The 71,463-nt window shown below is 45.4% G+C and overlaps 1 protein-coding gene across 1 annotated transcript; it reads left to right on the top strand.

Annotated features, from left to right (window-relative positions):
- The first annotated feature begins 15,268 nt into the window (after positions 1-15,268).
- On the top strand, positions 15,269-46,890 carry PSAT1 (phosphoserine aminotransferase 1). Its single transcript, XM_038527029.1, has 9 exons — positions 15,269-15,423; positions 19,191-19,251; positions 20,590-20,659; positions 23,083-23,288; positions 24,359-24,531; positions 25,738-25,907; positions 33,060-33,188; positions 44,089-44,226; positions 45,676-46,890. The coding sequence occupies exons 1-9, from the start codon at positions 15,364-15,366 to the stop codon at positions 45,779-45,781; spliced, it is 1,113 nt and encodes a 370-aa protein (XP_038382957.1). The 5' UTR covers positions 15,269-15,363; the 3' UTR covers positions 45,782-46,890.
- Positions 46,891-71,463: the final 24,573 nt, after the last annotated feature.

Here is a 71,463-nt window from a genome sequence, read left to right as displayed (position 1 = left end):
TCTGCCAAAGCTGGTCAGAGTTGAATTTCTGTCATTTCCAGTCGGAAGAGTCCAGGGATGGCACCCAGCGCAACAGCGCAGGCCAGCCAACACTCACAGAATGAAGAGGTGTCCCTCGAAGATAAACTAGAGCAGGATCAGGCCACTGCCTTCCCTTCCTGAGAAAACAAGGAGTAGCAGCAAGTAGGCTCGACACTGGATTCAGCAGAGTGACAAGGAGAGCATTGTGCCTTCTGCTCCCACCCCCAACTGCGCCATCTTGGATGAGTGACCTTTTAGAACTCTGCAAAACGAGGGGTCTAGACAACACCATCTGAAGGGCATTTCAGCTTATATTCTTTCAAATATGGTACTGTCGGTTTGATTTATGCCACTGAGTCTACTCTTGGTTTTGACCCCAACTCTGCCTCAGTGCTTTGCTTGAGTCTTGTTCACTTTAACAGGGTTTAAACGTTAGTCCTTCCTGTGTTGGCTAGAGAGGGTAAGACCTGGAAAAACAGCGCACCCTCCATCTCCCCAGTGGAGCAGTCGGATATTTAATATAGAGACGATACCTGTTCTTGGCAGCACAGGGCATAAAGATGACAGAGGAAAGAAGAATCACAAACTGGCCTTGGTGTTCGCCGCTCCTGAGGCTCAATGCTGCCATGGGCTGATGTTTTGCTGCAGGACAGAAGTGGCTGGAAACGCAGGGGATATGCAGACAGAGTTGAGGTCTGCTGTTTGGGCAGCGGTTAGAGTTGCCACTCTGGAAGACTGAGAGAAGCTCCCCATGTAGGTGTGAGTCCCCCTGACATAATCACGTAAGATCATTTCATCAGCCTGGGATTGTTGCTCTCAAACAAAATACATTGGGGTTTCTCTATTCTTTTCAGGAAATACCTTGTCTGTGTTGTGAGGAAGGGGAAGAGTGTGGTGTCTCCTCAATAGCCTAATTCCCTCTGAAAAAATAGGCTTGTTTGTTCCTTTGAAGTGTGTGTGTGTGTGTGTGTGTGTGTGTGTGTGTGTGTGTGCTTGCGTACATGCACAAGAACTTAAAAAAGACTATGACGGGTTGACACGATGAACTTTTAGTTTTTGTTTGTGTTGGGAGAAACTTAAAAATGGGTCAGAGGGACGCCTGGGTGGCTCAGCAGTTGAGCGTCTGCCTTCGGCTCAGGGTGTGATCCTGGGGTTCTGGGATCGAGTCCCACATTGGGCTCCCTGTGTGGAGCCTGCTTCTCCCTCATTCTGTGTCTCTGCCTCTCTCTCTCTGTGTCTCTCATGAATAAATAAATAAAATCTTTAAAAAAATAAAATAAAAAATAAAAATGGGTCAGAGGATTCCTTAGAATAATTCTGCTCTCAGAGAATTGGCTGAACTTCACAGCAGAAATCCTCAGTTGGCTGCCTGCTAAGGAGTGAACCTCACCAGCTCTGGACCCTGGGGCTATTCTGACTGTTGGAAAATCTTAATCTCAGACAGATGGGTGAGTTTTGTATTTATATTAACATTGTATTTAATGGAGAACAGAGAAGACACAGCCCACTCTTGAGTTTCAGTCTCTTGGTACGCTCTAAATTTTGTTTTCTGGTGATCAAAAGAATCAAAGGGTAGAATGGCTCCAAGAGGAGAGGCATCCCCAATTTTGGTTGTCCCTAAAATAGCTGGATTTCACAGTATCTCCTGAACAAGCAAGACAGGAACCTGGGCAGTTCTGGCTTCTACATGGGCTCACCTACTCCCGCCTTCTGCTGCTACTCATCAAACAGAATCTTGTCATCACAACTTATCTGTGGTTTATTTCTTCCTAAGGCCCATGGAGAGGAGGAGGTTGAACAATTATTGGCTCAATGAATTTATCCTGCTTAGTTATACAAAAGAAAGAAAGAAAGGAGACGCCCAGGTGGCTCATTGGTTGAGCGCCTCCCTTCAGCCCAGGGCCTGATCCTGGAGACCCGGGATCGAGTCCCACATCAGGCTCCCTGCATGGAGCCTGCTTCTCTCTCTGCCTGTGTCTCTGCCTCTCTCTGTGTCTCTTATGAATAAATACATAAGTCTTAAAAAAAAAAAGGAAAAAAGAAAGAAAAGACACATGTACATGCGTGTGCACACATATATATATGGCCTTTTATTTCTGTTTTTTTTTTTTTACATTCTGAGTCAAAATTTGCCTAATATCTATTAAGTAGAACAAAAAGGCAAGATATAAAGCAGTGCTTAAGTTACCTTATATGTCAAAGAGAGGGAGAGAATAATTTTATATCTGTATTTGCCTGTCTTTGCTAAAGAAACTCGGAGAGATATGAAGGGAACTGACCAAAGTGTCTCCTGGTGGAGATGAGATGGGGGTGAGCTGGATAAGGCCATTTTCACTGTGCATCTTTTATAGGTTTGATTTTTGAACCATGTGAATATATTACCAATTCAAAAAACAGACTCAGTACCTAAACTAAAATTGTCTCAAAGGTGGGACAATCTCTGTTTATGCTCTGAATTTCTATAATGTTTGAACATTTCAAAAGCAATCATGTGTTATATATGCCTCAGGAAACTTAAAAAGGGAGAAAACTTTTTTGGAACAACACAGGCTGTTAACATTTTTCCTGGGTAAGGAGATCTAGGAAGACAAAGGCAAAGTACCAGATGTTTCTCTAGGGACCAAGACTGGGTGTAAATGCACCAAATTCAAAAAGTAGGGAAGAAGAAAGAGGGACTTTCCCAACCACTGGGTCTTCTCAAATGTCTCTAAATTTATATCACAAATCACTCAGAAAGCTTTTCCTCTGAGCCAGACCTCTAGTGATAGTTAAAAATGTCCCTGCCTCGGGGTGGGGGCGGGGTGCTGCCTGGGTGGCTCTGTCAGTTAAGAGGTTAAGCAGCTAAGCTAAGTGACTGCCTTGGGCTCAGGTCATGATCTCAGGGTCCTGGGATCTAGCCCCGCATTGGGCTGCATGTTCAGCAGGGAGTCTGCTCCTCCTTCTGTGCTCCTCCTCCCTCCAGCTTGTGCTCTCACCTTGTCTCTCTCTCAAATAAATAAATATACCCCTTTGGCACTCAGCAGTTACAGAAGGATTGAAGACCAGCACAATGGGCCGAGGCCAACCTGGTGATAAATGGAGGAAACCAAGTGGTAACTAACTTGGGATGGAGAGGGACCACAGTTCTACAGGGAAATGTAACTAAAACTGCGGGGGGGGGAGGGGGGGGCAGTGTCCCATGGGTACATTTTGGGGCTGGCAGAACAGGGGAGCAATGCCTGTAAAAAGGCCTAGGAATACCATGTGAAGCCCTTGCCTGCAGATCCCAGAGGATGCAGCCTCCTCCTGAGGGAGTGGAGGCGGGGCGAGGCTGAGGGGGAGGCGGGCAGGTCCCAGGCTTGTGCAACTGCCTACCCAGCACATGCCCTTCACTTTCTAGGTCTCAGATGGCCTGGGGTTCATTTTGTATTTCTCTGAGCTTGCTCTTTTCTGGGAGAGTTTAAATAACCTTGCCAACCCCTCAAGGTAATTTTTGTTTGTTCTTGTTGTTTTTAAAGATTTTACTTATTTATTCATGAGAGACATACAGAGAGAGAGGCAGAGACACAGGCAGAGGGAGAAGCAGGCTCCATGCAGGGAGCCTGATGCGGGACTCGATCCCAGGACCCTGGGATCACCACTGAGCCAAAGGCAGACACTCAACCACCGAGCCACCCAGGTGCCCTCTATTTGTTTTTAAAGATTTTATTTATTTGAGAGAGAGAGAGCACGCAGGAATGGGGGGGGGGGGAGCAGAGGGAGAAGGAGACATAGACTCCCCACTGAGCACAGAGTCCGAGTGGGGGCTTGATCCCAGGAACCTGAGATCAGGGCCTGAACTGACGTCAGGCACTTACCCAACTGAGCCACCCAGGCAGGCTTCCCTTGAAGTCATTTTTAAAAGCAGGGAAATGCATATAAGACTAATGGTTATATTCTTGGGACTTGAAATGCAGTGGTCTGGTGTCCTCTCTGTGGTTTGATTGACGAGATTCTTGGTGAAACTAGACAAATCCTTGATCTGGGTTTCAGCTTTCCCGCTGCCAAATGGGAACACATGTTAGTGATCAGCAGGTGGTAGCAGCTGTGGAGACACAGAGGGCAGGACTGGCCCCCCAGCATCACCGTTCCTCACCAGAAACTGGAGGAGTTGCACTAAATCCCCAAGATCTAAGTGTGAATGCTATAACACCACCCAATAGATGTAGGACACACCAGAATCACCTTGTATTTAGTACTCGAGAATGAGCCCATGTTGTTTGGAAGAGGGTAGGTACACTTATCATTTTATTCTTCAGAAGTGCACTTGGCCATTTTCTTCCATCTATAACCTTAGAGTTCAGAATGCAGACGGTTGTCCGTGACCACTGGGTTCCAAACTCATGGGGCCAGCCTGGCACCAAGTCATTCTGTTACCTGAGAGGAGTTTGGTGACATAAGCTACAGGGATGCTAGGACAGACATCGTCAATATAAAGATAATTGTTTTAAAAATATTTATTCTTGGGATGCATGGGTGGCTTAGCAGTTGAGCATCTGCCTTCAGCGTGGGGTGTGATCCCAGGGTCCTGGGATCGAGTCCCACATCGGGATCCCTGCAAGGAGGCTGCTTCTGCCTCTGCCTGTGTCTCTGCCTGTGTCTCTGCATCTCTCATGAATAAATAACATAAAATCTTAAAAAAAAAACTTTATTCTTTCATCCCATTCCCCAGTTCTGCAACTCCACCCTAATCCTTGGGCAGTCATCCAGGACAGACATTGTGGGATTTATAGGGGAATGTGATTTTCTTTCCTGCTGCCCCAGGACAATGCTGGGAGAGGCTGGCTCTCAGAATGTGTGGGTGGACGATTCGAGATGACATTCCAAGATTCCTTACAGCTCTGCGGGCACTCTGTCTCCACCCTCTGCCACCCTGCCCTTCTAGCCACCTCTTCTTCCCCTACAAAATGCATCACTTCTACCACCTGCAACTCACTAAGGCTGCTGTGGACTCTGGGTGGTTGTGCCAAGTCAGAGAAGTGCAACTGAATCCCGTGCCAGTTGCATAGGAGTGAGGGATTTGCTAATTTCCCACTTGCAGCTTCTCTCTCCAGTGAAAACATTAACCTAGAATTCTACTTGCACAGGGACATGTTCATACTTGATGTAGGGGGGAGGCTTCAAATCTCAGCACATCCTGCCTTGGGCAGGACAGGCCTCAGCACTCACCACGTTGCAAAGTGGGATGCCAGGATCACCAGAGTTTCTCATGGTCAAATGCCTGTCGTCACCCCACTCTTTAAAAATAGCCAACTTTTAAAAAAGGATTTTATTTATGTATTTGAGAGAGAGAAAGAGACAGCACAGCTGCACTCACATTCGAATGGGGGAGGGAGGGAGGAAGGGACAGAAAGAAAAGCAGACTCCTCCCTGAGCAGGAGTCAAAGACAAATTCTTTTTTTTTAAGGTTTTATTTTATTTTTATTTTTTTTATTTTTTTATTTATGATAGTCACACACAGAGAGAGAGAGAGGCAGAGACACAGGCAGAGGGAGAAGCAGGCTCCATGCACCGGGAGCCCGATGTGGGATTCGATCCTGGGTCTCCAGGATCGCGCCCTGGGCCAAAGGCAGGTGCCAAACCGCTGCGCCACCCAGGGATCCTTCAAAGACAAATTCTTAACTGACTGAGCCACCTAGGCTCCCCTAAAAATAACCGACTTTTAAGAAAATGGCTATGGGGTACCTGGGTGGCTCAGTCAGTTAAGCATCTGCCTTCAGCTCAGGTCATGATCCCAGGGCCTTGTCATTGAGCTGCACATCGGGCTCCTTGCTCAGTGGAGAGCCTATTTCTATTTCTACTTCCCCCGCTCTCCCTGCTTGTGCTTTCTCTTTCTGTCAAATAGATTAATCTAAAAAAAAGTCTTTAAAAAATGACTACTGTTTTTAATATTCACTATAGAAAATTCTGGAGCAGTAAGAGATACGATTTCTTTCTCCCAGCAACAAAGATTGTCAGCCTTGTTGTTAATTCCTTCTTCCTGCCCTGGACATTCACTCAAAATATATCTACTGAGCACATACTATATTGATGCTGTGGGTATAGCATGAACAGAGCACGTGTAGTCTCACCTTTCAGAGGACATGTATTCTAGTGAGAAAGTGGATAATGAACCAATACACAAATATTTCAGAGACTGGCAAGTTCCAAGAGAAATAGCCTGGGAAATATGGTGACAGGGAACCAAAGGGTATGCTGGGAGCATTTTGATGCAGTGGCCAGGCAGGACTTGAGGAAGTGGTGTCTGAACTGAGGAATAAGGGATGGACAAAGCCAGCCTAGGGCGGCCAGAGGATGCTGAGGAAGGAGGTAGTTTGAAAGGGTCCCAGGACCGACAGAGTATTGGGTATTGAAGCAAGTCAAGCACTGAGCCAAGAGGTGACCAAGGATCAGACCAGGCCAGGTAGTATCTTGTGGGCCTGTTAGGAGTTGGATTGTTGCTCTAAAGGTAATGGCCTGCTGTTAAAGCCTTTCAGCAGAGCAGTTACACCATCTCATGTATATTTTTCAAAGATGACTGTTGCTGTGTTTGGAGAATGGATTCTAGGGGGGCAAATTGAATGCAAGGGGACCAGGTCTAAGAGTCTGGAAAGGAAGAGACCATGGGAGCTTGGAGAGGCAAGCAGACACAGAGAGAAGTGGATGGAATGGAGAAACACTTTGCGAAGAGATTGAATATGATAGTGAGGGAAGGTATAACCTCCTCTGGAACCTTGAAGAATGGGGTGAGGAATAATTTAATGATAAAGACAAGCATCAGGGTGCCTGGGGGGCTCTGTCAGTTGAATGTCTAATTCTTGGTCAGCTCAGGTTATGATCTCAGGGTCATGAGATTAAGCCCTGCATCAGACTCTGCATTTAACGGGGAGTCTGCTTCAGATTCTCTCTTTCTCCCTTCCACACTCCTCCACCCTCACTCGCGCACATGTGTGAGCTCTCTCTCTCTCTCTCTCTCTCTCTTTCTTTCTATCAAATAAATAAATCTTTAAAAAAGTAAACGCAAGCAACTTTCTGTCTCTAGAGGTAGAGACTTCACCTTTGGGACAGACCTCTTGGTTTTAGGAAAATTATCATAGGAGACCTAGTATTTATAAATTCAGTCTTTCATTCAACAAATCCTTGTGAGCTTATCCTGAGCTAGGCACTGACCTAGGTGTGCTAGCAAATCTACAGAATTTGCATTTTACCCCACAGGCTATACATTTAGGGGCCAAGGGCAGGCTGTCCCCAAAATGTTCCACTTTGGCATATTGCTTGCGATAAATAAAAGTTTCTTATGCAAGAGGGACACTCAGACCCTTCCCCATCCCCCTGAAAGCAGGAAAGAACTCTCCCCTGTGGAAGGCACCCTCCCTGTGCCAGGTAATGAAGAGACATCCTTTTCACCAGAGATGGGAAATTTAGAGCAGAGAAGCCTGAATAAACAGCCCTTGTTACTTTTTTCCTAATTTACTACCCCAGCCCAAACTCAGTTGAGAATTCCTTACAAATTGAAGCTCTCAAAGTTAACTTTTCTTTGTCCTGTCAGTTCCTCACAGATTTATTGTCTCTTTGTCTAAAAAGTATACAAATGGAGACTTAAGTCTCCATTTCATTATTGGACCTCTGTGAGCATATAATAAAACTCTGGTTTTTCCTCCTGTTGATAGGTCTCATGTCAATTTAATTCTTAGTTCAGCTGGAAGACCCTGAAGGACAGAAAAGAATTTTTCCTTCCTTTTATACACATGAATAAATAATAAATGAACGAATTCTATTGCATGTTAGAGGTGATTTATGCTTTGGAAAAAAGAAATGTTAGCAGGGTAAGAGTAATCAAGAGCCAAGGGGTGGAGGGTGAGGTTTTGATATTATCAAGGTGATCATGGCAGGCCTCATTGAGCTGATGACATTTGCAAAATATAGAGAGATTCTCTATAAATATATCAAATCCCAGAAACTGTGGGAGGGCAGGAGCTATGCCTGCGTTCCTTGAGGTACATGGTAGGAATGCAGTATTTGTGGAATGAATAAATGAGTCTGAATACATTTGTTAATGTTCTGGTTTGGGACTATAAGTTGTCATCAAAGTCTGAGTAGGAATTGTGACCCTAAGGAAGGTGGGTTTTTGTTTTTGTTTTTTTAAGTGGGGGAATGTTTGCAGAATGTAAATGGTTAATGGTTGCAGTGATGGAAAGTGGCTTTTGTTTTCATTTGATTTTTTTCATACTGAGTATATCCCTGTGTCATTAAAAAGTCTTTGTATGGGGGCGCCCGGATGGCTCAAGTAGGTGAAGCGTCTGACTGTCGATTTCAGCACAGGTCATAATCTCCGGTCCTGGAATCGAGCCCCAAGTGGGGCTCTGCGCTCAGAGGGGAGTGTGCTGGAGATTTTTTCTCCCTCTCCCTCTAGGTCTCCTGCTTCCGTTCTCTCTCTCTCAAATAAATAAATCTTTAAAAAATAATGGTCTTCTATGCATTACCTGAAATAGTGGTATAGCAGTTCACCACATGCATAAACCGTGATATATTGAACTGATGGGACTCTGCATGCTTCTTAGTCACTTCCCTGCAGACACACTGCCTGCCTTGCCTTTCCTGAATGTCATCTCCAGGATTACAGAAACGGCTCTCACCTGTGCAGCTTTGGATTCTTGCTATTTTTTATTACTCTTTGCTGCCTTTCTATGCCAAACATAAGCTAGTAAATCAATTAGATGAAAATCACTGTTTCTGAAGTAGTACATGTTGGGTTTGGGGTAAGAAAAGGAGCAGGAGCAGGAAGTTCCAAGTCCTGCACTGGCTCTGCCCCCATTGCCCCTGGTTTTGCTTTAGCTTCTTCCCTTGTCTTAGTGTTTGCTTTGGCCTCCAGAAAGAAAATAAAAGCAGGGTGGGGGGATGGGGGCTAGTAGGGGTAGAGGTAAGGGTAGGGGGGATAGCCTGGCCAGCTCAGTGGATAGAGCACAGGGCTCTTGATCTTGGGGTTGTGAGTTCAAGCCCCACAATAGGTGTATGTAGAGATTACTTAAAAATAAAATCATAAAAAATTAAAGAATAAAAGGAAAAAATAAAACCAGCACCAGATCATTCACACTACAAATATCATTCTAAGAGAGACTTGTGGTTTCTATAATAGGCACACATAGACTTTGGACAGGTGATTAAACAGGTGCTCTGTGGCCATTTTCATGCTTCCATGTGGAACCCTGGGATGAGGTAGCCCAGGTGAAGAGTCCTAATCCAAAAATGCACCTACACATAAGCAGAGCCAGCCCTGCTGGGTGCAGTGAATATCATGTGTACACACCAAAGAGATAGCACCAAGGAGTTTTGCTCCTTTCCTTTAGAAAAACAAAACAAAATTAGTGAAATATATTTTCAGGTTAAAAAACTCTTGATGTTTTTTCCATTCCAGAATCTTTTTTAGGCTGTCGAGAGATGTAAGCGGTTGCAGCCTCCTGTGTAATTTTGTCTGGTCCATAGAGAGCATTTCTCTTAAAATGATTCTCTTAGAGATTTTACTAGTTCAAACCCTGCAGTAGAATGCTCTCTGTACTGATCATTTAAAAAGGGAGTGAGAGGAGGGCATTTGGTTGGCTCAGTTGGTAGGACGTGTGACTCTTGATCTTGGGGTTGTGAGCTTGAGCCCCACATTTGGTACAGAGATTATGTTTAAAAAATTTAAAAATGAAAAATAATAGGGAGGCATGCCTGGGTGACGCAGTGGGTTGAGCATCCAATTCTTGGTTTCCAATCTGGCCGTGATCTCAGGGTTGTGAGACTGAGCCCTACATCTCGCTCCAAGCTCAGCACAGAGTCTGCTTAGGATTCTTTTCCCCTCTCCCTCTGCCCCTCTTGCTCTCTCTCTCTCTCTCAAATAAATAAATAAATTTTAAATAAAATTGGGATTAATAGGCAGAGCACTGCTCTACATGATACTGTAATGGTGGATACACATCATTATACATTTGTCCAAACTCATAGATTGTACAACACCAACAGTTGCACCAACCCTAATGTAAACTCTGAACTTTGGGTGATAATGATGTATCAATATAGATGTAACAAAAGTACCACTCAAATGGGGGATATGGGTCATTGGGAAAGCTACCTATGCATGTGTAGTGGCAGGGGGTAGATGAGAAATCTCCATAACTTTCTCTCAATTTCCCTGTGAACCTAAAACTTCTCTAAAAATAAAATCTACTAAAAAAAGTTTTGAAAAAAAATATTTTAAAAGATTTTTTTATTCATGAGAGACACACGGAGAGAGGCAGAGACATAGGCAGCGAGAGAAGCAGTCTCCATGCAATGAGTCCAACGAGGGACTCAATACTGGGTCTCCAGGATCACGCCCTGGGCTGAAGGCAGGTGCCAAACCACTGAGCCACCCAGTTGTCCAAGTTTTGAAAATTTTTAAAAAACCAAGCAGCATGGATGAAGCTTGGAAAAAGTGATATAAGCTTGTCACAAAAGACAAATTCTGTATGTTCCACTTATGGAAGGTCCTCAGAGCAATCGAATGCCTAGAGACGGAAAGCAGAATGGTGATTTATGGGGACTCGGAGAGGGGGATGGGGATTTACTATCTAATGGGTACAGTTTCAATTGCAGTAGATGAAAAAGTCTGGAGATGGATGGTGGTGATGATTGCATAACACTGAATGTACTGATGCCACTGGACTCTAGACACTTAAAAATGGTTAAGATGGTAAAATTTGTTATGTATATTTTATCACAACTTTTGAAAAATGAAACAAAATAAGGGGAGGAAATAAAATGAGGTCGTAAAATGAGGAGGGTAACTTTTTCTTGCTTTTGGGGTTAAAATGAAGGATGTTATAGGATTTGTTTTGTTTTGTTTTGTTATAGGATTTTGACTTTTTGTCAACGACACCTTGTCTACAGCGACAGAACAATATTCTGAGATTCAACCACATTTCCTCCAGTGTTTTTTCTTTTCCTGTTCCTTTATTCAAGCAGGTCACAGAGTGTGTTTTTCACTGAATGAGGGAAATACACGGCAGCATACTATAAAGCAGGGAGCGGAATCAGGGCCTGCAGGGAAGCCAGCTCGACCCCTCCACCATGTCGATCTGTACAGTGTTTTCTGAAATTTTAATTTGGAGACCTTTAAACATTGGGAAACTTCACATAAAAATCCAGATTTCTGGTTTTCCCTTATACATAGGGAGACAGCTCAAACAATCTTGTTTGCCCATTCGGCAACAACAGCTAGATTGCATTTGCAGCTGTTGCATTTAGAATGGTGTATTAACAAGGGTGACACGAGCCCTGGAACAAACAGCCTCTCGGATTTCCATGGCATCACATAAAAGAAGACAATTTCACACTTGTGAATAACAAGCCCAGAGTCAGTGATACAGAGACTCCAGATCCTTCCTTCCTGTGTCTCCACCACCCCTGGGGGTCTCGGACTCTTTGAATTCAGCCTGTGGAATGGGAGAAAAGAAGTGGAGAGGCACACCAGTTCTCAATCACTGTGGTCTGAAAGGACAACCTGGGTGCCATGCTCCAGATGGGCCCCTGTCACGTGATCTGCCTAGACGCCAGGGGAGCTGGGAGATGTGGAGCCTGGTTGGGCAGCTTCGTGGCGACGGCTCTGTTCCATGGAAGGGAAGCACGGATGTGTGGTGGGCTTGTGCCACTCCCTCACAAATGGGTGGGTATGTTCCAATTTAGCACAATCTCACCACCACCTTTCTTTTCCCGAGTGGCCCAGGAAACATTGAAATTCATGGCTCAAGCTAAAGGCAGTTGTGTCAGATTGTGAGGAAGAAAGAAAAGAAGTGGATTCCCTCTAGAATGAAAAAAAGAGACTCCCTCGTGCTCTGAGGAAGAGAGAGGCAGAGGTCGGCAAGTCTGCAGAGAGCAAAATGGAGTCTCTCAAGTCAAGCAGGGGCCTGTGCAAGCAATGGTGTAAGCAGTTAAAGGTACTGTCCCTGGGAAATATCGTGGGGACCAGCATCAGCTGACAGCCCAGAACTGATAAGAAGCAGAACTAGAGGAGGCCTGCAGGGGCCCGAGCCCAAAGATATCCCTTTAAAAAGGGAGGATTTAAAAAAAAAGGGGGGGGGGGGAGGATTTTGGCAGCAAACTGTCAGACTCTTCAGACCTGATCCCTCTATGTCTGACCACTTCAAAAACGCAACTGCCGGGCACCTGGGTGGCTCAGTCGGTTAAGCATCTGCCTTTGGCTCAGGTCATGATCCCAGGGTCCTGGGATCGAGCCCTGCATGGGGCTCCCTGCTCTGCAGGGAGTTTGCTTCTCCCTCTGCCTCTGCCTGCTGCTCCACCTGCTTCTGCTATCTCTCCGTCAAATAAATAAAATCTTTTTTTTAAAAAAAGGCAGCTGCCCCCAAAGACTCTGCCCAGTTGATCTCCAAACAGAACCGAGATCCTTGAACACAAGAAGCAGTAAGTGCGAAGAGCTAACCTGGACCAGACAGAGGCCTTATCTCCACCGCGCGCCCACAGATTGACTTTGCCTTTGGTTCATTGCTTCCTACATCTGTCTGTTACCATGTTTGTGGTGTGGTTTGTCTCACGCCCTGCTCTGTGTGCTGTGTAAGAAGCCAAGTCTAATCACACCTGGGAAATGTCATTGAGTTTAGAATCCTGAACCTGTTATATAATTGTGATTTAACTTTGCTTGATGATCAAGTAAAACTGACATTGTGGGAAGACACAGGTCGTGTGTGTGCCTTCGGAGCTGGTGTGCTCATGACAAGGGCTCTGTGCGCCTCACTCCCCTGTCATAACAGCTCAGAAACTGGAAGGCTCTCTAGGTGCAATGGCTGACTACATGGCAGGTGTTGGCAGATGGGATAACAACCAGCCCCACCCCACCCAAATCTCCCGTGTCCCTTTTTTTTTTTTTAAAAGATTTTATTTATTCATGAGAGACACAGAGAGAGGCAAAGACATAGGCAGAGGGAGAAGCAGGCTCCCTGTGGAGCAGGCAGCCTGATGCAGGACTTGATCCCAGGACCTCGGGATCATGCCCTGAGCCAAAGGCAGATGCTTAACCACTGAGCCACCCAGGTGTCCCTCCTGTGTCCCTCTGATATGGGAAACAAAGGCAAGAGAAATGTATCTTAAGTTAAATCTCCTAACAGTTTACAGCCCAGTGATACTCATGGCTGCCTTAGTGCCTTAATGCTTATGTGTTATTAAAGACTAAAAGTGATCTTATCTTAACAGCAGCTAGGCCCTCAAGGTCCTGAAAGCCTTGCTTCCAAATTCCTTGGAGTCTTACACTATCCCTAACCCCAACTAATGAAAAAGTATATAATCTCCTCATGATCTCAGTATAGCTCTTTCTGCTCACGGGTCCTGTCTCCGGGCTGTAATAAAATCACTTTTTTTTTTTTTTGCACCAAAAAATGATTCAGGAATTCTTCTGAGCAGTTTCCTCACAAACCCCAAAACTTCCAAATTTCATCACCTTGTGGGCCATAGAAGTGGTAGAGCCACAGAAGAAGCAGCCATATACACCTGGATGGTGGACACAATTCAGCCACATTTCCTGGGGATGGGAGACCAAAAGGATGCATGCTTCCCTCTCCATCCTACACCATAGGACCATGTAAATCCCTATAGATAGGGACTCCAGGAAGGAGGAAGGACAGCTCCCCTACTCCTCCACTAGGGGTTGACAGATTAAGTCATTTATAAAATAATAGATAAGTGATGATTCTTGTGCATCTTAGTTTATGGGCTGAGATTCATATCCTTTGCTCAAATTTGCAATTTTCTTTTTAAGATTTATTTATTTATGAGAGACACAGAGAGAGGCAGACACATAGGCCGAAGGAAGAAGTAGTCCCTCGGGGAGCCTGATGCGGGACTCCATCCCAGACCCCGGGATCACACCCTGAGCAGAAGGCAGAGGCTCAACCGCTGAGCCACCCGGGCTACCCCCATTTTTGCAATTTTCTAAAGGACGGTGCTGTGGAAAGCAATGGCTTTTCTAGCTTTTTCATTTCGGCTTTTTCTAGCAACTTTGCCCTCTCCGGCTCCAGAATCCAAAGCAGGACCTCCAACCGCAAAAAACAAAAGCCAAAACCCTGTTAGCTTACAAGCCTTTTCAAACAGGGGTAATGGACGCTGTGGATGGTGTTAAGAAAGTCCCAGGATAGGCACTGCAATCCTGGAGCATCAATTTTGCTCAAAGATTTGGTAAAATATTTTTATCACTAGGTTAAATGCTAAAGTAGAATGCAAACTTCATAGTTAAAAAAAAAAAAAAAGGATGAAATTCCAGACTTCAAAGAAATGTCTTTCACATAGGGAAGGGAGTCTCCCTGTTTCAGAACCCCATGGGGGTTCTTTTGAGAAGGATGCATCTGTGTAAAAGTTTGAGCCGCTCTGGCCCCGCGCCCGGCCTGGCTCTGGGCCTCTTCCTTGGCCTGCGCTGACTCCCTAGGGGTATCGCGTTGCCGTCACTATCTCCTCACGTTTCTGAACTCACAGCTTGTCAGCGCCGGCGCAAACTGAGAGCGAAAGCCAGGCTCCAGCTCGCTCTTTTCACAGGAGGACAAGGAGAGTCGGCAACTTGCAAGGACTTGCCTGGGCGGGGGGGGGCACCCAGGTTTCCCTGGCTGGTGCCCCTCCCAGAGTCCTTGGCCGCCCCCATCCTTGCATCCCGCTCTGCTCCTGGCCCCCTGCAGAGAACCCCTCCCCCCGTTCATCCTCCACCCTGCAGTTCCTTTTCCTGGGAGCCCTGCCTCTTCGCTGGAGTATCTGGGGCTCGCGGGGGGCGCTTAGAAAAGTTTGGTGGATTAGTAAGTGCTGGTTCGGAAACGCGCATCAGAGCCCGGGCCAGGGGCTGGTGAAGCAGGGGTGGTTCCATCGAGCAGCGATTTGCTCCACATCTCCCGGTGCGACCGACAGAGAGGGGCTGGGGTCAGGGTTGGAAGGCGGGAACGGGCCGGATCCGGGCTGCAGAAGCACTAAGGCACGTGGGCAGGGGAAGCCTTTTCCCGCCGCCCACGATCCTAGCGCGGGCACCCTGCCGAGCCGGGCGGCTGGTGCAATCTCCCGCGCGCCTTGCAGTGATCAGAAAAGGGAGTCGAAACAGTAACCGGGGGGAGGAGCAACTGCTGCCGGGCCTAGCTGCGAGCGCGACCAATGGGGCTGCGAGCCCCGCAGCGCGACCCAATTAGCGCAGGGCCTGCGACAGCGCGGGCCAATGGCGGCGCCGGCTGGGAGCCGGGAGCCGGGAGCCGGAGCCGGGAGCCGGAGACCGCGCGCCCGCCGCACACTCGCGCCGCGCACGCGATTCGCCGCTCCCCGCCGCCCCGTCGCCTGCGCTGCCGCACCATGAGCGCCCCGAGGCAGGTGGTCAACTTCGGGCCCGGGCCTGCCAAGCTGCCTCGCTCGGTAAGGCTGCACGAGCGCGCGCCGGGAGGGCGGCCGGGGCGGGGGCCCGCGCGCGGGGGCTGCGCATCTCCGCCCCGCGCTAGGGCCCCGCGGAGCGCTCCGCACCGGCGCGCACGCCCGGGCCCGGATGCCTCGCACAAGTGGGCTTCTGGAAGCGTGCACCGGGGCAGGGGAGCTCGGCGACGTGCTTGTGCCGCTGCGCCTGGCGCCGACGGCCCGTGAGCGCCTCGCAGGACCAGGCTCGCCCGCGCAGCGCACCTGCAGACCCGGGGCCGCGCCTCCTGGGGAGGGGGGGGGGGGCGGAAAGGCAAAGCTCTCCTCTCTGGGTTCGCCTTGGGGGGCAGTGCCGCGAGCCAGGCAGTGGTGAGGGGATCCGTGAATGGACAGCGAGTGAGTGGGGAATGGGGGATGCATTAACTGCGGGGGGTTGCACACGGGGGCCGCGCGCAGAGCCCCTCGTGAGGAGTGTTTGGTTTAGCCAGCACTTGGGAACTTGGCTTTGCAGAAATGGAGATTTGAAAGCCTCCGGTCCAGCCTTTGTTTCCCAAGAGAACCTCCCCTTACCCCCCCCCCCCCTTTATTCCAGCCCTATTTCACGCGTAGGTTGTGTTTTGTTTTTTTTTTTTTTTTAAACTGGCTTGACTCCTAAAGGCGTTCGAGTATTCAAATTCTGGTTGGTGTTGGGCTGTCAGCCCAGTTCGCTTCATTTTGTTTCGGAGGAAATGGGATGATTGAATTTTCCCTGGGGCCGAGAGCAGACTTTTCAAGTTCAAGTGGAACTCACTCCCTGCCTTCCCGGGCCGCCTGCCAGGTTTCCGCCCCTCCCCCAGGCCCATCCCTTCTTCCCACCCCCCCACCCCCACCCCCCGTGAAGAAGGCAGCTTGTGAGGGGCCTTGATTGACAAGCGGCTATCACTGCTGTTGTATTTTTTTCTGACCACAACGACTCCGATAATATGTTGTAGCAACATGGGACATAGCCAAGTGCTTTACAATGATCTATTGTTGAAAAGAGTAGAAATCTCCCCGGATAGAGCCTCCTCTGTGTTGTAAGAACAGAATCTCATAATTTTAGAAGGGAAAGGACTTGGTGCTTTTCTAGGGACAGGCTCATAGTAGCTGAGAGAACAAGGCTGGGTTTTTCCTACTTATTACAGTCTGTTTTAGGCGAGATTCCTTCCCTGCTAGAGCTGTGCAAATATTTCTTGTACCCTTCTCACCTTTGTCCCCTCTCCATGTTTTGGAGCCTATCTGTTCCCTGTGCTAGCTCGCTCTTTTCTCTCTTCTTTTCTTTTCTTTTCTTCTGTTTTTTCTTTTCCTTCAAGTACTCTCTCCGCGGTGGGGTTCGAACTCAGGACCCTGAGATCAGGAGTCACAGGCTCTACCAACTGAGCCAGCCGGATGCCCCTCTCTGTGCAATCTTTTTTTTTAAGATTTATTTATTTATGATAGACATAGAGAGAGAGAGAGAGAGGGAGAGAGGGAGGCAGAGACACAGGAGGAGGGAGAAGCAGGCTCTATGCCGAGAGCCTGACATGGGACTCGATCCCGGGACTCCAGGATTGCACCCTGAGCCAAAGGCAGGCGCTAAATAAACCGCTGAGCCATCCAGGGATCCCCTCTGTGCAATTTCTTACGCATTTATTAAAATGGCAGCTGTCTTCAGTAATACAATTATTTATTATTTTCTTGGGAGGATTTTTGTCCTCAGATACCCTCTCTGGGGGGGATGGGGTGGGAGGAAGTGGCAGATGTTGCTTTTTATGAGTTTTGATTTTATTTTATTTTTTATAATTTTTAAAAATATTTTTATTTATTCAGTCATGAGAGACACAAAGAGAGAGGCAGAGACACAGGCGCCCCATGGGGAGCCGGATGCGGGACTCGATCCCGAGACCCCAGGATCATGACCTGAACCAAAGGCAGATGCTCAACCACTGAGCCACCCAGGTGCCCCTGATTTGATTTTATTGTAAGAATTAGAGAAGCTTTTTTTTTTTTTTTAAAGATTTTATTTATTTATTCATGAGAGACACACAGAGAGAGACCTAGGAAGAAGGAGAAACAGGCTCCCCACGGGGAGTCAGGACTGGATCTCAGGATCCGGGATCACACCCTGAGCCAAAGGCAGATGCTCAACCACTGAGCCACGCAGGTGCCTCTAGAGAAGCTTTTTAAACTTTATTGTTGACTGTGACCACAAGGACAAATATATTCTACAAAATGATGAAGTATATACATATGATTTTGATTAAAGCCTTATGAAATATTTAGCCTAAATAACTATGACATATATACTACTCTAGTCTATTCTATTTCATTTAAAAAGAAATTAGTTGTGATCCACAAGAGTGATTGCATGCTGCAGTTTGAAAAAAAGCTCCACTGGAGTAGAGGGCACATGCTTCTGAGGTAGAAATCTTTAAAACTCTTTGTAATGATTTGGATTATAAACTCATTTCAGGGATACAGTCTGTAAGAGAAATCCTGTCTTTTTTTTTTTTTTTGAGAAATCCTGTCTTAAACAGGTATTCAAAGATGATTCTGTTTGTTTTAATTAAAGAAAGGATTCATTAAGTGTGTTTGATCAGCCAGTACTAATAATGGTCTAGTCAGTTAGCAAAAACAGTGACAAATAGTTTTTAAAAAATATCAGCTATTTTTTTTTTTTTTTTTTTTTACGTAATATCTATACTCAACATGGGGTTTGAACTCACAACCCTTGGTGAAGAGTCCCATGCTCCACAGACTGAGCCACCCAGGAGCCTCTGGATTATATTAAAGTCAATCCGAGCTATCATGTCATTTCACACACTTTAGCGTTCATCTCTGATAGGGCTTTCTCTCTTTCTTCTTAAAAAGAAAAATAAAGGATTGGTAAGTGTTTTTCATCGTGTAGTGACTTGCATTCTGCTTACCTTGTGGAAGGAAATACCCTTGGGGATCCTCCGAAGCCAGCTGTGTTTTGGTAGGGGTGGTGGACCGTGCTTCTGTTTCCTGACTCTTTGGGCTTGGCAGTACGCTGGGGCCCCCTGCCCAGGTGTCCCTGTAAGGTAGGACATGGTTAAGGGACTACAGTAATCTTTGTAGAGGGGTCAAGGGGCTGGCCAGGTGCAAACTCTGCAGAGCAGCTGTGGATACTTATTTGCAAATTGGGGACAAGAATATCACCCTCAGGGCTCTCTTGGTGAGAGGGATATGTCACTATCCCTCTGGATTAATCTTAACTCACAGCAGGTGCTTCCTAATTCCTGCACACCCAACCTGTCCCAGTTGAGCATCTTAGACCAGTGAGATGGAAAATTGAGTTATCTGTTTAATTTCAGCCTAATTGACTTTTTTTTTTTTTCAATGTTCCCTGAACCCAGAACTTCATGCATTTTGTTGTACTTTTGCCTTCAGAGACTGAGAAATGTAATTGTGGAGGGGACATTTTCTGGGGAATCTGGTTTTCCCAAAGGTCTTCTCTTGACAGTTAAGGGTTGTCATCAGAAAAATTCTTTGTTTTTTATTTGAATCCAGGTGAATTTTTATATCTAAGTAAATTCATACCTTTGGGGAAAATTGCATTTTAACATCAATCATGTTACATAATTTTACACTTGTATGTAAGTTGCATCAGCAGGGCTCTGTGGTCTGGGTGGGAGGAAGGGGTTTGGCCATAGGCAGGGTAGAAACTTCTGGATGTCACAGGCTCTGTTTGATGTGTAGAGGGAGACCTCTGTGCAGATTATTCAAATCATTTTATTTTCTCTTATTTCTTCTAGGTACTGTTAGAGATACAAAAAGAATTATTAGACTACAAAGAAATCGGAATTAGTGTTCTTGGTAAGATTTATTTTTTGATTAGGAATATCTGGGTTCCAAAGGGAACTGATTAAAATGCATCAAGCTTCGAATTTTTCTCCTTGATCTTTAGGTCTTTATGGATATATTTTTATATTTTATTTATTTATTTATTTTTAATTTTTATTTATTTATGATAGTCACACAGAGAGAGAGAGAGAGAGGCAGAGACACAGGCAGAGGGAGAAGCAGGCTCCATGCACCGGGAGCCCGACGTGGGACTCGATCCTGGGTCTCCGCGCCCTGGGCCAAAGGCAGGCGCCAAACCGCTGCGCCACCCAGGGATCCCTATTTTTATATTTTAGTAACGTTGGTTGCATGTTTGATAGGAGCAGTTCTTTTTTTTTTTTTTTTTTTAAGATTTTACTTATTTGAGAGAGAGGAGAGAGCATGAGTGGGGGAGAGTGGCAGAGGGAGAAGCAGACTCCGGCTGAGCAGGGAGCCCCATGGGGGGCTCGATCCCAGGACCCAGTGATCAGACCTGAGCTAAAGGCAGTTGCTTAACCGACTGAGCCACCCAGGTGCCCCTAGAAGCAGTTTTGAAATCAGCATACATGCTGGTGATAGGTTCTTGTGTGTCTGTGTTTGCTATTCATAGCATCTAAGATCAGAAGCTGCCCAACATGTGCATTGCAGTGCCCCAAACCTCTGCTGTATTCCCTTCCATTCATTTAACAGTTTTGACTGTACTTAAAAATGAACTTAGTAAAAGTTTAAAAGTCTATAAGCCTTTGCCCATTAATAATTTCAGTAAATTTCTCCTTTATCATTTAGGGAAGGGGATCCGCTTTGAATTGCAAAATTTACTTTTTAAAATTCAATTTCCTTTTTCCTTTTTTTTTTTTTTTTGGTGATTCCAAAGGCTGCAGAGTATTAAGAGATCATAGGGTTAACCGTATGCTCACTGCTATTAAATTTTGTTCCTGTGGGTTTGGGATGCGCACTTGGGTTTCTGTGCAGTGCCAGCTACACTGGAATGTTGTGCTGTTGTTTTACCGGGTAGCCTTTGCACACGGATTTGTGGTTGTGGGAATGATGTGAGAAATCACAGGGACGGAAGGCTGAATTAGTAAATGGCTCATTTAATGAGTGTGCCACTTGAAAAATCGTTCTCCTGTGACTCTAAAGCTCATCAGATGTTTGCAATGTGAAAATAAGTTTGCATTTCTCTCCTAAACGAAGTGAAACTTGGCCAACAATTTGAGTGCAAGATGACTGAAATTATTTCATTTGCAAATTGTGTAGTTCTTTCTAAAGTTATTTCTGTTTGTTTGGTTTTAAGCGGGAACTTTGTTTTCTTGTTTATCTTTCCTTCCACAGAAATGAGCCACAGATCATCAGATTTTGCCAAGATTATTAACAACGCAGAGAATCTTGTGCGGGAATTGTTGTAAGTTTAAAATTTTAAAGACCAAAGTTGTTACTCATTGATAATCTGCATATGTGGGTGTCTCTTAGGGTATTTTCTCTGCTGTGTGTTAAGAATATTTCATAGTTAAAAAGAATCTTTTAAAAATTCTCCCAAACTCACTAAATTAGTACATAATGCTCTTTACTTGTTTCCCATCCTGAGTTTGTGGGTGTTTTTATTTATTTTTTTAAAGAGAGAGAAGGGAGAGGGAGAGAGAGAATGCTAAGCAGGCTCCATGCCCAGGGCAGAGCCCCATGTAGGGCTCAATCTCACAACCCTGAGATCATGACCTAAGCCAAAATTCAGACTCAGGTACTTAACTGATGGAGCCACCCGGCACCCCTGTGTGTTTTTATTTTTTGTGGTATTTCCAAAGATTTGAAATTATTATATCCAGGAAAGATTTTTCTGGCTTAACGGGGATTTAAATAACAAAAAATGGTCATCTTGGTCCGCACACTGGTTCTTAAAGCATGGGCCTCATACCACCTGTCAGAATCACCCAGCTGGGGCAGGTATTAAAAAATTCAAGTGCAGGGCCCCACTGAACCCAGCTGAGTCAGAATCACTGCAGAAAACTTCATCTTGAGCAGACTCTTTGGGTAATTTTAAGAGTTCTTCACTCCAGGCACTTCTTAAATGATCCCTCTTAGCTTATCTGCACTACTCTCCTTACCCAGAGGAAACCTTACTCTTAAATAGATTGCTGCTTAAAAGAGAGACTTATATATATATTATCTAAATATATTCACATATGTTACGAATACAATAATCTTGAAAGAAAAAAAAACATGTTTTCTGCTCATGAAACTAGTGCATATTCACGGTAGAAAGTTTAGGAAAAACTGAATGTCAAAGATGAAACTGGAATTATCTGTAACCCCACAGTCAGAGGTAATTATTATTAAGATTTCAAGGGTCCAAATTTGAATTATCTCATTTACAAGACTGGAATTGTACCGATAAAATTTTAAATTGCCTTGATAAAATGCTTCAGATGGGGTAGGCTGGTTACATTTTTGTGAGGAGCAGTAGAAGCCCATTGCAATGTGAGTGGTCAACCAGTAATTGTTTGTTTGGCTTTGCACATGGGGTCTGTCTGTTGGGTCCCATGTCATGTTCACAGCACAGTCCTGTCCTTCATGGAACAGGTATTTGGAACCTTGGCCCAGAAGATGTGACATTTGACATGTCAGCCTCTTGGGACTGGACTCCCAGTTCAGTTTATGGGTTATCCTTTATTTTCCTAACCAGGTGCCTACCTTGCACCCGTGTACCTGGGCCTCTGTCGGTGTCTTTCCATCCAGGTGTTGGGCTTCTTTTCTATTTGGTGGCTGGAACCCTGCCCTGGACTGCCAGCCTTCCCAGCTGCCGAGAACCTCATGTTTAGAGCCTCCTAATGAGACTGGCCTGCAAGCCCTGCATGATCACAGGCACATGTGGTTCAGGACCAGATACTTGTACACCACCCATTCCCCAGGACCCTCTCACGTTGCCTTGCCCTTTGGTATTTGTGCCTCTGTCCTAGATCTCTCTCCCCAGCCATCTGCTTTCTGTATATCTGTCCCCAAGCTCTGGCCTTACTCAGAGGCTGGGTCCAGTTTCCATGACCTAGTCCCTCTGGAGCTGGTCTTCTCCTACTGCCTGTAGCCATTCCAGTGAACATCTTAATATTCTATCCTGGAGTTAAAACATTTCGCTGTTAATCTAATGTACATCAGTATGTGATTATGTGCTTAGGCCTATAACATTACCTAAGATCCTTTACTAGTGTCATTTGGTTCATAGCATGGACCAGCAAGTATCTATTTTTAGGACTTCTGGTTGCAAGTGACAGAAGCCCAACTCTGGACTTAAGCAAAAAGAGGAAATGTGTTACCTTCTGTAACTGTAAAGTGCAGGAGTGATTTAGGAGCTCAGGTGAAATCCGGGAAGGTCTTTTCTTCCATCTCCTGGCTTTGCTTTTTTATGTGTTGGCCTCACCAGATGGCCACTGGTGGTTGTAGGATTGACTGGTTTGTTCTTTCCCTCAATAGAAACCGTTCCCTTTTTCCAGACGTTTGAGCAAAGGTCTCAGAACCAGACTGCACAGGCCAGCTTGAGTCCTATGCTCATCAGCTGGAGCCAGGGTTGGCCATCCTTGAACCTCGTAGATTGAGAGTAGTAGCAAGATGAGTCCCTAAAGGAAGAGCAGGGTGTTCTTAGCTTCCCTCCAAATAATACCCATAGGCTTCCACCACAGAGCCCAAGGGAGGGCTCTGGGGAAGGCCAAGCAGTGGTAGGACTCTACCATATTTCTTGTAGTATATTCACCCAAGGTAAAAAGCTGGTAGAGCATCGCTCATTCTCTTTCTTTGACCCTCTGTGTATCTCTCTTTACTGTCTCCTGTGCTTCTGCCCAGAGCCGTTCCAGACAACTACAAGGTGATTTTTGTGCAAGGTGGTGGGTCTGGGCAGTTCAGTGCTGTCCCCTTAAACCTGATTAGCCGGAAAGCAGGAAGGTGTGCCGACTATGTGGTGACAGGATCTTGGTCAGCTAAGGCCGCTGAAGAAGCCAAGAAGTTTGGGACTGTGAATGTCGTCCACCCTAAACTTGGGAGTTACACGAGTAAGTGCTGGGATCTGAACTCCCTAATGACAATGAAATGCTGACAAATGCTGCCAGGTGGGTGGTTTCTCTTCAGATACCAGGTGACCCCTGCCCTGGGCAACCTGCAGTTTTTAATTCCTTCTTGTCGGTAATTGATTTGATATCATTTAGATTGCATGGCCTTATTTGTTTAGATTACTAACTGGCTGCTGCAGAAAGAATATTCATAGGTTTCCTCAGCTGAGAAAGCCTGTGCCAGTTTGGTTTTAGGTATGGCTTGATCAAGGACCCCAACAGTGTCTGCAGGTCTTGGTGCCTCTCCCTGTCTCCTCTATGATGGCTCCATAATCATGAAAGTTATTCCTTCCCTTTAATTAATTAATTAATTAATTAAAAACAGGAGTGGTTTTTTTTTTTTTTAAAGATTTTATTTATTTATTTGAGAGAGAGAGCAGAGCTAGTGAGAGCATAAGCTGGGGGAGGGACGGAGGGAGAAGGAGAAGCAGGCTCCCCACTGAGCAGGGACCCCGACACACGGCTTGATCCCAGGACTCTGGGATCATGACCTGAGCCAAAGGCAGATGCTTCACCAACTGAGCCACCCAGGCACCCCCCCCCCTTCCCTTTTAGAAGATGCTCCTGACCTTATATTCTCCCAGGTTTCAGTGCCTTTGCTAAAGCATTCCCCAGGACAGCCTCAGCATCTCCTGTACACCATTCCCATTCAGTCATGTGGCTGCTGGTGGAATTGGCTACACTGGAACTGCATGGGCTGAGTTGGGGAGGTTGGAGCTCCAAGAAGGAACTCAGTGGATATAGGATGGATAGAGACTGGAGTATAGGAAAAATACCAAATATCCACCATACCATTCTTGAAGATTAGTGCTCCCAATAACTGTCAAAAGGATGGGCTGGGTAATCCTTTTAGGTTGGTGATGGGAATTATAATGTAAGATGCATAATGTAGTTTCACTTGGGAGGGCTTTGGAATAGCCTTTCACTGCTAGGGGAGGGGTGTCATTCCTGGTCATTCTCACCTACACAAGGAAAGAAGAATGAAAGAGTCTTCACCTTTTCTTCTGTGATAGAAATTCCAGATCCAAGCACCTGGAACCTCAGCCCGGATGCCTCCTATGTGTATTACTGCGCCAACGAGACCGTGCATGGAGTGGAGTTTGACTTTATCCCTGACGTCAAGGGAGCAGTGCTGGTTTGCGACATGTCCTCAAACTTCCTGTCCAAGCCAGTGGATGTTTCCAAGGTACAATATAAAAGGCCCTGGTGGGGGAGTTCCAGTGTTTTGGATTTTGTAACGGCATTTTTAAGATATCTAAGAACAAGGAAAGGCCCAGAGTGTCTTGGGCCAGCAGAGACCCTGAGGCCAAGGCAGCTCCCAATGACCAGGCCAACAGTTGCTTGTTTAAGTGGGTTGTCAGAATGTGTAAGTCTCCGTGTTACCACCCTGTGTTAATGATTGCCTCACAGAATCACATTGGAGTCCTTGGGGAGTTTATCTGCCTTTGAGGGTGCCTCTTAGGAAATATTTTAGCCAGTACATTGGGATAGCTTGCTGACTTCCCAGATTATCCAAGCTTGGTGGGTGTGTGAAGGAGCTCCACCTTTCTTGAGCCCACCTCAACTCCAAGAGCATCAACAGGACACAGACTTTCCAAGTGGCACACCAAGGCGTGCCGAGGAGCACTGCACTCAAGTGCATGCAAGGCGGGGGTGTGATATCTGTAAAGCATTTAAAAACAAACTCACTAAATGGTAGCCTGCCATTTTAAAACATACTGTGGTAAAAGATACATAATATAAAACTTACCATTTTAACCATTTTGTACAGTACAGAGACATTAAGTACATTAACACTGTTGTGCAAACATCACCACCATCCATCTCCAAAACTTTTTATCTTCCCAAACTGAAGCTCTACTTGGGCCCTCTCATACCTATTCATATTCACTCTGTATGCCTCCTTTTTACACCCAAACCAGTAATTAAAATGAAGCTGCTGGAACACTGAGTGGCTCAGTGGTTGAGCATCGGCCTTTGGCTCAGGGCGTGATCCTGGGGTCCTGGGATCAAGTCCCACATCGAGCTCCCCGCGGGGAGCCTGCTTCTCCCTCTGCCTGTGTCTCTGCCTCTCTCTTTGTGTCTCTCATGAATAAATAAATAAAATCTTAGAAGAAAAAAAGTATGTGTGAGATCTTTATAGTGATGGGCTCGGGCTAGCCCCTTGCTGGTGAGAAGGACCAGGCACATAATGTAACCTGCAGGCCTCTGAACTCGTGAGTATGTTTGCTGTCCCAGATAGATGGAGATGCCCTCAGAGAGTGGAATGCATTCTGAGCAGGATTAGAACAGAATCACCTCCTCTGGCTTTGGAAAGGGATCAGAGAAATTTGAATACATTTACAAAAAATGACCCAAGTGTATCTAAAGCAGCACGTCTCCTGTTTTTCAGTTTGGTGTGATTTTTGCTGGTGCCCAGAAGAATGTGGGCTCTGCTGGGGTCACGATTGTGATCATCCGTGACGACCTGCTGGGGTTCGCCCTCAGAGAGTGCCCCTCGGTCCTGGAATACAAAGTGCAGGCTGGAAACAGCTCCTTGTACAACACACCGCCGTGCTTCAGGTTTGCTCTGGGGCTTGGCTTGGGGACTGATTGGGGGAGGGGGGTCTCACTCTCTCCTGGCAGAGCTTTTTAGAGAAGAGCATGTGTTCGTGAAACCAGTGACCTAATAGCCCAGACTTCCTATCAGGATTCTCTGCCCAGCTTGCTTCTCCCTCTTAACCTCCTGTACCCTGTTCAATCAGGTTTTCTTGCCCTTTCTTTTGGGGGGTGGTGTTTTTCTTTGATCTCGACAGCCTCACTGGTTCACCATTAACCCAAAAGCTCTCTGCAAATGAAGCAGCAAGGTTGTATCTCAAACAACCTGTAAAGCTTTGGAGAAGGACTTCAAGGGGCACCTGGGTGGCTCAGTGGGTTAAACGTCTGCTTTCAGCTCAGGTCATGATTTCAGGGTCTTGGGATCGAGCCCTGTATTGGGCTCCCTACTCAGTGGGGAGTCTGCTTCTCCCTCTGCCTCTGCCCCGTCCCTCCCCCTGCTCATGTTCTGTATTGGGCTCCCTACTGAGTGGGGAGTCTGTTTGTCCCTCTGCCTCTGCCCCTGTCCCTCCCCCTGCTCATGTTCTCTCTCACTTGCTTTCTGTCTTGAATAAATAAATGCAATCTTTACTTTAAGTAAAGGGCTTTGAGAGGCCAGGCCTCCTGCAGCTTGCTTTTCTTTCCCTGTTGGCCCCTTGGCAGTGAACATACTGGCTTGGAAAAAACACCATTCTGGTTTTTCACCCTATCTGCAGGTGTCCTGTAAACTTGGCTTCCCATTGGGCAAGGGAAAAAAGTGTCTTGAGGCACATCAGGAAATTAAGGCTTCCCTGCCCCCGTAATGTGATCGTTTAACAGCTAGTCTCAGGTTATTTTGTGAAAATCTTGTGACCCCTAGGATTTAACAGTTGCCTGGGAAATTGTAGTACTTACTGGCTGTGTGACCTTGGGCAAGTCACTTAACCTGTGTGTGCAGCAAGTTCCTCCAGGAGAAATAAAAGTACCCTGCTGATTGGGTTGCCATGAGGAGACATATACATACACACACACACACACACACTCACATATATATACATACATACATATGTATCTATCTATCTGTACTTAGTGGTTGGTACTTGGTGATTTATAAATGTTAGTTGCTGTATTATTATTGTTGTTTCTCTTGGTGTTTGTTTCCAGAGCCTTAGCAGGGGAGGGAAGAGCCAGAGTTTATGGATTTATCTTTCAGGCGGGCATGAAATAGAATTGTGAGATACTTTATATGTATGATCCTTTTAATCCCCCCAAGCACTCTAGGAGGTTAGATACTATTAATTCCCATTTTGTAGGTAAAGAAGCAGAGGTCATACTTCTAGGACATGGCCTGGCTGGGATTTGAACTCGGGTAGCCTGGCTTCAGAGCCAGGATGTGTACACCTTGTACCTTAGAGTTCCCCAGAAGTGAGATGATCAGTGTGCATGTATTTCTGTTTGAAGGAGTTGGTCTTAGGTGAGTAGGTCACTGTTAGAGTCTAGCTCTTCCATAATGGAGTTTTCTACGATGGGTGCAGGTGCTCTCAGAAGAGCGTGTGAAAGGGTGGGCTTGGGCTGGTGCAGGCAGCAGTCCCTCGTGGGTTGGGACGTTGCCAGAGCTCTCCCCCACGGGGCTGCCTATAGAAAAATCTCCCGCATAATTTGCCATAGGAAAGAAAGGTGTTGTTTTTCAAAGTTAGAATTCTGATGGAATTTCCTGCTGCCTCTCCTCACAGCTGGCAAGGGACACAGCCACTCATTTGTATCTCTTGCTTTCCTCAGGGAATGGGGTGCTTACTCTCCTGGTCACCTGTAAATCCCACTCTGTTTCATCCTGGGTGAAAGGGTTTCTCAGATGCCTGGGAAGGGTGGGGCAGTAGGGCTGGATTTCTCCCCGACTCCTCCCATCTCTGGGGTCCAGCAGTAAAATGACTAGTGATCACTGGCTACGTTGGGAAGTAGAACTGGGGGTGCTGAGCAGTGAAGACGTAGGTGCAGGGCCCCTGGGGAAGGGGCTTAGGTGCCAGGCCGCATAGGGATAGGAGGTGTTTGCCCCCCCACCCCCCCAGCGAGGACAGGGCCGGGCTCGCAGTCGTGAATCTTTCAGGGCGATGCAGAGGCCACCCTGGGCCCCAGGAAGAGGCAGGGAGAACATTGTGCCTGAAATCTGGCTTGAAAGCTGGCAAGTTCAGATCTGAGCACAGCCCGGAGGAGCCGGGGAGTGGGGGGCACACCCTCTGGCACCTTCTCTGGTAACGAAGAGTTACCGTGAAGCAAGTTATGGAAAATGTGATGAATATGTTCAAATGCTGTTTGTTAATATTAGGGTGAAAAGTCAACGGGAACAGTGAGAAAGCGGGTCAGTGTGTCTCATCAATATGACAAAATGATAAGAGACAACAATGTCTGGAGTCAGACCTAGAGACACAGAGAGGAAGGGCTCCTTTCAGTGACTCTCATGCAGGGCCATGGCCCTACCAGCCCCTGCGCTGGCATCAGCTCCAGGCCTTCACCCGATGAGTCAGCTGGTCAGCTGGTCACCTGGGGGAGAGTGGGGAGGGGTGCGGGAGGGCAGATGCTGCCTCCCCAGAGCTCTCCTATGGAGCAGGGGTAGCCAGAAAGGGCAGAAAGGGGGCAAATCTTTTTCCCTAGGCAGATCAGAGTAGTGTTAATAACTGAGACCACCTGAGACCATCCAAGGGCAGGTTCTTTTTTTTTTTTTTAAGATTTTATTGATTTATTTGTGTGTGTGAGAGAGAGCAGGAGTAGGGGCAGAGGGAGAGGGAGAGGCAGGCTCCCTGCTGAGCAGGGAATCCCATCTTGACTGGGACTCAATCCCAGGACCCTGGAATCACGACCTGAGCTGAAGGCAGACGCTTTACTGACTGAGCCACCTAGGTACTTCATTGGGCGGGATTGTTTTTTTTTTTTTTTTTTAAAGCATCAGCACTTTATTTTTTTTATTTATGATCGTCACAGAGAGAGAGAGAGAGAGAGAGAGAGAGGCAGAGACACAGGCAGAGGGAGAAGCAGGCTCCATGCACCGGGAGCCCGACATGGGATTCGATCCCGGGTCTCCAGGATCGCACCCTGGGCCAAAGGCAGGCGCCAAACCGCTGCGCCACCCAGGGATCCCTGGGCGGGATTGTTAATATTGATCAGAATCATGTAAATGTAGCAGATAAGAGAGACTTGGGTAAATATGTTCTGGCCAAGACACCCTCTGGGAATTGCTTTGCTTTCTTTTACCCTGAAAGAAGAGAAAAGTAAAAGTGTATATAGTTGGGCAATTACCCTAAATCTATGATTTGAAAAACCTCAGAGTTCGTTTGTGGTACTTTAATGTTCAAGATTAGAAAATTGTAGCTTGTCCAGTGAGAATAAGCTCCTAAGTTGGAGATGGGAAGATTCGTGCCAAATGCCCTCCCCAATCTTGAGGGTAAGCTGATAAGGCATGAAGAACCCTTCCGAACTTTGTATCACGCAGAAGCCCTGGAAAAGGCCCCGCATTGGAAAAGAAGACTTTTTTTCCTCCTTTCAAAATCAGAGCTGAATGACCACAGGCCCTGGACATTGTGTGTGAACTGGGCTGGCTAACTGGCCTTGACATTGTTGCCTGTAGCTCTGAGCAGTGAATTGGGGTGGAATAAAGGAACACGTGGTCATTCTGTTTTAACCCTTTAGTAGATCACCCTAAACCCAATGAATGGATGGGCAAAAAGATGCCTAAACTTCCCTTCTGTTCCCACAAAACAATTTTTTATTTACCATGACAGACTGAACCTGTAAGTCTAAATTTGTCTTTGCTGTAGTATGAGGGAAAATAACTAATAAGAAACAAAATAACCCCATCAACCAAGACCACCTTTCTTAGCAGAGGAGGAGTGTGTGAGCTTGTTTAGGGCCTTAACCTCACTCACCATGAACCCCAAAAGCAGATGTGCTTCTGCGGTTTGAATCATCAGGACAAATAGCCGGGAAGAGTTTTTCCAGGGACTTTCTGGTATACTTTTTTTTTAAGATCTTTATTTTCAAGAGAGAGAAAACACTAGTGTACATGCACGGGTTAGGGACTCTCCTGAGCCGAAGGCAGGAGCTTTAACTGCTGAGCCACCCAGGCGTCCCAATAGGCAGGCTTTAAATGGTATGTGTGTGTGATGTAGGTGGCGTTTTAGAAGTGAAGGCATGAATCAGGTATGTTCCATTGGTTAGTGAAGAGAGTTGAGACCAAATTGCAGAGCTGCATATGCATTTAGGTCCCCTGTATTTTGAAGAGTTTGGAGAAGCATGAGTTAATAATGAACTAGAAGGGGCAGCCCTGGTGGCTTAGTGGTTTAGCGCCGCCATCAGCCTGGGGTGTGATTCTAGAGACCCGGGATCGAGTCCCACATCGGGCTCCCTGCATGGAGCCTGCTTCTCCCTCTGCCTGTGTCTCTCCCTCTCTCTCTCTGTGGGTCTCTCATGAATAAACAAACAAATCTTTAAAAAAAATAAATAATGAATTAGAAGCCACAGGGAGAACCTGCTTCCTTCATGCTGAGGCTTCAGGGACGAGACCCGGGTGCTGGCTCTGGGCAGCGTGTGAAACAGGAGGGCTTTCTGCTGATTGCCTGCTCAGATCCCATTAAGATTGGCAGAGTTTCTGGGCAGTGAGTCTGGACATGACAGCCACAAAGAGGGCAGTGTGTTGGTGTTGAGGACTGGCTTGGATTGTGGACCTGCCTGGGGCCTCGCTGCAGCCTTGGGTTTGAGTAGTGAGAAAGCAGCTAGGGACTCTAGGATAACAGAGCTGTGGGTAAAAGCAAAATGTGACCTCTGCAGAGTATAGTCAGTGAATAGGCACTAGTGGCTCTGCTTGGATCGTGGGGCAGGGGTGTTTCTGTGGTTTGTAGGGGAGTGAGTGAGCAGTTTGGGGTTGAGGGGAATTCTAGAGCATCTTACGGAACAGAGGGGTGGCCAGGTGGCATCCCGTCTGGAGCACACATCCACACACACGTGCTGCGAAGCTGCTGTGGCAGCTGCACTTGGCAGCTGGGTCTGTGGTCTACCTTCTGGGTGGAAAGACCTGGGTCTCCTACCTACCAGGTTGAGCCAGTGAGTGAGCCAGTCAGAACCTTGGGCTTCCCCTGGCACCAGCTTCTGGCTATTAGAGTGTCTTCCAGATCTAGTGATCTCCCGCTTCAACTGGTCACGGTGGTGGGAAACCGTGGTGGGAGTAAGCAAGGAAGCTCTTGTCCAAGGGTTACCACCCTAGGTCTTTGCTGGACATTGACTCCTGGCAACTTGTTTTGTACAGATTCCTGTAGGGGACCTTTGTCCCACTTTTGGGGAGGACGTAGCTGAGAGCTGATCTTCAAATTCCCAGCTCCAGTGGGTGGTGTCTCTTCCTTTGAAGACCTGTGCTGCTGCCCCCACAAGCTTTAGTGAAGTGCGCTTTGCAGCTTTTTAAGAGAAGGGCTTTTGGAAGACCCCTGGGAAACCATCCACTGCTCTTCAGCACTGTGTATGTTTGGTTTAGTTTTTTTAATTTTTATTTTTAAATATTTTATTTATTCATTCATGAGAGAGAGAGAGGCAGAGATATAGGCAAAGGGAGAAGCAGGCTTCCTGTGGGGAGCCCGATGCAGGACTCAATCCCAGGACCCCAGGATCATGACCTGAGCCCAACCACCGAGCCACCCAGGTCCTCCGTTTGGTTTAGTTTTGAGCACTTGGTAATGAAGATGTCACTGACTACACTTGTGGGACCTACTTGCCATGTGCTGGACCCTGCACTGAGCACTTCACTGAACCTGCCTCCTAGGCTTCTATAGTCCTCTCAAGCCCCAAGGTCTTAAAGGTGATGGAGTTGACGTTTTGGTTCAGAAAGGAACACTCCCAAGCTCACTGAGGTGCAGTGGTTCCCCCTGGAACCAGGGACATGAATCCCACCCCATCTGCTCTCTGTTTCTGATCCTTGCTTCTTTCTGCTGGAATATTGGCTTCATTTTCTCAGAGGAGTCTCCTTCAAATGTTCTTTTTTTTTTTTTTTAAGATTTTTATTTATTTATTCATGAGAGACACAGAGAGGCAGAGACATAGGCAGTGGGAGAAGCAGGCTCCCTGTGGGGAGCTCGATGTGTGCCTCGATCCCAGGACCCCGGGATCATGCCCTGAGCCAAAGGCAGATGCTCAACCACTGAGCCACCCAGGTGTCCCTCCTTCAAATGTTCCTCCTCATGTCTCACACTTTCACCAACACACAGGTTGGCCTCTGTGTCCTCACTGCCAAGGCGAGAGTCCTAGGGAGGGCTCTGATTGGCTCGGTTAGATCCCCCGCCCTACTGTGAGACCAGGGGACAAAGGACCTAGCTGGATCTGCCTGTTGGGTGGGAGCAGGCTTAGGAGCATCAGGGCTGCTAAAATGCCGGGTGTCCACCATAGGGTGGGAGGCCTCCTTCTTTCCAGATGGGAAAGTCGAGGTTTGGATTCCCAAGGTGACTATTCGTGGGTAGTCCTCTTAGTGGCAGCAGTGGGACTAGAGTCAGGACTGACTCAGAGCCTGTGCTCCTAGCATCGTGTCACACTGCTTCCTGCACGGTAGAGGGCCCCATGTGAGGGCTTGGGGGTGGGAAAGGTGAACCTTGGTGCTTTAGGTCCCCTACATCCACAGAGTCCAAGTCATGGGCACAGAGAAATATAAAATAAGGGAATGAAGGTACAAACTATGGGAAGTATGGGCAGAGGGAGTGTAGGAGGTGAAGGGGTTAACTGGGTGGGGGTGGGGAGCCAGAGTCCTGAGGAAGCTTGCTGCAGGGGAGAGAGGGAAGTGTGTTCCAGGTGTTGTGGAGAGTTTGCATTAGGGCTTGGGCTGGACAGATGGGGACCCTTGTGAGTTCCAGAGAGGAATCTAATTAAACCTTTGTTCTGAATGACCTTCAGGGGCCTAGAGTTGGATGGATCCTAGTTCTTGCTTCATGACACGCTTTTGTCCTTGGTCTGCACATGGCCTGCTTTCATCTTGTCTGTCCCATGGCATTCTTAAGTGTGTTTTAGCGTGACTTAAACAATAGTTTGCTTGAATGTCTTTCCACTTTTGCAAAGCTGAACTAAGTGGATTTGTCTTATTTTTAAATTTATTATTATTATTATTATGTAATGGATTTGTTTTAATCTCTATTTCAGCATCTATGTCATGGGCCTGGTCCTGGAGTGGATTAAGAACAATGGTGGTGCAGCAGCCATGGAGAAGCTCAGCTCCATCAAATCGCAAATGATCTATGATATTATTGATAATTCTCAAGGATTCTACGTGTAAGTTGATTGGCTTTATCTCACATTTTGCCTCTTGTGAATTTTAAAATGTGTATGTCCTGTACCTTTGAGAAGTGGACATATTTCCCTTTCTTGAGGTGTCAGAAGTGCAGTGAACTGGGTAGTCCCAGGCCCCAGGATTAGGGAACAGGTGAGTTCTTCCCTTGTGCATCCCCACCTGGGAATCCCACGATGAGGTACCTCTTCCCCAGGGGGTGGTGATGTTTTTTTCATGAAAGATACTTCCTGGGGATGTCTCATTTCCTCCTGGGGCAGACCCTTCTCCCACTGTCTGCCTCCTCTCTGTGTCCCCTGGGAAAAAACACTGTGCTTGCTGGAAGGTCTCAGCTTTACCCAGAGACTCCACTGGAGACCCTTGGTATAAATACCCACTCCTGGTCCCCTCAGCCAGGTCATTTGCCTTTTTTTTTTTTTTTTTTACAGTTTATTTATGTGTTTATTTGAGAGAGAGAGCGTGCGCGCTTGCATAAGCAGAGCAAGGGGCAGAGGGAGAGAGAGAATGAGAGAATCCCAAGCAGACTCTGCACAGAGCACAGAGCCCAATACAGAGCTTGATCCTACAGCCCCCAAATCACAACCTAAGCCGAAATCAAGAGTTGGATGCTCAACCGACTGAGCCACCCAGGTGCCCCTAGGTCACTTAGCTTTTTAGGAAAGCTCACTACTTCCCTTATAATAAGGCAAATATTACCACTCCAGGAATGCTGTTTGTGAATGGAATTGGCTATGACATGAGGAGACTTCTAGTTAAACTCTTTTGTGTCCACCACTGGATGAGCACCTCTGAGGGGTACAGGAGATGATGGGTCTTGTGTTAGTCTCCTAGGACCACTGGAACAAAGATGCATTGCTTTGGTGGCTTAAAGCAACAGAAGTCTATTCGCACTCCTCTGGAGGCCTGAAGTGTAGTATGTCAGCGAGGCTGGGCTCCCTTCAGAGACTCTAGGGAGAAATCCATTTTTTGTCTCTTCCAAATTCTGGTGGCTCCAGGCATTTCTTGGCTTGTGGTGTGTCACCTTAGGCTCTGACGTCAGCTTTGTTGTGCGTCTTCACTTCTGGTCATTGGATTTAGGGCCTAGCCAGATAATCCAGGATTATTTATCTCAACTAGAGACCTTTTACATAGTTACATCTGCAAAGACCCCTTTTCCAAACAGGTCACATTCACAACCCCTGGGGGTTAGGACATGAGTGTATCTTTTAGGGGGTCACTATCCAGTCCCCTACCATAGAACTCTCACCAGAATGTAGGTGTGAAGCACCTAGTGCAGTGCCTGGCACACAGAGGTGTTTTCATTTGTGTTTCCCTGTCCTTTTTTTTTTTTTTTTTTAAAGTTTTACCAGTTTCTTTTCTTTTTTTTTTTTTTAATTTGTTTTCTTTTATTTATTATTTATGATAGTCACAGACCGAGAGAGAGGCAGAGACACAGGCAGAGGGAGAAGCAGGCTCCATGCACCGGGAGCCCCGATGTGGGATTCAATCCCGGGTCTCCAGGATCACGCCCTGGGCCAAAGGCAGGCGCCAAACCGCTGCGCCACCCAGGGATCCCTGTTTCCCTGTCCTTAAAGTGACATACAGGTTTATGAGATTTTATGCTGTGTGTGTGTGTGTGTGTGCGTGTGCGTGTGTGTGCGCGCGCTCATGCGTGCACGTACACATGTGTATATTTGTGTTTATACACATAACATAGTTATTTACAAAGCCTGAGACCTCCTCCTTAGCAACTACTACTCTTTCGGGTTCAAGGATAGCAACTGACCAATAGTAACTGGAGAATTTATACTCTTTGAGAAGTCAGTGTGCCATGTAGGTTGGACAAAACAATGCTTGAAGCCTAACTGTTAATACATCCCCATGACCGCCCAGGGGTGGGAGATGGGGATGTACTTTTGGAGCAGTTAGGATAAAGTAGCATGCTACTGCTACCTCTGCCCTGAAAATGCTTGTTGCCTTTCCTGTGAGTTCTTGGCATGCAGTGATCCTCCAGCCACAGGCCCTGGGGAGTCGGGTTTGGCTGGATGCCTTAGCCTTTAGGCTCCTCTCCCATGAGCAGTCTGGGGGAAGGGATGTACACTGTGCTTTTTGCCTGTGCATGGTTCAGCAGAGCCAAGTGCAGCCAGGGGACTTGGTGGTGGTGGTGGTGGTGGGGGGCGGGGGGGGTCCAAGGAATTCAGCGCCAAGGGCTAAATAATAGTTACAAGCTTGGAGTGGTAAGATGATATTGCTTTGCCTGGAGGTGTACAGGGGTTTTTGACTGAGCTTGAGCCTTGGGCATGAGTAGAGTTAGAAGGCAAAAGTACTTTTGGGAATTTTTATGAAAGCAGGGAGTGGCCCCTGCAAAGGTACTGAGGGAAGAAAGTACATTGTGTTTGGGGAGCAAAGAGTGAGTTGCCTGGAGGGGATGCTTGTGCTGAGATTAGAAGGAAGGTCTGGAAAGGTCTGAAGACCTATTTAGTCCACCTGTTCAGTCCTCTGTCACCTGTCTGCTCATCTACCCACTCACCCACCCTTCTATCCATCATCCACCCACCCATCCATCATCCATCATCCATCATCCATCCACCTATCCATCCACCTATCCATTACCCATCTAGTAAATGTTTCTGAGCACCTACTCTGGGCTGTGTTCTAGGCTCTGGGATACTCAGAAGAACAAGGTATCTTTCCTGACTCCCAGAGTACTCAGAACCTGAATGTGAGTGAAAACACTTGGCTATTGTGGAGGAGAGACCAAATTTTCTATTATTGGCTTTAGGCTCCATTTATTTCTCAGGAGATGTATAGGCACAAAGTGCGAAGACAGAAAGAATGCTAATGCCTCTGGAAAAACCCAGGGAATTAGAAACAAAACAAAACTTAGAAGGAACCCTGGGAATCCCTGGGATTCCTTTTCCTCCAAGCTCCTTAAAACTCCAAGCACCCAACCTGGCATTTCCCAGAAGGCAGCCTGCTTAAGCCAACGTGGCAGGTGGGTTGTCTCCGGGGGAATCAGGTCACCTTCCCACCCAGAACTTTTCATTTACTTATGCACAGCCTTGACCTAGAATTTTCATCTTCTTCACAATAAACCTTTTTCTGGGAACTTCCATCTGCCCTGGGCTGCCCGCCCAGAAAATGTCACTCTAGCACGTGATGTTCCCACCATGACACTGTTACTGGAGTCAGCAGGCTTTCCACTTGTTCCCTCCTCAGTGTTGCTATCTATTCTTTATAGTCACTTTAATTTTCAGGAAATTCTCTGCTTTTCTTTTAAAACTATAGAAATATGGTACCACAAGGGAGGTGAGTGATTTTAAAGAGGAATACCAAGTAAGCTAGAATTACAATCCTGAACACAGTTGTGGGCAGTTTCCTGGGGGCCACACCAGCTCTGCCCGTGAGCCTGGCAGAGATGCCCAGACAGATAAGATAGCCATCGAAGTCTGTATGTTCATCCCATGGCCTAACCACCCATATGGTGCTGATTGACCCTGACTTGAGCCCATGGGCACAGTGTAGCATTCTGGGCAGAAAACCCCCTCTTGGCCACTTGTTAGCATGTGGCCTTGGGCCAATGACTTGACTGCTCCAGACTCATTTCCTTATCCGTACAGTGTGTGTAATGGTGGTACATACTTCTGTCTGTCTGTCTTGAGGACTAAGTGAAAATCCATATGAATAAAGAATATATAGAATATATAACAGGGGTTTAGAACATGGGCTCCAGCGTGGGTTAATTTGCATAAACCATACTTGGCATTAGGGAGCCTTCCTTAAGAGTTAGGTCCTAGTATTATTTTGGGTTACTATGGAAAGCACACAGAATGCTGAATTTTGATATTCTAAAGATGTCTAAGTGATAGTGCCCATATTGAGACCTGATATCACATTTCTTGGTACCTTCACATGGGGACCAGACCCTAGGAAGGAGGGGAGTGTGTGATGAGCCTAGCAATAACCTCAACATAAAGGGAAGTAGGTAGAACCCTGGTGCTTTATAGATACTGACACATTTTATTGTCAGCGCAGCCCTGTGGAGCAGAAATGAAGCCTATTTTCCAGAGGCACAGAGAGGTTAAGGTGGCCGAGAAGTGGGAGCAAGCCAGGGTATGCACATGAGGAGGGTCATGGGAGTGCTGGTTCCAGGGTGCTTATTTACTACTCTCGAGAAACTACAACAATCACAGACCAGAGATGATGTGACTCTATAATGCAGGCATCAGTGGAAAACTTAGAAATGATTAAGTTCAGAATTGTGATTACTTCAGCTAAATATATAAAAGCCGATTACTTTCCCAAATACTCCAGAAATAAATGTAAAAAGCGTTAATGAGGTTAAAAAGATCCCATTTGCTGCAATAGCCATGTCAGTTCTTTTTTTTTTTTTAAGATTATTTATGTATGTATTTATTCATGAGAGACACAGAGAGAGTCAGAGACATAGGCTGAGGGAGAAGCAGGCTCCCTGTGGGGATCCCCATATGGGACTCAATCCCAGGACCCCGGGATCACGACCTGAGCTGAAGGCACTCAACCACTGAGCCACCCAGGCGTCCCAGCCATGTAAGATCTAAAATCCAAATATTCATCTGGAAAAGTTAGTCTTCAGCTATAGAAAAGTTCCTTTCAGCTATACAGAAGGATAGCTGAAAAATTTTAAGAATATGTATTTACATTAATAAAATGTAATGTTAACATGTGGTTTACCAAAAACAAGCCATGGTAATGTAATGGGACACTGGCATACAGATAAGCAATATGTCAGTGGAATAGTAAAAAAAAAAAAAAAATTCCAGTAAAAAAATTATTTTATTGTTAATATTATTTTTTATTTTTAAAGTTTTAAAAAGATTTTTGATTTATTTATTCGTGAGAGACACAGAGAGGCAGAGACACAGGCACAGGGAGAAGCAGGCTCTTCATAGGGAGTCTGATGGCAGGACTCGATTCCGGGGCCCTGGGATCATGCCCTGAGCGAAAGGCAGATGCTCAACCGCTGAGCCACCCAGGCGTCGCAAGAATGGCATTTTAAATTAGGTAGAAATGCATGTTTGGATTGCCCATATGATGCAGTTTGTTGGACATCTGACTCTTGGTTTCTGCTTGGGTCATGGTCTCAGAGTTGTGAGACTGAGCCCCACCTTGGGATTCTCTCTTGCCTCTACTCTGCCCACTCATGCACTTGCTCTCTAAAATAAATAATAAAATATTTTTTAAAAAAGTAAAAGAAAAGCATGTTCATAACTTTGAGGTTTTGATGTTCAAAGCATTGATAATCCATTTAGACAAAATTATAGAGCTAGATATTTGCATCATGCCATACTCAAAAGTAAATTTTAATGAGTTAAAAGATCCAAATGCAAGAAACTGAAATAAAAATACCATAAGAAAATAAAGGAGTTTCTTTGAATATAGAAAGTGTAGAAGGCCTTCCTAAACAAGCTGTAAAACTCAGAAGCCATAAAACAAAAAGATGTCTAATTATGTGAAAAATTTTAAAAATTTGCACAGCTTAAGACATCACAAATGGGATGAAAATGAAAAATGACAGACATGAGAAAAGTTTTACAGTATGTAGCATAAAATTTAGGTGACTATCTTTGGTATAGGCAAGAGCCCACAAATGAAAAAGGAAAATAAACCAAATAACAATGAGGTGGTGGTCGCTAATGGTATGAGCCAGAGACCCAGAGAAACCCAGCTGGCTAATAGGCCAACCTCTTCGAGAAATGCAGATTACAACCATGAGAAATATCAGAGAGGGAGACAGAACATAAAAGACTCCTAACTCTGGGAAATGAACAAGGGGTGATGGAAAGGGAGGCGAGCGGGGGGTGGGGGTGACTGGGTGATGGGCACTGAGGGGGGCACTTGATGGGATGAGCACTGGGTGTTATGCTATATGTTGGCAAATTGAACTCCAATTAAAAAAAAAAAAAGGCAAGTGGCAAGCTACAAGCCTAGGGGGGTAAAAAGATTACAACCATGAGATTTTTTTTTTTTTCTTTTTTGCTGCTAATCAGAAATTATAACGATTGATGACATCAGGCCAAGGAATGCACTTGGTGTGTCAGGTATGAACTTGGACAGTTTGGAGTGAAGTGTGCAGCCCCCATCACAATTCAAACTCTTAATCTTTGACCAGGGATTTTTATTGCCAAGTAGATGGCTGTCGTTTCTACTCATGGATCCAGAGGTGTGGTACCTGCAAGTCTGCTCCTGCTAGGTGAAGATCTGCAGACTATTCAGATGCCCATCAGGAGGCATCTGATGAAAGCCACTGGGGTCAGGACGCCTGGGTGGCTCAGTGGTTGAGCATCTGCCTTTGGCTCAGGTTGTGATCCTGGGTCCAGGGATCAAGTCCTGCATCGGGCTCCCCACAGGGAGCCTGCTTCTCCCCCTGCCTGTGTCTCTGCCTCTCCCCCTGTGTCTCTCATGAATAAGTAAATAAAATCTTAAAAAAAAAAAAGAGGAAGAAAGCCGCTGGGGTCCATCCACAGTGTGGGATAATGTGTGCAGTGAGAAAGGTGAGGGAGGTCTGTGAACAGACATGGGAGACTGGCCAGGTTCTATTATTTGGACAGAAGATAAAAGCAAGTGTAGGAAAGGATGCATCTATTATTAATTCACTTACAAAGCCACAACATTCAGGAGGTCTGGGTGGCTCAGCAGTTGAGCGTCTGCCTTTGGCTCAGGTCATGATCCTAGAGTTCTGGGATCGAGTCCCACGTTGGGCGTGTCTATACACCTTTGTATGTTTAAGAAGAGCCTGGGGAGTGCACATCAGTGGGAACCCCCTCTGTGGGAAGAAGATGGTAGATTTCTGTATTTTTACTCTGGATTTTCATAAATCGCATCAAAATTTAAAATTAATATTTTATTTTAAAAATATGGCAGTAGTGGGTAAACCTGGTGGCTCAGCAGGTTTAGTGCCGCCTTCAGCCCAGGTTGTGATCCTGGAGACTCAGGATCGAGTCCCATGTCGGGCTTTGTGCATGGAGCCTGCTTCTCCCTCTGCCTGTGTCTCTGCCTCTTTCTCTCTCTACCCCCCCGCCCCCCGTGTGTCTCTCATGAATAAATAAATCTTTTAAAAAAAAATCTGAAAAAAAAAATCTGGCAGTAAGGAGAGGCCTGATTACAGCATTTTGTGGGCTTCTTTCTCGCAGGGCAGTCTTCCTCATTCTTTCTCAGCTGTCCTTATAGAAGGACATCACTGAAACTAATGTGCTTGGCCATGCCAACGCTCACCTTCTTTGTAAGGTGGGTGATTATGGGAGCTGTGCCTTGGCCCCATGCCATCCACTCTGCTACTTTCAGAAGTCCTGGTGTTTCTCAGTGGCCACTCTGGAGCACTAGTCCCAGAGACCCAAAGCATTTTTCAGTCACATCACTTGAGGAAAACTGTGTCCCTGTAGGATTTCTCATCTGGGGAGTTTAAATTCATGTGAACTTATGACGGGCTCTGTGAAGTTTAGGAGTCAAGAAACCAGTTTAACCCTGTTAACGCAGGATTTCCTAAATTTATAAGGTCATGCAACCAATTTTCCAGTATTATCATAGACAGTAGTGGGAAGCAGCACATGGAGTTTGTCCTTCTGTCTTTGTAGTCCTGAGATTACCTGGGGGGTTACATGCTGCCTAGGACCCACCCTAACCTTACTCTCAGTCTTGGCACCTTCCGCCTGCCTCTGAAATTTGGTAGTGACTGCCCAGATCGCACACTGGGGAGCAGTGGCCAAGTGCAGCCCACAGTGGTGCTTGCAGCTCCTGCAGTGTTTGAAACACAGCTTCAGGGACGCCTGGGTGGCTCAGTGATTGAGCCACATTGGGCTCTGCTCAGCCAGGAGTCTGCTGCTCCTTCTCCTTTTCCTTTTGCTCCTCCTCCCACTTGTGCTCTTGCTTTCTCTCAAATAAATAAAATCGTGAAAAGAAAAAGTGGGAGCATATTTCTCTGGGGAGGCAAAGAATGGGCAGTCACATTTGTTGTGTAACAAAGGGAGTTTGTGCTGAGTCTGGCACACCAGACCTGTTCTCATTTGTATGACAGCTGGGCCTCTGTTGGCATTTGAGTTTGCCTCCCCAAGTGCCCTTGCTCTAGTCTTAGGCCTTGTTTCTTCTGACCAGGAAACTTCTGGTTTTTTAAAAGAATTGGTTAATTAAATTATCTATCTATCTATCTATCTATCTATCTATATCTATCAGAGAGCGTGAACAGGAGGAGGGGCAGAGGGAGAGGGAGAAGCAGACTCCCCGCTGAGCAGGGAGCCCAGGAGGGGCTTGATCCCATGACCCCAGGATCATGACCTGAGCTAAAGGCAGGTGCTTAACCGACTGAGCCATCCAGGCATCCTTGATCAGGACACTTCTTTATAAAAGCTTTCTAGAAGGTCTCTTCACCTTCTGGTGTTCCCACTCTCCATTCTCTCCTCTGTGTGCTGCTGTTCTTTAAAATTTAGATTTCATGTTGTGGAAACCTGACTGCTCCTCGTTGTTCAAGGACCCAATCTAGTTCCCTTTGGTGAATCGACAGGGCTGCCCCCCCCCTGCAGTCCAGGCTCTACCCCTGGCCAGCAAAACCCAACACTCCAGTTCCCCAAGTTCTTGCTGGGGGTCCCCTGGGCCTTTGTAGATGCTCACCTGTCCTAACCTTGCCGTGTCCCTCTGAAACGTTTAAGCTTCCTCTTGGGTGGAATTCCTTGCTCAGCTCTGTGCTTCTTGCTGTTACAGACCTTTCCCTTGGAAATTTAATTCCCTACGCTGCCATCTCACTAGACTGGGAGCAGTTAATTCCCTTTAATCTTTGTTTCCTTCCCTGAGCTTTATACCAGAGACATTCTTGGGCACTGTGTGAATATTTGTCATGTGCCGATTATTTACTGTCATGATGCCATCTACTTTCATGATAGGTTGGGCAAATTTGGGGTGGGGGTGAACTGTAAATAAGATGTTTAATTCTCCCTCCTTTTAATTTTTTTTCTTAAATTAGGCTTGCTTTTTGCTGTGCCACCTCTATAATTGAACCTTCCTGTTGGGAGCCTGAGGCAGCAGAGTATCAGAAGGGTAGCCAATGAATTTTTAATTTAAATGTCAACCACGAAACCTACCACCTAGTGAAAGGGGGGTGGTGCGCAGAAATCAGGCTCACAGCCTATTACTAGATATTTGGTTTCCCTCTTTGCGTCTCTTCTGCCTGTAGGTGTGCACTTGACTCTTATTAACTTTAGTAGGAATTATGTATGTGCCCTTAGGGGAGAGCCTAACTTTTAATGGGGGCTTCCTCACAGTGCTTTTATTTGCTGTTTAATTTTAATGAATCACACCCCAGTAGAAGTGTAAGAATACAACAGGATGAGCTTGAAAATGCAGAAGGGGTTATTACATATTTTACTCTTCTTTTATTCCAGAGTAGATGTCAGCTCTTCATTTGTCTCCTTTGATTGTCGATGGAATGTAATTTTGACTGCCTATGTTTCAGATCAGAAACTCAAGTCAAAATACTAACCTTTCCTACATAAAAATTCACACATCCTTCATTTTTGAGAATCTGTATAAGCCTTGTGCACGATGCTGGGAAGAAAATGATGAACTTGTTTAATTTAACTGATACTTAGGTTCTTTAATATGTTCCAGACACTGTTTTAAACTGTATCAGTTATCTGTTGTTTATGCATCACAAAGAACATGGAAGACAGTTGTTAAAGCAGCAACCTTTTTTTTTTTTCTTGCTCATGACTTTGGGTCAGCAGGCTGGGCTGGGCTTAGCTGGGTGGTTCTTCAGCTCCTCTCACTTGGGATGGCTTATTCTAACAGGGTCAGTGGTGATTCACCTGTAGCCAGTGGTCTACAGTGACCTCACTCATGTGTCTGGGAGTTGGTGCTGGCTGTCGCTGGGCCTCTTCTTGGCTTGCTTACATGGCAGCCATGTTTTAAGAGGGCAGCTATAGAGGCTGTATTTGTATTCCCCTTGAGGTTTAGTCTCGGAAGTTGCATAGAAACCCTGATGTTGCAGTCTTTTGGTCAAAGCAAGTCACAAGGCTGGCCAGATTCAAACAGCTGGTTGGCTCAGTCGGTTACACATCGGCCTTGGGCTCAGGTCATGATCTCAGGATCCTGGATCGAGCCCTGCGTGGGGCTCCATGCTCAGTGGGGAGTCTGCTTCTCCCTCTCCCTCTGCCCCTCCCCCTGCTTGTTCTCTCTCTTTCTCAAATAAATAAATATAAAAAAATAAAAAGGTATAGAGAACTAGACCTCGCTTCTTGCTGGGATGGCTGTAGAGAATTTGTGACCATTTAAAAGCCACCAAAGCCCCCTTATAAATACTCGCTCACTTAATCCTCACATCAAACTTAGAAAGTGGGTTCCATTACTCTTTCCACTATTCAATAGATGGCAAAGTCAGACAAAACAGGTCTAATAAAAAAAAAAAAAAACAGGTCTAATAACTTGCTCAAGGTCACACAGCTTGGGACAGGGCAGTGTGACTGCTTTGAAAACTGTTCATGACTGAGCCCTTCAGCCACTGTTAGGACCAACATATTTTTTTCTCTAGCCTTGTAGAGAAAGGGTCAGTCACATCGCCGTGTGATTGCCATGTATTGGAAAATTCATATATGTTGTGTCACCGAGCTATCACAGCTAGTCTGATATGAAGGTATTATTTCCATTATTTAGGTGAGGAAAACTGAGGCTAATGGAAATTAAGTATAAGTCATACAAGGGAATGCTAACTCACTGTTCCATCTGCAAGAGTGGCCTCCTTAAGTAAAAATGATCACAGTTCCAGGGCAGACTTTTAAAATCTATTTGTGTTGACAAAATGTTTAAAGCAGTTTTTCTGTTGACTTGTTAATGGCTGTTGCACATTACAGAAATAGCTGGAATAATAAATATGTTTTTCAGATGTCCAGTGGAGACCAAGAACAGGAGCAAGATGAATATTCCATTCCGCATTGGCAATGCCAAAGGAGATGATGCTTTAGAAAAAAGATTTCTTGATAAAGCTCTCGAACTCAATATGATTTCCTTAAAGGGGCATAGGTGAGTATATATCCAGTTCAGATGCTCATTAGACAATTTAGTTTTTCTTTCTTCTTTTTTTATTTTTTTTATTTTGAGAGAGTGCTCACGCATAAGCGGGAGTGCGTGGTTTGGGTGAGTAAAAGGAGAGAGAGAATCTTTAAGCAGTCTCCACCCAGAACGGAGCCCAAGGGGGGACTCCATCTCATGACCCTGAGATCATGACCTGAGCAGAAACCAAGGATTGGATGCTTAACTGACTGAGCCACCCTTGCGCCTCATAGTTTTTCAAATGTGGAGTGAAACCTATCTACCTCTCTAGGAGTCTTGCCCAGCTTGGAGTAGCAATTATTATAACTTGTTGAAAAAAAACAGTTGTCATGGGATAATTCTCCTCTCCCCCCCCCAAGATTTTATTATTTATTTATGTATTTATTTGAGGTAGAGGGTGGGAGAGGGGCAGAGGGAGAGAGAGAGAGAGAGAGAGAGAATCTTAAGCAGGCTCCATGCCAGCATGGAGCCCAACACGGGGCATGATCTCATTAGCCTTAGATCATGACCTAAGCCGAAATCAAGAGTAGGATGCTCTACCGATGGAGCTGGCCAGGTACCGTACACCCCTTAGATTTTATTTTTAAGTACTCTCCATACCCAACACAGGGCTCAAACTTACAATCCCTGAGATCAAGCGTCGAATGCTCTACTGACTGAGCCAGCCAGGCATCCTTCTATTTTTATTTATAGACCCTTAGTGGGATTCCCTGGCTGGGTGCATCGTAGACCACATCTACAGGCTTTTGTCAAAATTACCTTTGAGGGGCAGCCCGGGTGGCTTAGCAGTTTAGCGCCGCCTTCGGTCCAGGGCGTGATCCTGGTGACCTGGGATCAAGTTCCATGTTGGGCTCCCTGCATGAAGCCTGCTTCTCCCTCTGCCTGTGTCTCTGCCTCTCTCTCTCTCTGTGTCTCTCATGAATGACTAAATAAAATCTTTAAAAACAAAACAAAAAAACCAAAATTACCTTAGAAAATCTCTTCAGTGGTTTTTATGGCAGAGGTTGGCATCCCATGACTGGAGAAAACAGATTGCTGTTGCTCCAGCTGAACAGCAGAGAGTGGGTCCTGCGTGCTCTATGAAAAATATGTGTCCTCGCCCCCGGGGAGGTGAGACACCTGCCCCGCAGTGGTTGCCTGCTCCCTGCTTCTTGTGAGGCAGGCCCACCAGATACCTGACTGAGTTAATCTAGGTGATATGTGAGCATGACGGTCCTTCACTATATTAGGGAGAATTTCCTAACAATTAGACATTTGAACCTGCTGGCCACGTAGGGGCCTTCAGGTGACGGTTTGGACATGATGGCCTCAGGTGCTGTGTCTCTCTCAGGAGCGGGTAACTGGAGACTGGAAAGAGGGTCGTCATAATGCTTAAGGGGATGTTTTTGTTCATAATGGCTGCATCTTTGGTTGTTCTAGGTCTGTGGGAGGCATCCGGGCCTCTCTGTATAATGCTGTCACGATTGAGGATGTTCAGAAGTTGGCAGCCTTCATGAAGAACTTTTTGGAGATGCATCAGCTGTGAATACATCTTAATCAACATATGCTCTCCCCTTGAACAGTGTACAAAATTGGAAGTCACTTGGGGATGGCAATAGAAACTTAGAAAACATGATATTTTTCTCGAGCAAATATGCTTCTTAGGGACCTCGTTTTTCAAAGAACAACAGCACAACATCCACATTTCTGCAAAGCTGGTTGGTCTTAATGGCCCCCACCTTCATTCTGACTTGAACTGGAAGTGTTTTTTATTTAAAATCTTCCTTTAGCTTTTCTAGTGAATTCCAGCTAATTTTGTCTTTGCTGCTACTTTTTCTAGCTAAATCTCAGTATTCACACTTGCCTGTGGACTTAATAATGCAACTTGAAGTTACTTATTTCTGGGAGACACACACACACACACACACACACATACACAGAGCATAGAGGTTGGGTGGGGACCTCTAGGTGCTGAATCTTGATCCTTTACAAAATGACACGATGGGGTCTCCTGGGTTTTGCAAGCTGTTAATTCAGGACCATACTCACTGTGTGGTGAGTGTTGAGGGATTCCAGGCTAAAGGGCAAACTTGGAAATGTTTCTTTCTCCTGTTACTCTTCTAAAGAGATAAAAGTGGCATACTGTGTGTTCATATAGCAAGGTCTGTTTTTAATACCAAATACTATGTAGCCTGTTTCTACTAATATGATTCTTGGTGACGCATATGTAGAGACTTAGAGAATTTGTTAGAATCCTTGTCGTGTATTAGGCGTTAACGCTTGCAATGGTGTGTCCCTCCCCTCCCCCTTTTGTCTTCAAAAAAATTACTTTGCAAGATTTTGAAATTTCCCTGATTCCCTTTGATGTTCCTTTTAGTGGGTAGAAGAGAAGGTTGGTTGGTTGCTTTGTTCTTTATTTTTCAGTGAGGCTATTAAATTAAAATTCTCTGTTAAACTCCCTTCTTGTTGGTTTCACTTGACAGTTCTCTTTATAGCATTTGACCAGTGATGCTGTGAAGTTCTGGAAGATCTTTGTGGAAGAGTTTTTCTCCTATTGTTTATTCATTGTCAGTTATTTTCTCTTGACTATGTGGAGGACATTTAAGTCCTAAAACATGTAAACCTTTGTCAATAAATTTCTTTACCTGCTATTTATTGACGTATGTATGTATGTTAAGTAATCTCTACACCCAACACGGGGCTTGAATTTATAACTTGGAGATCGAGAGCTGCATGCTCTACCGACTGAGCCAGCCAGGCACCCCCACTTCACCTGCTTTTTAGATGGATTGTTCTGTTAAAAACTTTATAATGGAAAAACTTGAGTCTGACTGTAGCATCTGATAAGGGTAATTTAGTTCCACCAAAGGGGTAAGACCTGAGCCCTGTGCATCCATTTTTTAAAAAATGATTCGGTATACAGTTGTGGCTTTCCATTGGCTTTTGGAATGGATATTATCAAGAAACCACCCTATAGCCACGGTATAAAGGTCTATGAGCTCTGTCCCACATAGGTCAGAAGCATGCCAATAGGGCAGTTCTAAGCTATCTTTGTGTTTCATTCTATTGTGTGACAAGGACTGTACTGATCTCTTATCCAAGCTCAACATCAATTAGTTGGGTTATTTGGGTTCCACTGGTCAGGGCTAGGCTTCCCTCGTCTTAGTTCTCATCTGTAAAAAAGAAGGACTTGTTCTGGAGAGATTTAAGAGCTTAAAACAAGGGCTCAATGCAGGATATGAATAGTAACTACAATAAATGTTTATATAGCAAAGCCAACCAGTCCATGGACTCCACCTAAGTGTTCATGTAGAAGAGTGCTCAGTCTACCTCACCTTTTTCATCCTTTCCTGATGGTTCCAAGTCCCTGTTGTTTGTACCAATCTGAAATTTCAAATTTCCACTTAACTCCATTCCTGTTGCCATGGCCTGCTCTCATGTCATGGTGGATTATTTCTGCAGCCTCATCTCCAGCCCCACTCTTGCACACCAGTTGGATTATTACTTCTCCCTCATGTTCTTCCTTGATACTTTAAAACCCCAGGGTTCTCAGCCTGGCCTCAGGGCTTTGTAGCATCTAGCTTGGCCTTGTCTTCCTTATGTTAATGGTTCTTGGAATGGGACTGTGTTTGCCCAAGCTATGACACACATGCCTGGCCTGGAGTTTCTGCCTCAGTGGAGTCCCTGCTCTGTTGGAACAATGCTCCTTTCCTTTGTTCTTACAAGGGTGACCCTTTTACCCATCACATGCCTGCATTCCCTCTTGAAGTGTCCAGTTATGTAACTTTCCCCTTACAGCATCATGGAGGAGCCATGTTTCTCCACTTCCAGCAGCTGTCGTCCTTGCACTTAGGGGCTGCTCAACAATTGTTTAAGGAATGAAAAGTCTTAGGCAGGTCATAATGATCCTCGTGAGTTTCACAAACTGAACCTGGATTAAAGGCAGACATACAATCTTACCTATATGGATTTTTAAAAAAAATTTAAAACCTTAGTATACAATATAGTTTTGTTTTCCACTAAAATGGTCAAATAGGACTGGTTGAATAGGGAAATTTAAAATCTTGGAGGGCTGTCAGACTCATTCTTATAAATCTGTGAATGCTTCTGGAAAATGATCAGCAACTGCATTCGTACAAGTACAAACGGTAGTTACGTGTCGGCACACAGATTGCTGGAAGATGCTCATCGAGTGAAAACCTTGACCTTTATATGTCTCATGTGAATGAACTGATGCCAGTCTGTTGACCATGTGGAGAGTGGTGGGATGGAAGATAAGAATTTAAGCTCCTGGGTCAGCAGGCTGCAGGAGCCAGAACCAGCCAGTCTTCCCTTTAAGATTAAAAGCAAAGTAGATAAAACCAGTGTCTTTCAGGCCATGGGGAGTCTGTAAGACACAGCAGCCTCACAATCCTTTGGTTACTCCCAAATTCTACTTTCCCCAAACTGAATTTAAAGTTTGATTTTTCTCCTCCAAAATTCATGCCAGTACATAATCATTCTAATGCTGCTCAAGTGAGAAAAAAGCAGAATCGTTTCCATGTTCCTTATGTTTACCTTCACACACTACTTGGTCTCCCAATGCTGCGGTTCTGTCCTTTGCACAAGAAACAGAAATTGTATTCTGTCCCTAAGTCTTCATTCCCCTGCTAGTCTATGTTTATCTAAATATCCAATGCTGCTTCATCACAATTTAGCTGATGCTAGAAGGTTTGACAAGCCCTTTGGTGAACTAGGTGTTAAATTATTCCTTTCTCCCCCTTCGGAGCTGAAGGAGCCACCAAGACCCATAAAATAGACAAAACCCACTGATAGATTAGATATTCATTTCTGCAGAAGGCATTAGCAGGTCCAGCCTTGTATCACTTCATGATTAATGTTTGTTGTAACGTTTTCGTTGGAAGGAAAATAAAATGAGGAAGAATTTTCTCACATTTGATCAGAATGTACATAATTAAAAAGTGAAATGCTACTGGGTTTGGGAAGAAATCAATCACTTTAATTGGAAAGAAGATTCCTTGCCTCTGTCGGTAATTGGACTCTTGGTAATTTAGAATCGGAATCCATGACAGTTTGTGATAAATTGGCTCCTTTTGGGCTAAAGAAGGTAAGAAGTTCTAATTACCCCTGGATTATTCCAGAGTGGATGGAAAAGCTTGATCAAAGAAGAAGATCCTGGGGAAGAGAGAGAAGCCAGCAGTGAGCAAAGATTTATTGAATTTCTTTTTAAGAAGGTAAAGAAGAAAATAGTTAATTTGATGTGACAAAAACAAGAGCATGGTATTTGTGGTATTTGACATCCTAGAGATGTAAATTGGATTTTGTAGGAAAATAAGGAACTGGGCATATTAGAAAAAGTTTTAGGTATACAAAAGTTCTACAATCAGGTTATAGCAATTAGCTTTGCCTACCTGTTCGTGTATGAGAGTATTGAAAACCTTGGGCCTCACTGGGGGAAAAGTATGGAATTTGTACATTGAGTGTTTAAGCATGTATGTAATCACTACGTTTAAGGAAGTCTGATGCATTTTATTCAAATCAAACATAAATTTGAGTTAGTAGAAAGATAGACAAGGCCCCAATTAGTGAATCTGCTGACCTGGTCACTGTTGGTATCCTAGACTTGTTTCTATATGCATGGCCTAAGAATACCTGAGGAATAGGCTGGATTTTAGGTTGAAGCTCTGGGTGATAAATTTATTTGAGTTGTGCAGTTTAGTATAGATAGATAGATAGATAGATAGATAGATAGATAGATAGATAGATAGATTTATTTGAGTTGTGCAGTTTAGTATAGATAGATAGATAGATAGATAGATAGATAGATAGATAGATAGATGTAGATGTAGTGTAGATAGATAGGATTTTAAACTTACAGTTAAGTTGCAAGGTTAATACAAAGAGCTCTTGTATTTGCTTTCTGTGCTCGCTTCGGCAGCACATATACTAAAAATTGTATTTGCTTTCTGAGATTCACCAATTATTAACATTTAGCCTCATTTGCTTTGGCATTTGCTCTCTCCATTTATATATATATGGTCTAGTAAATATATATATTTACTCCCCACCCCACCCCAAACCATTTAACAATAAGCTGGAGACATTGTGCTTGTTTACCTCCAAATACTGATGATTTCCTCACAACAGCATTCTCCTGTGTGGCCAAAATAATGATGATCTAAATCAGAAATGTTATGTTGAGGGCACCTGGATGGCTCAGTTGGTTAAGCGACCACCTTAGGCTCAGCTCATGATTCCAGGGTCTTGGGAAAGAGCTCAAAGTTGGGCTCCCTCTGCCTGCCACTCCTCCTGCTTGTGCGCATGCTCTCTCTCTCTTTCTCTCTGTCAAATAAATAAGTTATATATTTTTAAGATCTTATTTATTTCTTCATGAGAGACACAGAGACAGAGGCAGAGACATAGGCAGAAGGAGAAGCAGGCTCCCTGTGGAGAGCCCAATGTGGGACTTGATCCCAGGACCCTGGGATCACAACCTGAACCAAAGGCAGACGCTCAACCACTGAGCCACCCAGGTGCCTCTATACTCTTTTCCTGAGATCTTATTTATTTAATTGACAGAGAAAGAGAAAGAGAGAGCATAAGCAGGGGGAGTAGCAGGCAGAAGGAAAGGGAGAAACAGGCTCTCCATGGAGAAGGGAGCCTGATTCAGGACTCAATCCCAAGACCCTAGGATCATGACTGAGCCAAAGGCAGTCACTTAACAGGGAGAAGCAGGCTTATGGGGGACTCGATCCCAGGACCCTGGAATCACGACCTGAGCCAAAGGCAGATGCTCAACCACTAAGCCACCCAGGTGCCCCATAAATAAAATCTTAAAAAGTAATGTTGATATTATTTGACTCATCTACAACCTGTATTCAAATTTTGCCAATTATTCTAACATCCTTCATAGCTATTTATTTTAGTCCAAGAATCAATTCGCAAGCATGCATTGCTCTGAGTTCCATGTCTCCTTAAGTTAAATATGAAAGAGTTCTTCAGGCTCTTTGTCCCTCATGTTATTGACTGTGTGCAGAGCACAGGCTGCTTGTGGTGTATGATGATGGAGTCTGTTGGAGTTGGTCCTGTTTCCTGTTTTGGCAGGGGTACCACAGAAGTGATGTCTGTCCTTGTGTATCCTGGTAGGAGGCACTTGATGTCCATCTGTCTCACTGGTGTCATGCTTTAGGTGGTGTCCATGAGGTTTTTCCACTGTCAAGTTATTTGTCCCTTTGTAGCTAAGAAGTGGTTTATGAAGAGATATTTCAAGGCTCTCACTATTCAATTCTTCATGATGGAGAAGGTAAGTCCTTATTGCTTATTTCCACTAGTATTTCTACCATCTACTCCTCTCTCACCCACAGGGAAAAGAAGCCCTGAAATATAAGCAAGGGTGTGAAAAAAAAAAGTACATTGGAAAATCAAAAGCCAACAGTTGGGGCTATATATCCCAGGAGCCCTGAGAGTAACAAATGTGTTTTGGGAACGTGAATAGTATGGGCAAGTGTGCTTTTTGGTGAAATGAGAAAGAAAGCAAAGAATCTCCTGATCAGGATACAGGGACCAACTTGTAGAATTCTCCCCCTGCCCCTGTCCAGTCAGGTTTGTTTAATTCTCAATATCTTCAGAAGAACAGCCCTTTGGCAACACAGGCACTTAATCTAATAGCTGGACCATGAACCACACAGCCTGATTATACTTTGAAAGATGTCATATAACAGCCTAAAGTTAAGGTTGCTTCTGATGTTTCTGGCCTCGCAGAATAGTCCCCGAGAGAAAAATAAAATCTTGGCTTCTACCTAGCCCGGTAAAAAGCTGAAAGCATCTTAAATGCCTGAAATATAAAACTTGAGGTTGAAATATAAGAAACATTAGAGGCTATATAGGTCATTCTCAGGGTGGGGGTCGGGGGTGTATAATGATTAATCCAGCAGAGTAAGTGGTGCCTGCTGGCTCAATATTCCTTCCTGCTCCCTTCCCCCACTTTAAAACCATACTTTCTTTAGGGTGAAAGTCCAGGGGTTGAAGCAGAAATCTTCAGGAATTGTTAGGAAATGACAGGTGAGCAGGTTAATAACCTCAGGTAACAACCATTCTGCTATAAAATATGCATTGGGGGAAATACTTCTGAATTTTTGATGCACTTAAATCTTGGGAAATCATACATGTTTTGTAAAGAAATATGCTCAATTAAGGCTCCAACTGACTATTACCCAGTCATTTCCCACATTAATCCTTTCCTTTTTTTTTAAAAAAATATTTTATTTATTTATTAGAGGCAGCGAGAGAGAGAGAGAGAGAGAGAGAACAAGCAGGGGGGGAGAGGCAGAGGGAGAGGGAGAAATAGACTCCCCATTGAGCAGGGAGCCCCATATAGGGCTTGATCCCAGGACCCCAGAATCATGACCCGAGCCAAAGGCAGACACTTAGCCAACTGAGATACCCAGGGGTTCCTAAGCTATTTCCAATCACCCAGTAGCACACTGTTTAGTGAATATTTGTTTATTTCTATTTTTAAAGATTTTATTTATTTATTTGAGACAGAGAGAGCACAGGAGGAGGGGCAGAGGGATAAGGGCAAGCAGACTTCCTCCTGAGCAGGGAGCCTGATATGGGGCTTGGTCTTGGGACCCCAAAATCATGACCTGAGCCGAAGTCAGATGCTTAACCAACTGAGCCACCCAGGCACCCCTGTCCAGTGGATAGTTAATCCAGTGTCTTCCGTGAGCAAGGTTCTTGTAGATACAGGGGCAAACAAAATAATCAAGGCATTGTATCACTCTGGATTTTCTCGGTCACAATAGATAGAAAACTTGATCTCAACTGGCTAAAGCAAAAAAAAAACGACAACAACAATAAAGGCAGAGGAAGGAATCCATTGGTTGAGAGAACTGAAATATTCAAAGGCAGGGCCAGGCCTAGTCTGGTTTGCTCCAGAGGCCCAGGACATGTAGCCTTTGGGTTCACCTTTCTGGGACATTTTGCCCTCGTGCCTTGCTTCACGATAACATCAGGCAGTAGTAGTTTCAGACGCTGGCTCGGAGTACTTAGAGTGACCAGGGAAGGAGAATAGGCCTGTATTTGCGCCTCCCAGTGAGAGTAGCCAGGCAGTTCTACTCGGGCTGCCCTGTCAGGTTCTCATTCCTGAACCAAATGTTAGGGCTGGGAGGAAGCGATATGCTAACTGGCTGGAATACATTAGAGCTTATCCCTGGGGCTGGGTGGGTGACCAGCCCCACCTACACCATATGGAAGGAAGCCTGTGCAGTTTGCCAGATAAATTCTGCTTTCTGTTACCCCCCATAGAGCTCACAGCCTACTTGGGGTGGGGGGCAGACAATAGACAAATATTTGGATACAAGATATGAAGTAAAGGAACAGACCTGTGAGACTCATGCCAGGGAGATACAGTCTGTAAAGTGGAAAGTGATGTTTGAGCTGATATCCAAATGGTAGAGCAGGAGTTAATCAGGAAAATTGGTTAGGAGAGACAAGAGAAATTTGGGCACCTTGGGGGACATTTTATTTTCTCTTAGAAGAGTTGGTGTGTGATGCCACAGTTTGTACAAATGGCCACAAGACTGCAGGAAAGCACCAGCTGGCCACAGGTGGTTACAACCACAGAGGGTGACATGAGCACCCAGCATTGGCCATTATAGTGCTTGGGGGCACTGTCCTGCAGGGCTGGGGCTTGAATGGTGACAATTAACCAAGTAGGTTGGAAGCAGATAAACAGGGCAACAACTGGTACAGCAGCAGAGGTGTGTACCCACTGGATTTCAGCCCTGAACGTATCTTGTTCTCCTTAGTATCTTCCCATGGTCTAGGGACCACCAAACCTTCCATATGTCATATCCAATAAATGTTGACTAAACATATAGGTGACTATATTGATAGCCATGGAAAAATATTTTACATTTATTCCTGATTGATATTGGTAAGATTTCACCTCAGAACAAATTTGCTAATGCTTTCCAAGATTCTGCAGAGTGTCTTGGGCATTGATCCTCTACTAGAGGCTTCTGAAAGTTGAATCAACATCTGCCTGAGGTTTGCAGGGTGAGGGGATCTCAGCATGGAGATACACATTGATTCCTTTGCACAGTTTTGGAAGCCCATACAGAGTGACCAATCCAGTTATGTTTTGGTTGAAGCATCTACTACTTCTCAAATTAATGGCCACATTAAAAGATCATGAGATGAAGCATTTATATCTTTTTTTTGTTTTTGTTTTCAAGAATGTTTTTTTAAATAATAAATTTATTTTTATTGGTGTTCAATTTGCCAACATACAGAATAACACCCAGTGCTCATCCTGTCAAGTGCCCCCCTCAGTGCCCGACACCCACTCACCCCCACCCCCCGCCCCCTTCCCCTTCCACCACCCCTAGTTCGTTTCCCAGAGTTAGGAGTCTTCATGTTCTGTCTCCCTTTCTGATATTTCCTACCCATTTCTTCTCCCTTCCCTTATATTCCCTTTCACTATTATTTATACTCCCCAAATGAATGAGAACATATAATGTTCGTCCTTCTCCGATTGACTTATTTCACTCAGCATAATACCCTCCAGTTCCATCCACGTTGAAGCAAATGGTGGGTATTTGTCATTTCTAATGGCTGAGTACTATTCCATTGTATACATAGACCACATCTTCTTTATCCATTCATCTTTCAATGGACACCGAGGCTCCTTCCACAGTTTGGCTATTGTGGACATTGCTGCTAGAAACATCGGGGTGCAGGTGTCCCGGAGTTTCATTGCATTTGTATCTTTGGGGTAAATTCCCAACAGTGCAATTGCTGGGTCATAGGGCAGGTCTATTTTTAACTCTTTGAGGAACCTCCACACAGTTTTCCAGAGTGGCTGCACCAGTTCACATTCCCACCAACAGTGCAAGAGGGCTCCCTTTTCTCCGCATCCTCCCCAACATTGGATCATACCATTGAGGTGGTATCTCGTTGTGGTTTTGATTTGTATTTCCCTGATGGCAAGTGATGCAGAGCATTTTCTCATGTGCATGTTGGCCATGTTTATGTCTTCCTCTGTGAGATTTCTCTTCATGTCTTTTTCCCATTTCATGATTGGATTGTTTATTTCTTTGGTGTTGAGTTTAAGAAGTTCTTTATAGATCTTGGAAACTAGCCCTTTAGAATGGGGAAAATTAACAAGGCAGGAAACAACAAATGTTGGAGAGGATGCGGAGAAAAGGGAACCCTCTTGCACTGTTGGTGGGAATGTGAACTGGTGCAGCCACTCTGGAAAACTGTGTGGAGGTTCCTCAAAGAGTTAAAAATAGACCTGCCCTGCGACCCAGCAATTGCACTGTTGGGGATTTACCCCAAATATTCAGATGCAATGAAACGCCGGGACACCTGCACCCCGATGTTTCTAGCAGCAATGGCCACAATAGCCAAACTGTGGAAGGAGCCTCGGTGTCCATCAAAAGATGAGTGGATAAAGAAGATGTGGTTTATGTATACAATGGAATATTCCTCAGCCATTAGAAACGACAAATACCCACCATTTGCTTCAATGTGGATGGAACTGGAGGGTATTATGCTGAGTGAAATAAGTCAATCGGAGAAGGACAAACATTATATGGTCTCATTCATTTGGGGAATATAAATAATAGTGAAAGGGAATATAAGGGAAGGGAGAAGAAATGGGCAGGAAATATCAGAAAGGGAGACAGAACATGAAGACTCCTAACTCTGGGAAACAAACTAGGGGTGGTGGAAGGGGAGGAGGGTGGGGGGTGGGGGTGAGTGGGTGTCGGGCACTGAGGAGGACACTTGACGGGATGAGCACTGGGTGTTATTCTGTATGTTGGTAAATTGAACACCAATAAAAAATTAATTTATTAAAAAAAAGAAGATGCCTAAAAAAAAAAAAAAACACACAATGAGATACCACCTCACACCAGTGAGAATGGGGAAAATTACCAAGGCAGGAAAGCACAAATGTTGGAGAGGATGCAGAGAAAAGGGAACCCTCTTGCACTGTTGGTGGGAATATGAACTGGTGCAGCCACTCTGGAAAACTGTGTGGAGGTTCCTCAAAGAGTTAAAAATAGATCTGCCCTATGACCCAGCAATTGCACTGCTGGGAATTTACCCCAAAGATACAGATGCAGTGAAACGCCGGGGCACCTGCACCCTGATGTTTCTAGCAGCAATGGCCACAATAGCCAATGAGATACCACCTCATTGTGGTTTTGATTTGTATTTCCCTGATGGCAAGTGATGCGGAGCATTTTCTCATGTGCTTGTTGGCCATGTCTATGTCTTCCTCTGTGAGATTTCTCTTCATGTCTTTTGCCCATTTCATGATTGGATTGTTTGTTTCTTTGGTGTTGAGTTTAAGAAGTTCTTTATAGATCTTGGAAACTAGCCCTTTATCTGATATGTCATTTGCAAATATCTTCTCCCATTTTGTAGGTTGTCTTTTAGTTTTGTTGACTGTATCCTTTGCTGTGCAAAAGCTTCTTATCTTGATGAAGTCCCAATAGTTCATTTTTGCTTTTGTTTCTCTTGCAATTGTAAATGGGATTGACTCCTTAATTTCTCTTTCTTCAGTCTCATTGTTAGTGTATAGAAATGCCACTGACTTCTGGGCATTGATTTTGTATCCTGCCACACACTGCCAAATTGCTGTATGAGTTCTAGCAATCTTGGGGTGGAGGCTTTTGGGTTTTCTATGTAGAGTATCATGTCATCGGCGAAGAGGGAGAGTTTGACTTCTTCTTTGCCAATTTGAATGCCTTTAATGTCTTTTTGTTGTCTGATTGCTGAGGCTAGGACTTCCAGTACTATGTTGAGCAGCAGTGGTGAGAGTGGACATCCCTGTCTTGTTCCTGATCTTAGGGGAAAGGCTCCCAGTGCTTCCCCATTGAGAATGATATTTGCTGTGGGCTTTTCATAGATGGCTTTTAAGATGTTGAGGAATGTTCCCTCTATCCCTACACTCTGAAGAGTTTTGATCAGGAACGGATGCTGTATTTTGTCAAGAAGCATTTATATCTTAATTCTTGTCTTTTCTTGAAGGCATAGAACATTTGAGTCTGCATTCAGGTGTGGTGACAAATGTCTGGAACCAGTGGATGCTGCTCTTTAGTTGGCGAGAAAGACTCTAATTTGCCTTTTTTTCCACCTAGCCCACTTTTTTGGTCATACTTCTTACCTACCTGTCCCTTGGTTACTGGGTCTGCAAATAGCAAGATTTGAACTTTCTGTTAGAAAATCATCCCAAGGCAAAAAGCATAAGATGTTTCATCATCCTTAGTTCCATCCTTTGGGCCTCTTCTGCCATTTTCAGCTCTGCAGAAGCACAAACAAGCTTTTAGCTGTGCAAAAAAACTGAGAACTGAGCAGGGCAATCCCCAAACCAGCTGGCACTGGTCTGTTGGCTTTGTGAAGGCTGAAAGCATTAAATCATCGTTTCTGGTTATACCCTCTGTCATTTCCCTTTGGCCTACTGTTTTCTGTCATGGCCTTCAAGCCTGGTCCAGAACTAATCTTTTCCAGCTGATCTCCTTTCAGCGTCTGAATCATCTTTCCTGTTTAGGTCTGAAGTCCAGTCCTATAGAATTCTGAGTAAAACTCCCACCCCCGAGTCATTTATCCACCCACTCAAGGCACTCACACTTACCTATTCATTTAATGAAATGCGAACAGTGTTGACAAGATCATTATCCTAAAGGAATTTGGAGCCTGGTAGGGAAATGAAAATATGAACATGCAATTGTTATACTCTGGGACAAGTACAAAACCAGGTCAGGCTGCCAGATAAAATACAAGATGTCCAGTTAAACTTGCATGGTTTATTGGTGAAATCTGGTGACCCTACCTACCACCTGGAGAAGGGTCAGGCACAAGGGAACATATGCAATGGGGACTGGGCAAGGCTTCCTAGGAGAATTGCCATTGAGACTCATGAGACAGGTGTAAGTAGGGAGGGAGACAGCCGTGGGTAGGGGAGCGTTCCATGAAGAACATGCTGTTCTGCACCTGTGAAGACCAGGAGTCAAGCTGCCCCAGGGAACTCAGAGGTGAGCATGAAGTTCAGGACGTTGCGGGTGAAGGAGTTTTGTCACAACAAGAAGATGGAGAGGCAAATGAAGTCCTGCCATGGGATCTGGACTTGACCCTAAGCACAGTGGGTAGCCATTGCAGGACATGAAGCAGCAGGCTGATGATATAAGATGTGCATTTGAGAAAAGTCCTGGCAGGAATGTAGTGGCTGATCAGAGTGGGGAGTCTGGAGATGGGAGACAGAGAGTGATGGTGGTGGCTGTGGGAGAAGAGGAGGCTGGATGAGCTCCTTACAGGATGAATGAATAGATGTGGGAGGTGAGGGGGAGGGAAAGGTCAAGTGTGGTGTAAGCAATGAGTGAAAGATGCTTCCACCTCAATGGGATCAGGGACATAGGGAGAAGCAGGTAACCATGCTGTCATTTGCCTGTTTGCTCCCTGCCTTTCCATTGCTCTGCTCAAGGCCCCAAGGCTGGCCCTGCAACCCCTATCTCTCACATTTCCTTGCCAGCTCTTTTCCACATAGGGTCAGCCAGGAGAAAGCATTGGCAGGAGAGCAGGAGGAAGGTTGAAGCCAGGTATCTCTCTCCTCTCCCTCTCTGTTGTCTCTTCAGACAGCTGCAGCTGGGCCTCTGAGTCCCTGCCCCACCAGGCAACTGTTCCTGCTGCGTTTCCAGCTCGTGCCTGGTAGCCTGGCTCTGGCCATAGCAATGCCATCCCCTTCTTTGTCCCTCCAACCATGGGGTGGCTGTGGCTTCCACTGCCGTGACTCTCTTGGCTGTCTCGCCATCCCATCTGGCCTTTTAGATTTCCATCACCCTATGAAATTCGCTGTATCGAACTGCCTTTCTTGGGGCTATTTTTCTGAGTGGGCATTGAGTAACATGGATGTGTTGAGTCTGAGGTGCCTGTATGAGGCATCAAAATGGGGGTGTTCAACAGGGAGTCCCATACACAGGTGGAAAGCTGCAGTGAGTGGGGTTCAGATGGAGACAGGCTTCCATGGTAGTAGAGGCCAGGAGAGTGGGTGAGATCCTCCGAGAGACAGCCTAGGGGAAGGAAGGGCAGAGAGCCACCAGAGACAAAGTCTCAGAAAGAGACCAATAGGGCAGGGTGAGAGAGAATAACTTCAGGCGGGTTGGCCAGCACAGAAACCGAAGAAGGAAAATACTGTCACGACAGAGACCCCATGTGAGATGGTAACCTTACTAATAGCTCACATAGATGAGGAGCACCTGGTGGCTTGGCCAGGTAAGCAACTGACTCTTGACCTCAGCTCAGGTCTATCTATCTATCATCTATCTATCTATCTATCTATCTATCTATCTATCTATCTATCTATCATCTATCTATCATCTATCTATCTATCATCATCTATCTATCATCTATCCATTCATTCATGAGAGACACAGGCAGGAGAAGCAGGCTCCCAGAGAGGAGCCTGATGCGGGACTCGACCCCAAGACCCCGGCATCATGACCTGAGCCAAAGGCAGATGCTCAACCTCTTAGCTATCCAGGTGTCCCTCAGCTCAGGTCTTGATCTCAGGGTTGAGATTTCGAGTCCCATGTCAGGTTCCACTCGGGGCATGGAGCCTACTTATAAATAAATCAGTAGATGCTACATAGCTGAGGCTTGAGAAGCACTGCTTTGACCTTATTAGCAAAGAAATCACTGGGGCGTCAAGGAGGGTGCTTTCACGAGAGTGGTGGGGCAGAAACTGGCCGCGGTGTATATTTGCTGGAAAAATGCAAAAGCAGATAACGCTTTGCAGTGACAGGGCTTGGAGCCTGGGGGTCCCGAGGCTTCCTGAGAGGACAGCAGACTCGCACCCCCGTTTCCCTCTCACTCTGGCTGGGAGCTCCTGGGGCATTGTGACAGGTACAGTCACTGATATGGTCACTGATATGATCATTTTTTTCCTCTTTTTTATTCCGAGCAGATTTAATGGAATTTATATAAAGTTTGTAAATTAACGGTATCCTCATGATCCCCCTTCCCTTTGTGTTTCTCCACACCTGCCGTCTTTAGCTCTTCAGAAGGGAACCGCTCGTCATCCATCCACGGTCAGTCCACTGAGCGCTGCTTCTTCCTTCCCATCGGGTCCTTGTTGACAGCCTGTCCCCTCCCAGGGGGGACTAACTGACTCCTGGGGGTCTCACGCCTCCCTGGCAGCTGTGGGGTCCCACCAGGCTGGCTCACCGTGGGAAGGGACTGTCAACAGCCGAGTCGGTGCAGGTGGACGGGGCGGTGAGTGAGCCAACCCCGAGTCTACCGATGGGTGGGGATCAAGGAGAACGAGGGAGACAGCCACAAACCCACACCTGTGTGCTTTGTTTTTTCTCTCTCTTTTTAAAAAGGATTTTCTTTATTTATTCATGAGAGACACACAGAGAGGCAGAGACACAAGCAGAGGGAGAAGCAGGGTCCATGTGGGGAGCCCGATGCGGGACTCGATCCCAGGACCCCGGGATCACGCCCTGAGCCAAAGGCAGACGCTCAACCACTGAGCCACCCAGGTGCCCCTGCTTTGTTTTCTCCTTTGACCCCATCCAGCTTCCTGCTTGTCCTCGTCCCTCGGGGGACGGAGGTCGGTGCCAGTCTGGGGCTAGTCCCCCCTGATGCTTCCTACTTCCAAGCCCTAATTGGACGCGGATACCTATCTACCTGCTTGGGTTGCCCTGGCATTCCTTATAACGTGGAGCGTGGTTCCTGCCCTAAGCTATCTTTTCTGCTATCTTTCCTTGTCCTTGTTGATAATTTTGGCAGAGGTCATCGAGAGGACATGACCCCCAGTTGACCTGCAAGCAGGATCCGGGCAAGTTGGAGGCACCGCCCCCCCTTGCCTGCCATTCCCACAGCCGGAGCTGCTTAGAAGGACACTAGCCCAGCTCCTGTTCTCTCTCTCTCTCTCTCTCTCTCTCTCTCTCTCAAATAAATAAATAAATAAAATCTTAAAAAAAAAAAAGAAGGACACAGCCTTGGGGGAGCAGTAGGTCGTGGAGACCATCTGAAACCTGGTAAGGCTTCTGTATAAACTCTGAAGATTCTGGTAAGTGCAGAGATGCTCTTGCTTCGCCACCACCCAAGACAAGCCTCGAAAGTTCCCTGCTGCTTAAAACTGCCACCTGCCCATCTGCGGTGGCCTGCTCTATGTCCTGCCTTTCCCGGGTCCCTGGCAAGAGCAGGTTTGCAAACCAATAGGTGATCATAGTGCTCGGTTTTCTCCCAAGGATGTACATCAAATAACGCTCTGTGATCAAAACCAAACACATACTTTCCATTATATCCTTGGGGCATAGTTGGTGTTACACTGACATGTTTCTTCACCCTTCTTGTTCTTTGGACTGTTTTTTTTTTTTTTTTTTTTTAATCCGAATCTGTTTTCAACTGCTGGTCTACGAATTTATAAAAACCTTATGTGAATTTGGAATATGCTAACATATTTGACTCTCGGTTTCAGTTTGCATTCTTTCCTCTGAGTACTCATTGGTTGGAGTGGTGTTTTCGAGATGTCCTTGCAGGGATTCACAACAACAGAAACATGCTTCTGCAAAGTGGTGGGCAGAGCAGTTTGTACAGCATGTGCATGTGCTGTTGATTCTCCCTCAAAACCGAGTTCATCACGGCGGGGATTGCTCGTGTGCCTGTGGGGTCAGCTCAGGGCCGGCTGTCAGTGGGGCTGGGGCCACGTGTCTGTCATCCCCACCAGAGATCCAGGGCTTGGGCTCATGGAGGTGGCAGGGCTCCAAGAGGGAGCATAGACACTGCATCTTGAGGCCTGGCTCTGAAGTGGCACACTGTCGCCCTCACTGCATTCCATTGGCCAAAGCCTGTAAAATGGTGAACCTAGATTCCAGGGTGGGGAAACTGAGTCTACTTCTCCATGAGAGAAGCTGTAAAGTCACCTCACCTCACCGGGTTGAGGATACAAGGAGATTATTTGGAGCTGGTTTTTTGGTTTTGGTTTTGGTTTTGTGTGTGTGTGTGTGTGATTTTGGAAGACAACTGTTGCCTTCCACCAAGAGGTTGTCAGTTTTTAAACCTCTCACATTCCTATAATTCTCCATCTCTGGTTTGGCAGTCCCTAAAATCTCGTGATTGCTTTTGGTGAGGGGGCATTTTGTGACTGGTGCTGTCATTCCAAACGAGGAGTTTTAGTATTGACATTCTATTGCTCTTCATACATTATTTATAAGATTCCCTCTATGCATGCACAATTATATTTCTGTGTATATTTTGAGAAATAAATTGTAAAGGTCTCTTTTCTTTCACACCCCCTAGAGATGTTATAGAGGTAGTAAAAGTGTCCAAATTTGTGAGAAATTGGAATAATCAAGAGTTACCTGTATGGAATGCTATTAACGATAGCAATTCACGCTAGAGTACCTTTCATCTGAGACACTCAGGGTCTGTTAACAGATTAAAAGTAGTAAAAGACACCGATCTAGAGAATTTTCATTATCTTGTGCTCTGAAAACTCAGAATTTCATTGGTTTGAATGGGCCTGAAAATACATTTTTATTACTAGGGGCATAGAAGCCTCTAGCAGTGTTCTTAATAAAGCAAGGTGAGTTATAAGCAATCATCTGATGAAGGGTAAATGTACCATACTCTGTTTTAAGAAAAATACAATATAAAAGTCTTACCATGGAAGAAAATCTTTATATGGTCTTTTAAGAAAACTTCAAGAAAAATAAAGGCATGACACTATATTAAATTTAAAGCCAGTGACTTATAAGCAAAGAAAAGCAAAGACGGTCTGATTAAGGCTGTTGTATTGTTCTGGCATTTTTTATGTCTCCCCATTTCTGTGGCCTTTTTAGATCATAAGCTTTTAGGGCACAGAGAACAACTCCATTTTGATGTAGTACTGAGCAAATGCACCAAGAAGTTCTCAATAAATAGGCATTAAATTCTAAGTCCAGAAGGGGCCTTGAGACACCCTCTCTTTACTCCCTGGTAATACTATTTTAACCAGCCCAGAAAAATACTTTTTCTTCTTTAAATCTCAAAATGCAGAGACTCCACGAAAAGAATTTACTTCTCACCTTTGCATTGTGCTCTGCTGAGGACATTGGCAGAGTGGTGTGAATCTGTCCTCCTGACCCGTGGCTTGGGTGGCTGTGCTATGTGAGGGGGGCTTTTCTAATGGGGACTCTGGGCTCCAGTGTGGCTTGGTCATGTTCTTTGGTGGAACCACAGGTGCTCGACCACTTTGACCTCAGTATCATTTGCAGTTCTGGGGAGGATATAGTGAGCTTGCGTGACATCCAGGTGACCAAGGCAGAGAAGGCATGGAATGCATGGAATGAATCTTTGCTTTCTTTTAATTAGTTGCAGAGAACTTGGTACTAGGGATGGGGTACTTGGACTCCAGCTTGGTGCTTCTCAAGCTTTAATATGTAGGTACATCTCCTGTAGGTCTTGTTAAAAAGTGGGATCTGATGGTTCTCCTGTGGGTCTGGATCTGTTTCCAACAAGCAGCCAGGGGTGATTGTGCTGACGGACCATGGGCCATACTTGCAATAGCAAGGCCGTAGCTCTTGCCTTTGCCCCTGCTTCCTGCTAGAGCTGGATGTCTGCTGCTGAAGTAGAAATCTCCTGCAATAGGGATTCTAGAACCTACTTCCCTCGCAGGCAAGGGTCCTGTACCACCAGGTCAAGGGCAGAAGAAGAGGCCTATAGGCTATGGGTCTGGTTCCCCAAACCTGAAATTGGAGGCAGGTAGTCTGGGTTTAAAAACTGGCTTTCCCACTCTCTGGCTGTGTGCTCTTGGGTAAATTATTTAACCTTCTGTGTCTATTTCTCCATCAGCAGCATAGAGTTAATCATAATCCTGCAGAGCTGTTATGAGGATTGAATGAGATAAATAGCCCAGGCACGTAGTAAACCACCACCAGTCTGTGTTATCCCAACTCCGATTCTTACCAGGAGACAAGTATTGTTAGAAGGTGGGGTGTCCGGCGCCTGAGTAGCTCAGCGGGTTAAATGTCTGCCTTTGGCTCAGGTCATGATTCCGGGGTCTTGGGATCGAGTCCCACATTGGGCTCTCTGCTCAGAGGAGAGTCTGCTTCTCCCTCTGCCTCTCCCCTCTGCTCGTGGTCTCTCATGCACACACACTCTCTTTTCCAAATAAATAAAATCCTAAAAAAAAAAAAAAAAGAAGATGAGGCGTAAACAGGACAAAATATTCTCTAAAACAAAAGCTCCTACAAAATGTGAGCCCTCTTCCCTCCTGCAGCTCGAACACCCAGAGAGGTACTGGTGGAGTAAGAAGCCCACTCCGAGGGCCTCTTGCCTCCAGCCACTGGGGTCAAAGGACTGCTTTCAGGGTCAGAATGTCAACCCCTGTCATTCCCGTTCTTTCTTGCATTTCTTCCTCCGATCCCCTGTGTGTGCATTCATCTTTTATCGCAAGAAGAGAAAAGGCACACGCGTTAAAACAAGCCTATGCTTGCTTGGAAACTTCACGACTTTTTAAATTGAAAAAACTCCTGACCAAGAGAGAGGAGCCGATTTAGGATAGACTTTAATTGGCTATTAGTGTGCTTACTGGGCGGTGGAAATTGCCTGGCCTTTGGCTTCAGAGCGAGCAGGGCACCCACGGCAGGCATTAATAGCCCATTAACGCACACCCTGTCACTGCTTTATTTCCTAATTAATACTTCCTGCTTTAGGGATAGGGGAACACAGCTATAAAATTGTTTTATCTATTGCTTCAGCAACGAGGGAGAAAAAGGGTTATTAGCAACTCATGCCCGTCACATTAATGGCTGGACTAGGAAATCGGAAGGATTAGTGTGGGTTTTATTTTCTTCATCTTTACCTCAGGGTGGAGAAAGGTCATTCCCAAACTCAACCCTGAGCTTAGGTCAGGAAGCTAGAATTTTGACAGTATAGTCAGCGCTCGGGTTCCTTATAGTGTATCAGGAGTATGGGAAATAGAAAGGAATGATCAAGTGTAGGGCAGATTAGCCTCATTCTCCTGTGAGACTAGAGAGGGAAAGAGGAGGGAGAGGACTGCCACGGGCATTTGGGCAGGTTGTGCACTATACAACATCATAGGTGTAGAACATTTGCATATGTTATTACTACAGTTTTCTGACAGATGGAAATAAGTGTCCTGAGCAAGTATCTTTCTCTGTTTCTCTTGGATGATAAAGAATTTTTCTCAATGGGGGTGGTTTTGTCCCCTAGGAGATATTTGGCAATGTTTGAAGACATTTTTGGTCACAAGTGAGTGGTGGGTCCTGGCATCTAGTTGTTAGGGATAGGGTGCTGATAAATATACTCCCATGTACCTGGCAACCATCCCCACCCCCCCGACAAATACAGATCTAGCTCTAACCATCAATAGAGCCAGGGTTGAAAACCTCTGGCTTGGAAGATGAAGGGAGTCCCCCTTGCCTCTCAGTCTGGCATCTTTTCCCTGCTTGTTCTGGAGAAATAGCTGCTGGAGAGGGAGTGAGCCATTTCTGACTCCATGTCCTCATATATGTGCCCACTGGGGCCAACATGCCTGGAGGAACCCAAGGCTCCCTGCTGGCAGGGCTGTGTTCATGGCATGGCCGTGGATCAGGATGACAGACATTGTGGAAAAACCTTCCTGCCTCTGGGCCCTCAGTTAACCAGGTCCCCATATCTCTTCCTTCCATCCCAGTGGCCTTCAAGTAGAACCGACTTTCCTTGTCTCTCTAAAGCTTTCCAACTGGTGATTCCTTGCCTCTCAAGAGAGGGGCACAGTATCCTCAGATTCACCCTCCACACTGTCTCCTAGACCAGTTTTGGAAGGTTTTTTTTTTTGGGGGGGGGGGGGGGAAGGTTTTGTAGATGATCAATTGTGGGACACATGCAGAAATTTGAGGAAAAAAGACTTCCAGACTGGTAACTGGGTTCAAATTCCAGTTTTTCCACATGCCTATGTATGGCCTTAGGCAATTCACTGAACTCTGTGCCTCGGTTTCCACATCTCTAAAATGGGGATAAGAATAGTAGTGCCCACCTCACAGCGAACATGTTCAGAATAGTTTTTGTCACATGTCAGCAGTTCCTGATACGTTCTGGGCACTGTGTTTGTTTGCTAGGGTTACCGTAACAAACATCCCATCTGGGGTAGTATCAGCAATAAATTTATTTTCTCTCAGTTCTGGAGGCTGGAAGTCCAAGATGAAGGTGTCAGCAGGATTGTTTTTTTCTGATGGTGGTAAGAAGGATCTTTCCAGGCCTCCCACCTTGGCCATCAGACAACCAACGTCTCCCTATACCTTCACATGGCCTTTCGAAACTCTGTGGGCATCTCTGGTGTCTCTGGGTCCTAATCTCCTCTTCTCAGAAGGACACCAGTCAGACTGGATGAGGGCCCACCCTTAATGGCCTAATGATAACTTCATTACCACCTTAAAGGCCCTATCTCTGAATACAGTTCCATTCTGAGGTACTGGGGTAGGGGAGGGCTTCATATGAATTTTGGGGAGACACAGTTCAGCCCTCAACATCTGACAAGGACCTGGTAATAACACCAACATAGTCCTGATTTTTTTTTTAAAGATTTTATTTATTTATTTATTTATTTATTTATTTATTTATTCATTTATTTATTCATGAGAGATATACAGAGAGAGACAGAGACATAGGCAGAGGGAGAAGCAGGATCTCTGTGGTGAGCCTGATGCAGGACTCGATCCCAGGACCCGGGGATCATGCCCTGGGCAAAGGTAGTTGCTCAACTACTGAGCTACCCAGGTGCCCCATGGTCCTAAATGTTTAACTGTGATACTAACTGTAAAAGCCAGGATGGATCTTGAGCACATGATGCTAAGTAAAATAAACTAGAGAAAGAAAAACACTCTATTTTCACTTAAATGTGGAATCTCAAAAAACTGACCTGCTACATACAGAGAAGAGATGATGGTTGTTAGAGGTAGGGGGTGGGTGAAATGAGTGAAGGTGGTCAAATGCTATAAACATCCACTTATAAAATAAGCCCTGGGGATGTAATGTACAGCATGGTAACTGTAATTCATACTGTGTTGTTTTTTTGAAATTCGCAGAGAGAATCTTAAAAGTTCTCATCACAAGAAAAGAAAATTGCAACTATGTGAGGCAATGGATTTTTAATTGATTAATTTATTTAAGTAATCTCTACACCCAGTGTAGGACTGAACTCATGACCTTGAGATCAAGAGGTTCAAGTTCCTCTGACTGAGCCAGCCAGACACCTCGAGGTGATGAGTATCCACTAGACTTCATGTGGTGGTCATTTCACAAACACACATATATCAAATTGTCATGTTGTATAACTAATGTTATGTATTAATTATATCTTAACACTAGAAAAAAAAGCCAATGTCTTAGGTATAAAGCCTCCTCCCTTCTCCTCCTTATGTTTCAGGTAAGATCTCAGACCCAGGTTTTATGGCCTCCTTAAAGATGTTCCCAGGTTTGGGCACCTGTGTGGTGCAGCTGGTTGAGCATCAGACTCTTGGTTTCAGCCCAGGTCATGATCTCAGGGTCATGAGATTAAGCCCCATGCTGGGCTCCATGTTCAGCACAGAGTCTGCTTGGGACTTTATTGCTTCCACCCCTCCCACTCATACTTTCTCTCTTTAACAAATAAATCTTAAAAAAAAGAAAAAGATATTCTTGTGTTAATAAATGGTAGGTGCTACCCTCCCACATAGTTTTTTTGCTAGCCATTTGGGGATGTGTGAGAGCCTCACTATTAAAGTGATCATATCTCTTAGATTTTTCTGGACAGTCATGATTTCAAAAACTCTGTCCTCTTGTCCTAAGAACGCTTGTATTTTTTTATACAAGAGTTTCCGAAATTTTGTTTAGGAATTATGGCTTCGGGGCCTACCATGCCAGGATGGCAGCTTAGAGTATGGGGAGGGAGGGGCAGGTGACAGGTGGGCGAGGTAAGCCAGAAGGAGGAGAGAAAAAAAAGAGCCAGAAGATCCTTAACTCCAGACCAAATCCCCAAATAATAATGGTTTTCTATGGCATCAAGGACGAGGCTCTAGTTTATTCCTTAAATACCACACTAATAGGAACGTTTAATACCAAATTTCCTAGCTAAAATGGAAATATAAATACTTGCTTGTTTGAAGGTTATTTCAAGGAGTAATGCTAATATCAATAAAGCCCTTCAAAAACGAATGGAAGCAACTTGGAAAGTATTACTTTTCCTCTCAATCACTCTTCATAGCTCACCAAGCAATGGCTCTATTTGTACTGACTCTTGGAAGTGTCTCTGAATCCTGGGAGTATTGCAACGATCATCTTCATACCTGCAAAATATTCGTGCACAATGCGTGCAAAAAGATTATGGCTCAGCTCTTGGGCCTCATCTAGAAGCCCCTTCATGCGGGGATCAAATCGATATACATTATGGCATCCTCAAGGGTCTTTGGCAAGGGCCTAGAGATTATTTTGTTGAAGGCATTTGTTACTTTGGCAGCAGACCCTGAGTAGCAAGAACAATGCCCTTGTCAATCAGGAAAAACCCCTTCGAAAATCAACAGATACAAGCAAGGCAATCTCAGTGAAGGCTGATTAGAACATGGCTTGTGTTTTGGACAATAAACTCTATTTATGATGGTCTCCTGGTCATTAAGTGTCTGCTATCAGAGAAAACTGGGGCTATTAAGCCCTCCAGATAGAACCAGGGGGAAGAGCGATCATTTCTTTTATAAGCAGAAGGGAAGGTTCTGCTCAATAAAGATCAATTAAACATCTCTGTTAAAAGGTTGCTTGGGAGCCAGTGCCGAGAGAAATTCCACTGTATTAAGTCACACACCCTGACTTCCTTCTACCCGCCCACTCTGGATCTTGCACTGGGGGAAACCTTTAGAGGACATTGGCTAAGCTGTATAAGGTGACAGTGACTCTCACACTTGTGGCTGAATGATCTGTGATGCTTTTCATGCCTTGAGGCAAGGGCATCCCCAGAGGACAACAGACAAATCAAATGCTCCTTCAGATTCAGCTGAGTATCAGTCATCCTGATGAAGGAGTTAAAAAAAAAAAAAAAAGATAACAACAGGTGCCCTGAAAGATGACGCTGTGGTCAGAGCTACTAACTCCCAGGATGCGGGAAGAGATTTGGGGGCCCTTGGGGTCCATTATACAAAGAACATAGTCCAAAGCCCCACCCCCATCTCTAACATTTTACAATTATAACCTATTTCTAGTTCTTTAAATACTGTGCACTCTATTCTCTGGCTTAAACAGTGGCCTTTCATTGCGAATTATCATCTTTTTTTTTTAATTTTTATTTATTTATGATAGTCACACAGAGAGAGAGAGAGGCAGAGACACAGGCAGAGGGAGAAGCAGGCTCCATGCACCGGGAGCCCGACGTGGGATTCGATCCCGGGTCTCCAGGATGGCGCCCTGGGCCAAAGGCAGGCGCCAAACCGCTGAGCCACCCAGGGATCCCGAATTCCATCTTTTTTTTTGATCAGAATTAACTGTCCTGTTTTCTGAGCCTCTGTATAGTTTTCTTCCATTTCAATGATAATGCCTGCCTGACAGTTAATTTTCCAAACATCTGTCCCTCACCCAAGATGTAAACTCCTTATTTATCTTTTCAACCCCCATCCCCCATCCCCCATCTACCCCCTTATATCTGGTCTGATGCTTTGCGTGTGACAGGTGTATTGAAATAAGCCTGTGAGTTGATCTTGGGATTAAACATCATTGCAGGAGGCATCTCTAACTATATTCCTGAAAGGTGGGCAGTGCACATAGGCCTGAGTCATAGGAGGATCCAGGCATGATAAATGAATATGGCTGTAAAGGAACACATCCACCTATATTTAAATCCAGAAATTGTTGGACTTACTATCCAGCAGTAATGGAGACATGGAAGCCTCTCTGTAATAGGTTTCTTTTGCTGTCTAACAAAGGAGCACAGACTTAGCAGTTTGCTGTGCATCATTTTATTATCTCATGCTTTCTCTAGGTCAGAAGCCCAGGCACGACATGCCTGGATCTCTGCTCTGCTAGAGTCTCACCCAGGGCTGGGTGCTCATTTGGGGATCAACATTCTCTGCCAAGCTCACGAGTCACTGGAAGTACTCATTTCCTTATGGTTGTAGGATTGAGGATACCTTTCCTGGCTGGCTGTCAGCCAGGACACTCAACATCTAGAGGTCACTCATTTTTCCTGCCTCGTGGCCCTCTCTATCTCTAAAACCAGCAAGGGAGACTCTTCCCTCAAGTCCCTTCTTCTTATGTTGATTCTGACTCCTCAAGTCAGGTTTAAAGGACTTAATTGATTTGATCTGGCCCATGAGGATGGGTCTTATCTTTAAGGTCAACTGATAAAATCCCTACAGAGTGGCCCTTAAATGTGTGTGCGATTGGATAATTGGAAGGTGTGAATTCACAGGGGCCTGGAAAACTTGGTGGCCATCTTAGAATTCTGCCTATAGGCTTCCCAGTAGGTAGAAGGGAAAGCTTTGCTTATCGGCCTATTCCTGACCTACTAATGTCCTCTCCTACTGTCAGGAGTTGTGTTGACAGGGTTGGTCACAAACCTGCATCTGACCTTAAAAGTGCTGCTTCCTTAAGGAGGGAAGATACAACCTTTCCTGCACCCCTTGACGTAGGTGATGTTTCATGGCGTTGGGGAGATTTTCACTGGATCAGTTGCCCAACCGAGAAACAACCTTAGGTGACAAGTAGCAAGTGTTAATGTTTCTTTTTAATGGTATTATGAAAGATCTAAAATAGGGGACAGCAAACTAGGGCCAGCCACCTGTTTTGTGTAAATAAAATATCGGACCACCGCCACACCATTCATTTGTGATATTTCTCTGGCTACTTTTGTGTTACTAGGACAGAACTGAATAGTTGTGACAGAGACCAACTTTGTGTTCAGCAAAGCTAGACATACTCTCTGGCCCTTTACCTTGCTGACCCTGGTCTAAGACCATTCCCATAGTTCTCTGAGGATAAGAATCACCTGGATCATTTGTTAAGAGCACAATTTCTGGGATGCCTGGGTGGCTCAGCAGTTGAGCGTCTGCCTTTGGCTCCTCGAGTCCCACTTTGGGCTCCCTGTGAGAAGCCTGCTTGTGCCCTCTGCCTGTGTCTCTGCCTGTGTCTCTCCCTTTCTATCTGTGTCTCTCATGAATAAATAAATAATTTTTTTAAAGCACAATTTCTAGGCCAAACATGGATTTTCTG

This window comes from Canis lupus, chromosome 1 (genome assembly GCF_011100685.1).
Source record: "Canis lupus familiaris isolate Mischka breed German Shepherd chromosome 1, alternate assembly UU_Cfam_GSD_1.0, whole genome shotgun sequence".
Classification (NCBI taxonomy): Eukaryota; Metazoa; Chordata; class Mammalia; order Carnivora; family Canidae; genus Canis; species Canis lupus.
The sequence above is the reverse complement of the archived record's forward strand: the minus strand, read 5'-3'. Positions and strand labels throughout refer to the sequence as shown.

Coding starts and splice junctions, on each gene's coding strand:
- PSAT1 (XM_038527029.1), top strand. CDS start 15,364: ATGAGCGCCCCGAGGCAGGTGGTCAACTTCGGGCCCGGGCCTGCCAAG. Junction 20,660..23,082: donor AATCTTGTGCGGGAATTGTT/GTAAGTTTAAAA, acceptor GCTTCTGCCCAG/AGCCGTTCCAGACAACTACA. Junction 25,908..33,059: donor AACACACCGCCGTGCTTCAG/GTTTGCTCTGGG, acceptor TCTCTATTTCAG/CATCTATGTCATGGGCCTGG.